Source organism: Hordeum vulgare, chromosome 5H (assembly GCF_904849725.1).
Source record: "Hordeum vulgare subsp. vulgare chromosome 5H, MorexV3_pseudomolecules_assembly, whole genome shotgun sequence".
NCBI lineage: Eukaryota > Viridiplantae > Streptophyta > Magnoliopsida > Poales > Poaceae > Hordeum > Hordeum vulgare.
The window spans coordinates 489045950-489118038 of NC_058522.1; the positions used below are offsets into that span (position 1 = coordinate 489045950).

Genomic DNA, 72089 nt, shown 5'->3' on the forward strand with positions numbered 1-72089 from the left:
GGAGTAGCTCAAGACACAAAGAGCACCTTGAGGCTAGTCAACAAAAGTGGTGATGTTGTTCACTACAACTATATGAAGGACTACAAGGGCAACGCTCACAAGTGTTTGATGGCAAATACTGCCATGGGAGATGGGGAAGACCAAAGCTCCCATGATAAGGTTAAGGTAACCCCATGGTTAAACTCTTTCAGTCTAGTTTCTACTCCTTCTGATGAGTATCTTGATGCGGAAGATCACTATAAGGATAATGATCTAGATCATCCCATGTTTGCTAAAATAAACAAATTTATGTGCTCTCTTAAAGGAAAGAAGCTCACTATGTTTCGCATACTTATGGAAATGGTGAGTAAGCACACCAATACCATCAAGGAACTCGAAACCCTCGTCACTGAGGAGAAGGAGAGAAACGAACTCCTTGAGCAGAAAGTCATGTATGAGGAAGCACAAAATGATGCACTATGTTCAAAAGTAGGTGAAAACCTTGATAAACATGATAATGATCTTGCCTCCTTGAAAAAGGCTGAAAATGTGTGCATAGAATTACTAAATGATAAATACCAACTTGTGAACTCTCATGCTTGTCTTTCTAAGGACTATGAGCGTCTATCCTTGTCTCTCAAAGACAAGGAAGAGGAACTCATTGTTCTTACAAAGAGCTTTGAGGAACTTAAGGTCACTTATCTTGATACTCTAGCTAAGGCCTACTCCTCACCTATTATCAATGTTGATACCTGCACTACTAACCCTAGTAGTGAACTGACATCTATCCTTGAGGAAAACTGTTCGTTAAAGGCACAGCTAGACAGAGGTCTCATGACATGTGCACAAGGACAAAAGACTCTCAATGAGATCTTACGTCGACACAATGGAGGTTTCCCCAAGGAAGGGCTTGGGTTCAACCCAAGCACTCCCAAGAAAAGTGCATCTCCTCTCAAGTGTACCACTCCTCTTAAGGAAATATTTGTATGAGAGGGACACACGGAGAAAGGTAAAGTTGTGAGTGGATCGGCCACTAGGGGTTCGTCTACTCACAACAAGATAACCAAATTCATGCCTCCATCCTATGTACTACGCAAATCAAAGGAAGGAGAGGTCTATGCCAAATTCGTTGGTCCCCGTAATGCATTTCGATTCTATACTATTTGGGTCCCTAAGACTCTTGTAACTAATGTGAAAGGCCCCATGACAAAATGAGTACCTCAAACCAAGTCTTAATTCGTTACAGGCTGTTTTCTCCGGTGGAGCCAAATGGGTGATCGACAGTGGATGCACCAATCATATGACCGGAGATAGTAACTTGCTCTATGACTTCATGCAAGCCATTCGACCATACATGAGCATTGTATTTGGTGGAGGTCGAAAGGGCAGGTAATTGGGTTGGGCAAGGTGGCAATCACTAATGACATGTCTATTGCAAATGTCATGCTTGTCCAATCCCTTCAATATCATTTACTTTCAGTTCGCCAATTGGCTTCCGTCGGTTATGACACATTATTTGGACTAACGGATGTGAAAGTCTTTAAGAGAGACACTCTCGAAGTGGCCTTTGTTGGAGAGTTTGATGGCAACCTTTACACGGTTGATTTCTCGAAAGAGAGCACTTTCCATACAACTTGTCTAATGGCCAAGGCCGACATGGGATGGCTATGGCATCGCCGGCTCGCCCATGTTGGCATGAAAAATCTTCAAAATCTCTTAAACGGCAATCACATCCTTGGACTAACAAATGTATCTTTTAAGAAAGATCGTGTGTGCAGTGCATGCATAGCTGGAAAACAACATCAATCAATCCATCCACCCAAGAACATTGTATCCACTTCGAGGCCGTTAGAGCTCCTTCATGTGGATATGTTTGGGCCTCCTTCATGGGCAAGTCTTGGAGGGAAAAAGTATGGCCTAGTCATTGTTGATGATTACTCAAGATATACATGGGTGTTCTTTCTCAAGTCCAAGGACGAGACGAAGATCACTTTCATTGACTTTGCCAAACAAGCCCAGCGAAAGTTTGACAAGGACATCAAGGCAGTAAGAAGTGATAATGGCTCTGAGTTCAAGAACTACACCCTAGAAGAATTTCTTAGTGATGAGGGGATTGAACATCAGTACTTCGCACCTTACACCCCTGAACAAAATGGTGTGGCAGAGAGGAAGAACCGGACACTTGTGGAAATGGCAAGGTCCATGTTAGATGAATACAAGTCACCACATAGTTTTTGGGCTGAGGCCGTCAACACAGCATGTCATGCATCAAACCGACTTTTCCTCCGATCAATATTGGAGAAAACTCCATATGAGCTCCTAACTGGGAACAAGCCCAATGTTAAGTACTTTCGTGTGTTTGGATGCAAATGCTTCATCCTCAACAAACGGGAACGGTTAGGGAAATTTCAATCCAAAACAACTGAAGGGATTTTTGTTGGCTATGGGTCAAACTCTCACGCCTACAGAGTCTACAAAAAATCCACTGGATGTGTTATAGAAACCTGTGACGTGACGTTTGATGAATTTAACTGCTCCCATGGGGAGCAAGTTGATCTAAATGATGCAGGTGAAGAAGACTCCCCACAAGATATCTTAAACATGGGTGTAGGTGCACTTCTGCCTATGGAACAAAGACCCCATGATGATGATGATGAAGATGATGAGAGTATCTCGCATCCTAAAGACAGTTCACTGCCCGTACCTCCACAATATATTAACATACCCATCATGCCAGTTGTTGAGGATCAAGTGGGAGAACATGTCTCTCACCCTGATGACACTCAAGAACAAGTTGATCTTCACGAGGTAGACCAAAGTATGGGTATGTTTGATGATGAACCTCAACAGGTGCAATGGGAAGAGGAATATCTACCCCCGCACATAAATGATCCATATGTTGAGGACGTTGATGATGGAAACGAAGTTGAACCTCGTGAAACCTTGACCTCCATCATGCCACGTGTGGCCGGTCGTGTTGATATTGATCAAATCCTCACAGGCGTGTCGGAAGGTAGAGTGACTCGTAAATAATTAACAAACTTTTGTGCTCACTTTTCGTTTGTCTCTAGTACCGTGCCACACGGGGTTCAGGATGCATTATGTGACAATGACTGGCTACTTGCTATGCAAGAGGAGCTAAACAGTTTTACATGCAACGAAGTATGGTCATTGGTAGAACGACCAACTGAGGAACATAATGTCATTGGAACTAAATGGATTTTCAAGAACAAGGAAGATGAGAACGGCACTGTCCTACGCAACAAGGCAAGGTTAGTAGCACAAGGGTACTCCCAAGTTGAAGGTTTGGACTTTGGTGAAACTTTCGCCCCTGTTGCTCGTCTTGAGTCCATTCGCATTTTATTGACCTATGCTGCTTTCAATGGTTTTACTTTGCATCAAATGGATGTGAAAAGTGCTTTTCTTAACGGTCCTCTACAAGAAGAGGTATATGTATCAGAACCACCTGGGTTTGTTGACCCTAATCACAAAGACCATGTATATAAACTTCACAAGGCACTTTATGGTCTTAAACAAGCACCCCGTGCTTGGTACGATCATCTTAAGAAGTTCCTACTCGATGATGGCTTTGTGGTGGGGGTGATCCATCCCACTCTTTTTACTAAGAGGGAAAATGGTGATTTGATCTTATGCCAAATCTATGTAGATGACATCATTTTTGGCTCTCCTAACATCCATTTGTGCAAGAAGTTTGCGGCCTCCATGACCAAGACCTTTGAGATGTCACTCAACACGGACTTGAAGTTCTTCCTTGGTTTTCAAATACAACAATTTCAAGAAGGGGTTTTCTTGTCTCAAACTAAGTATCTCAAGGACATTCTTGAGAAATTTGATATGACAAATGCTAAACCAATGAAGACACCCATGGCCACCGATGTAGTTCTAAATGAAGACTCAAACGATATTCCTTTTGACCCATCTACTTCCCGCTCCATGATTGGTTCGCTGCTTTATCTTTGCGCATCTAGACCGGACATCATGTTAAGTGTAGGAATATGTGCTAGATTTCAAGCTTACCCAATGGAAAGCCATCACACGGCGGTTAAGCATATTCTTAGATACCTTGTTCACACCCCAAAGTTAGGCTTATGGTACCCTAAGGATGCAAAGTTTGATCTTATTGGGTATTCTGATGCGGATTGGGCCGGTGATAAAGTGGGACGGAAATCCACTTCCGATGCATGTCAGTTTCTTGGACGCTCGTTGGTAAGTTGGTCCTCGAAGAAGCAGAACTGTGTTTCTCTCTCCACGGCCGAGGCCGAATATATTGCAGCCGCAAGCTATGCTACTCAATTGTTATGGATGAGGCAAACACTAAAGGATTATGGTATCACATATCGACACGTTCCTCTTATCTGTGATAATGAAAGTGCCATAAAGATCTCCGTGAACCCAATTGATCCCCCTCGCACAAAACATATTGATATTAGGTATCGTTTCTTGAGAGACCATGTGCAAAAGGGTGACATTGATATTACCCATGTGGGTACCGACATGCAGTTAGCCGACATTTTCACCAAGCCACTTAGCGTAGCTAGGTTCTGTCAACTTAGGCGTGAACTTGGTATCTTCGAGCTTGACAACATATCTTGAAATCTTGCACACATACATACACTCACTTTATGGTTATGTCTTGATGTGCGCATATATCTAGGGGGAGTGAGTGGTAATTATATTTTTTAAGCTTACAACGTACGCAATGCTTCTAGGAAAACAGTGTTCATATTTTGTTTGCAATACCATGCAAGTCATCATCATCAAAACAAAAATTATCAGTACTGGCCTCTCCCTTCTCCTCTTTCTCGGACGTCCGGCCACGCTCGGACGTCCGGCGGCAAAACCTCCTCCGGCCGTCCGACCAGTGTCGGTCGTCCGACGCCAGAACAACCTCCGGACGTCCAGCTCCCTCCGGATGTTCGACGCCTCGGGGCCTCTATATAAAGCTGGGCGCGGGGCTGGGCTTTTGCCCTAACCCCCAGCGCCCCTTTTGCCCCAGCCGCCGCCGCTGGTTCGAGGAGCTGCTCGTGGAGCTCCTGCCCAGCGCCGCCATCCTCGAAATCGAGCCGATCTCCTCCGCGGATCCCTCACCTCTTTCTCCGTATTCTTCACGGGATCCAACCTCAGGTGTTGCGCTTCATGGGCAAGACCAAGCACACCACTCGGAAGACCGTGGCCGGCTCATCCTCCCGCTCCCCTATGAACGCGGGGTCGGACTCGGATGAGCAAATCCGTCCTTTCAAACGGACTGCCCGACGTTCTCCGCCCCGGCGTTCGCCGTCTCCCTCGTCGTCTAATGGTGCTGACCCCGACTTCGAGGAGGAGCTTGCCACCGAGGACCTTCCTGAGCACGTCACTCGAAGATCCAAGCCAAAGCCCAGGACTTGCAGGGCGTCCTACATGCCGCCACCGCCTCCTGCCCAGCCTGCAGGTGAAGCTCGCCGCAACTCACTTGAGCCTCCTGCCACGTTAGGTCGTGATATCACAAATTTCACAACACTTGGCGCAGCTTCCTATCTCACTTTCCGCCGCGGCATAGATCAATACGAGGTCGCTCGTGATTCTACGGATTCACGTTTCCGCACAAACGTCCAGGCGGACATCTTTACCACTGTCATTGTTCCTAAGGGGTTATCTAATCATATTTTTATTGATGTTGAGCATATTCGCATGCACCCGGCGAAATATCCGGGTGCCATTGAGCTTATTGAGGCATCGGGGCTTGCTGCCCGTTTGCTTTTCATTGCGACTATAGTGCTGCTACCATTCACCAGTTCTATGCCACATGTTATTTTGGCTCCGACAACACTGTCAGCTAGATCACCTCTGACGTTCGCTTCAAAGCTCTTATGCCACTTTTGTTGCCGCACTGGGTTTCCCCAATTCCGGCTACAAAATACATAAGGATGATCCTAACCATGCGCCTAAGACTATTGACGTGTGTGGACATCTTCTCAAGCCACTCCGTGAGCTTGATGCGGATGAGCGCCTGAAGGATCTTAACCAAGTATCTATCTGGCGCTCCCCTTACTTCATTATTTTTCAGTGTCTCATCCGCACCATCTATCCCAAGATGGGTGATAAGGGCTCTTGCAGTGGCTATTGTATCGACATCATGTATCACTTGTTCGAGAACCCCAAGAGCAAAATGAATGTGCCCCATTTCCTATGGCATGAGATTCGGCTTGCTAGCTTTCAGTACAAGCGAGCGTTTCCTCACTCTCCTTTCATCCAGGCACTTATTAACCACGTTGCTGATTTCTCTGTGGCTGCCACTCACACCCATCGCAAGTGGGTCATTCCCGCTCACATGGCGGATGACTTTGCTCCCAAGAAAGCTCCTTCCTCCTCCACATCCACTCGTCGCACTGCTGCACGGGCCGCCACCCCCTCATCTAGCTCCGCTTCTCTCGGTCGCATTGCCAAGTTCCTTGGCAAAGCTCATTCTGCTTTGATGAAGGCTGTCTCCTTTCAGTGTGGTCAAACCCATGACGTGGTTTCCCGCCTAGTTTCCTCCAAGAATGCCCTCAAGGCTTGTCTGAGAGCCTCGGGCGCTCTTGATGTGAGTGATGATGAGGCCCCTCTTGCTGCTCCTCCTACTGATTTTGGCTTCTCGTCTGGTCCTGAGTGGTCTGAGTTCTTTGACGAGGCTGGGGGCAGTGGCTTGGCTGATGATGCTGATGATGATGGTGTTGAGCTTTGAGTTTGATTGGTGCTGTTGACGGCTCCCTTTTTGGTACTTGGTGCCAAAGGGGGAGTAATGTATCGTAGTTAAATTTTTATTATCGTCATTTTTTAGTCTTTGGAGATTTCATGTAATGGATAAAACTCATGTATGGCTACTTATGAATGGTTGTGACTCGCTATGATATCATCATAGACTATTATGTCTTGCTTCCTTATTTCTATGATGATTTATTATCCTTCCATGTTGATCCATTGGAGCTTCAATTTCTTTATCATGCATATCTTAAGGGGGAGCTCGGTACTAAATATCTCCTAGACTATAATGTATGTTTAATCTTTTTGAGACCTATGTATATGTTGTCATCAACTACCAAAAAGGGGGAGATTGAAAGTGCATGCTATGCCCCTAATCGTCTTTTGGTGTTAATGACAGCACATACATAGGAAACTAATCCTATTTGTTGAGTGTATCTCAGGACGGCAAGTACTTTAAGTAGATTGAGATTTATGTGCCAAAGGTTGTCTGAAAAGATTGGTGATTTATATTTCGAGAAGGCTCGGGATTAAGAAGAGATGATGAAGAGTAGTCTTTTTAGTTTACTGATATTGAGTATAGGGATCCCGCACTATTAAGAGGGGATCACAGGTTCTGCGATAAGCTTGCTCATACTACATCTCTACTATCATACCAAACACCACATACTATCCACTCTGTCTTCTTCATCTCAATGCATGTCCAATTGCCTCGGACATCCGGCTCCCTCCGGACGTCCGAGGGCCGGATGTCCGGCTGGCTTCGAAAATCCGCAGCCAGCCACCAGAAGTTTGTGAGGCATATAACTCAGAAATCCGGCTCCCTCCGGACATCCGAGGGCCGGACGTCCGGCCAATCTCCGGAAATCCAGAAGTCTTCACCAGTAGAATGTGTGCTTTATATCTCGGAAATCCGGCTACCTCCGGACGTCCGAGCGCCGGACATCCGATCCCCATCGAAAATCTGGTAGCCACCACCAGTAGAAATTGTGCTGTATAAAACGGATTTCTGGGCCACTCCGGACGTCCGTACGCTCATGAATTCAAATATGTTCAGGCGCATCTACAGGCCTCGGACGACCGACCCGTGTCGGACGTCCGGTCGCTGATGAATTCAGAAGAGTTCCAGTCATGCCTACAGGTCTCGGACGACCGACCCCTCACGGATGCCCGGACGTCCGGCATGTGTCGGACGTCCGGACCTTGTGTGACTTATTGCACCTCGAACGGTTGGATTTCAACCCACACTATAAATACTCTTCTCCCACCTCGTGAAAGGGCGTTCAACACAGCTAGAATACACCCAAGAACACCTTTCCTCTCACTCACTCTTGTCTGCACCAAATCCTAGATCCCAAGAGCATTTGTGAGCCCCTTTGAGTGTTGTTCCAATCAAAAGATAGATCGTCTCGCTCTCCTCCTTCCCACCAAAGTGATTTGTGATTTGAGCAAGTTTTGAGCAATCCCTGTGACCTTGTTACTCTTGGAGGTTGGAGACTCCTAGGCGGTAGGAGTCTTCGGAGAGGAATCAAACCATTGTGATATCCCCCGGAAAGTTTGTGAAGGTTTGGAAGCCACCTCAAGGCTTACCACTAGTGGATGAGAAACGCCTTCGTGGAGTTATCTCAAAGGGAGAATAGGGTGAGCCTTCGTGGTGTTGGTGTGCCTTCGTGGTAACATCCGCCCCTCTAACGGTGACGTAGCTTCCCTCCAAGGAAGTGAACATCGGGATACATCCTTGTCTCTCTCGGAGTTTCGGTTATTCCTAACCCTAACTCTCTACTTGTGTTAATCCTTATTACATACTTGTATTTGATTATTTTTTACCGCTTGCCTTGCCTCATTCCTAATAGCTTACTCTTTGTCTTAGCAATTATTAGTCTTACACTCATATTCCGCACTTTAGCCTAAAATTGCTAAGTAATTATTAAAATTTGGATTTGTACCTATTCACCCCCCCCTCTAGGTCCATCTCGATCCTTTTCATCTACGATCTGATCGTGGAGGAGAATATTTGAGTCATGAGTTTGGCACACACCTAAGGAAGTGTGGAATCGTTTCACAACTCACGCCGCGTGGCACACCGTAACGCAACGGAGTGTCTGAACGTCGTAATCGCACTTTATTAGATATGGTACGATCTATGATGTCTCTTACCGACTTACCGCTATCATTTTGGGGATACGCATTGGAAACTGCAGCATTCACTTTAAATAGGGCACCGTCTAAATCCGTTAAGACGACACCGTATGAACTATGGTTTGGCAAGAAACCTAAGTTGTCGTTTCTTAAAGTTTGGGGTTGCGATGCTTATGTGAAGAAACTTCAACCAGAAAAGCTCGAACCCAAAGCAGAGAAATGTGTAATCATAGGATACCCTAAGGAAACTATTGGGTATACCTTCTATCTTAGATCCGAAGGTAAAACCTTTGTTGCCAAGAACGGATCCTTTCTAGAGAAAGAGTTTCTCTCGAATGAAGTAAGTGGGAGGAAAGTAGAACTTGATGAGGTAATTACACCCCCTATCGAACAGGAAAGTATCGCAGCGCGGGAAATTGTTCCTTTGGCGCCTACACCAAGTGAAGAGGAAGTTAATGATAATGATCATGAAGCTTCGGATCAAGTTACTACTGAACCGCGAAGGTCCACGAGGGCACGCTCCGCACGAGAGTGGTACGGCAACCCTGTGATGGAAATCATGTTGTTAGACAACGGTGAACCTTTGAACTATGAAGAAGCGATGGCGGGCCCGGATTCCAACAAATGGCTTGAAGCTATGAAATCCGAGATAGGATCCATGTATGAGAACAAAGTATGGACTTTGGTGGACTTGCCCGATGACCGGCGAGCCATAGAAAATAAATGGTTCTTCAAGAAGAAGACTGATGCAAACGGTAATGTAACCGTTTATGAAGCTCGACTTGTCGCAAAGGGTTTTCGACAAATTCAAGGAATTGACTACGAAGAGACTTTCTCTCCCGTAGCGAAGCTGAAATCAGTCCGAATCATGTTAGCAATTGCCGCCTTTTATGATTATGAAATTTGGCAAATGGACGTCAAAACAGCGTTCCTTAACGGGATCCTTAAGGAAGAGTTGTATATGATGCAACCAGAAGGTTTTGTCGACCCTAAGGGTGCTAAAAAAGTGTGCAACCTCCAGCGCTCCATCTATGGGCTGGTGCAAGCATCTCAGAGTTGGAACATTCGCTTTAATGAGGTGATTAAAGCGTTTGGGTTCATACAGGTTTACGGAGAAGCCTGTCTGTACAAGAAAGTGAGTGGGAGCTCTGTAGCTTTCCTCATACTGTATGTGGATGACATATTATTGATGGGGAATGACATAGAGATGTTGGAGAGCATAAAGGCCTATTTGAACAAGAGTTTTTCAATGAAGGACCTTGGAGAAGTTGCATACATATTAGGCATCAAGATCTATAGAGATAGATCGAGACGCCTCATAGGTCTTTCGCAAAGTACATACCTTGACAAGATATTGAAGAAGTTCAATATGGAAAACTCAAAGAAAGGGTTCTTACCAGTTTTGCAAGGTATGAGATTGAGTAAGACTCAGTCGCCGACCACGGCAGCAGATAGAGAGAAGATGAGTTCTGTCCCCTACGCTTCAGCCGTAGGCTCTCTTATGTATGCCATGTTGTGTACCAGACCTGATATAAACCTTGCCACAAGTTTGGTAGGGAGGTGCCAAAGTGATCCCGGTATGGAACACTGGACAGCGGTCAAGAATATCCGTAAGTACCTGAAAAGGACTAAGGAAATGTTTCTCGTTTATGGAGGTGACGAAGAGCTCTTCGTAAAGGGTTACGTCGATGCTAGCTTCGACACAGATCCGGATGACTCTAAGTCACAGACCGGATACGTATATGTTTTGAATGGTGGGGCAGTGAGCTGGTGCAGCAGCAAGCAAGAAGTCATGGCAGCATCTACAAGTGAAGCAGAGTACATAGCTGCTTCAGAAGCAGCTCATGAAGGAATTTGGATGAAGGAGCTCATCACCGACCTTGGAGTGGTTCCAAGCGCGTCGGGTCCAATGACACTCTTCTGTGATAACACTGGGGCCATTGCCATAGCCAAGGAGCACAGGTTTCACCGGAAGACGAAGCACATCAAACGCCGCTACAACTCCATCCTGGACCATGTCCAGAGTGGAGTAATAGAGATTTGTAAAGTACATATGGATCTGAATGTTGCAGACCCATTGACTAAACCTCTTCCACGAGCAAAACATGATCAACACCATAATGCTATGGGTGTTCGATACATCACAATGTAACTAGATTATTGACTCTAGTGCAAGTGGGAGACTGTTGGAAATATGCCCTAGAGGCAATAATAAAATGGTTATTATCATATTTCCTTGTTCATGATAATCGTCTATTGTTCATGCTATAATTGTATTAACAGGAAACGGTAATACATGTGTGAATAAATAGATCACAATGTCTCCCTAGCAAGCCTCTTGTTGGCTAGCTCGTTAGTCAATAGATGATCATGGTTTCCTGGTCATGGGCATTAGATGTCATTGACAACGGGATCACATCATTGGGAGAATGATGTGATGGACAAGACCCAATCCTAAGCATAGCACTAGATCGTATTGTTCGTATGCTAAAGCTTTTCTAATGTCAAGTGTCTTTTCCTTCGACCGTGAGATTGTGCAACTCCCGGATACTGTAGGAGTGCTTTGGGTGTATCAAACGTCACAACGTAACTGGGTGACTATAAAGGTGCACTACGGGTACCTCTGAAAGTGTCTGTTGGGTTGGTACGAATCGAGATCGGGATTTGTCACTCCGCGTGATGGAGAGGTATCTCTGGGCCCACTCGGTAGAACATCATCATGAGCTCAATGTGACTAAGGAGTTATTCACACGATGACGTGCTACGGAACGAGTAAAGAGACTTACCGGTAACGAGATTGAACAAGGTATAGGTATACCGATGATCGAATCTCGGGCAAGTTCTATACCGACAAACAAAGGGAATTGTATACGGGATTGATTGAATCCTTGACATCGTGGTTCATCCGGTGAGATCATCGTGGAGAAAGTGGGAGCCACCATGGGTATCCAGACCCCGCTGATGGTTATTGGTTGGAGAGGTGTCTCGGTCATGTCTACCTGTCCCCCGAACCCGTAGGGTCTACACACTTAAGGTTCGATGACACTAGGGTTATAGGGAATTGTTATACGAGGTTATCTAAAGTTGTTCGGAGTCCCGGATGAGTTCTCGGATGTCACGAGGAGCTCCGGAATGGTCCGGAGGTAAAGATTGATATATAGGACGGATGGTTTCGGACACCGAAAGTGTTTCGGGCGTCACCGGTAGCGTACCGGGACCACCGGAAAGGGTTCCGGAGGTCCACCGGGAGGGGCCACCAGCCCGAAAAGGTGACATGGGACAAAAGGTGGAAGGGAACCATCCCAGAGTGGGCTGGTGCGCCTCCCACGAGGGGTCCGAGGCGCAGGGGAGAGGGAAGGGGGGCAAACCCTAAGCCAGGTGGGCCTAAGGCCCACCAGGGGTGCGCCACACCCCTCCTCCGCTAAGCGATCTTCAAAGGTATGAAGATGCTCTCACCCCTCTCTCGTTGCTGGTCTCTCCATAGGAAGATCTGAATATGCGTAGGAAATTTTTTGAATTTATGCTACGTTACCCAACACCCGCTGCGTCGCAGAGTTGATCTTCCGGGCGACCGAAGTGCACGGATCTTCATGCACCTCCATCGGCTCCATCTCCAACAGGTTTTCTAACGGGTTCGTGCGTCGGCTGCGGAAGGAAGGAGACGGTTGGAGAATAGTGGGAAGTGGGCGGATAGAGCCCATGAATTAAAAACATGAAGTGGGGGATCTTGGCGCGAAAGCGGTGGTTTGCTACAAAAGCGCGGGCTTCGCCTTCCTTTCGGGTGGGCCGGGGGTAGATAGCGAGGTTTCTCCTGTCCAAACCCCCGTATATCTTTCCCACATTTGTCTCCGATTTGCGGGAGAAATCGCGTCCGGACCGCTCCTCGGACAGGTACACGACCGCGTCGCATGGCTTTAGTGGTCCTCACCGTTGACCTCTGCGAAAGGTTTGCGGGTCTGCTTGGCAGATGCCCTTATCTCAAAGCTACAAACTTCTCTCAAGTGGCTCCTTCACTTGAACTTGAGACCCAATAGATAGATCTATGACCTGTTTGGTTCTAATATCTGATAGGGAACTTTGCACGTGAATTTTTTTCCTACGCACATATAATATATATACATGGTGATGATCATCTACGAGAGGAGAGACCGGATCCACGTACCCTTGTAGATTGCTAAGCGGAAGCGTATATAACACGGTTCATGTAGTCGAACATCTTCGCGATCCAAATCGCAGTCCGTCCCGCGATCCCATCACGATCCATCCCGATCTAGTACCGAATGGATGGCACCTCCATGTTCAACACACGTACAACTAGATGACAATCTCTGCCTTCTTGATCCACCAAGAGGGGGAGGAGAGGTAGCTCAGTTCTCCGACATCCTAACGGCGTGGCGGCGATGGTGGTGGAGCTAATCCGGCAAGGCTTCGTCGTGCAGTGCTGCACCTAATATAGAGGCAGAACGAACTAGAGGGAGGGAGAGGGGCTGCGCCTTGGATTGTGTGTTGGCTGCCACCTCTCTCCTCTAGTATATATAGGAGGGAGGGGGGAAGGGGTGGATCCCTAGGATTTCCCTAGGGTTGGCCGAACGCACCCAAGAGGAAGAGGAGGAGTCCTTCTTCAAGTGGGATTGGTGGAGGCGCTAGGAGGACTCCTCCTCCTAGTCGAACTATTTCGACTGCATAGGTCCATGAGGCTGGCCGCCCAGCCAACTAGGGGTTGGTGTGCCACCTCTTAGGCCTATGTGGCTTCCCGGGGTGGTTGGCCCCTCTCGGTGAATCCCCGGAACCCATTCGTCACTCCGAGTAGACTACTGGAAATGCCTGAAACTTTTTCGGATCCCAAATACCCTCTTCCTATATATCAATCTTCGTCCCCTGACCATTTCGGAACTCCTCGTGACGTCCGGGATCTCATCTGGGACTCCGAACAACCTTAGATCGCCAACATACATAACTCAACTGTACCAAAAACTCACCGAACCTTAAGTGTGTAGACCTTGTGGGTTCGAGAACTATGCAGACTTGACCGAGACACTCTTCGATCAATAACCAATAGTGGACCTGGATGCCCATATTGACTCCTACATATTCTACGAAGATCTTTATCGGTCGAACCTCTATGTCAAGGATTCAGTTAATCCCGTATGCTATTCCCTTTGCCCATCGGTATGTTACTTGCCCGAGATTCGATCGTCAGTATCTCCATACCTAGTTCAATCTCATTACCGACAAGTCTCTTTACTCGTTCCATAATACAAAATCCCACGACTAACTCTCTAGTCACATTGCTTGCAAGGCTTGTTGGGATGTTGCATTACCGAGTGGGCCTCGAGATAGCTCTCCGTCATAGGGAGTGACAAATCCAAGTCTTGATCCATGCTAACTCAACGGACACCTTCGGAGATACGTATAGAGCACCTTTATAATCACCCAGTTACGCTGCGATGTTTGATACACATAGGGTATTCTTCCGGTGCCAGTGAGTTACATGATCGCATGGTCATAGGAACACATACTTGACATGCAGAAAAACAGTAGCAATAAAATGACACGATCACATGTTATGTTCATAGTTTGGGTCTTATCCATCACATCATTCTCCTAATGACGTGATCCCGTTATCAAACGACATCTCATGTCTATGGTTTAGGAAACCTTGACCATCTTTTATTAACGAGCTAGTCCATTAGAGGCTCACTAGGGACAATGTGTTGTCTATATATCCACACATGTATTTGAGTTTCCAATCAATACAATTCTAGCATGGATAATAACGATTATCATGAGCAAGGAAATATAATAATAACTTATTTATTATTGCCTCTAGGGCATATTTCCAACATATTAACAAGTTTTTGTTCAATAGATTTCTTCGAAGAGGAATGCCTTCATCATTGCCTTGGGGAACAACATTCTTGGCCCTCTTGATGTGTGGCCTAGGAGGTTGCAGTTTTTTGGGAGAAAATATAGATTTCTCCTTCTAAGGTTTGTATGGCTTGTGATTGGTTTTCATTTTGAATTTCTGATCGTTGACCGTATAGTTTTTCGGTATATAGAGATATAACTCCTATATACCGCATTTCTTCTTGCACTTGCAGCTCGAAGAGGAAGAAACATCTCTCTTTGCATCATCAATAGATAGGAAAAGGATCTTGACCTGAAGCTTCCTTCTTCGATGGCTTCGCCGGCCAGAGTGGGGATGGGAGAGGAAGCCATGCCTTGTACACAGTAGTTCTAGACTTGTCGTATGGCAGACTGACGTTATCCCGTCAGTCTGCAGAGATCGGGTGCTCGCGTCTCGTGCTCGATGTTCGTCGGTGTCGTCCTCAACCTATCCTCCATGGTGGGGGTTGAGTATGGAGGGCAGATCTGGCGAGCTCATCCATAATAAGCACGTTGTGGTGTCGGGAGGGGCTGTTGAGGCGGCTTTTCCTCTTTCTTCTCACCATCATGGTGGCGGTAGGAGGATGAATGGGAAGGTTTGTCTTAACCTTGCCTATTGCAGCGTGTTTGGCTAGAATGAGTAAAGGGAATGGAAATTTACATGTTGGAGTTTAGTAGGGGATTAGGCGTGGGAAGATGAATTTTGTCCCAATCCCATGTTTGGTGTGTGGTGGGAATTTGTAAAGGGAATTTGAGAGAAAATAACTTCCCATGTGAATTAACAGGGGGAGCTGCGAAAAGATACGTGGGAATTGACCTCCTTAATTCCCTTTCTCCCTCCCACCTAAATTCCCTTGCCCCCCAACCAAACAATAGATTATATGTCACTTATCCCTTAAATTTCCATTCCCTTCCTCTAATATCCCGAACCAAAAAGGCTGAGAAAGCCTTACGCCATTGATTTGGAATTTGATGATGGGAATCCTATCCATAGTTGATGGAGGTCTCTCAGGAGCTATATCACCCATGGCGGCTGGCCGACCTCCTTCAATCCTTCGAATCTTCGAGCCGAAGGGCGGCCTTCTTATTCCTCACAGCAAGGATGCCAAAAGGAAGGCACTGTTGTGCCAAGCTGGAGTGTGTGGTGTGCTGCAAAAGCCTCGTCGATCCTAGTGGTCCCTTCCCGGCGCCGGCGAAGATTGTATCCAACAGGGTGCAGCAAGGACCCGATCGTGTTTTCATTTTTCCTAATGGGATCTTTTCGTAAGATGTAGGGCCGTGTTTGTATTATATAGTTTCTTCAAGGTCCTTGTTGTAAGTTGTACGGTCCCACCGACTTAATCAATGCACCGCTGGGTCATTCGGGCCCTTCTAGTGTTCAAGGAGAAAAACCGTTCTCTTGATCATATAAAGCTGCATTGACTCTCTTACATATGGATAACCCAAAACACCGAGTGCACAGTTCTGATAACTGAGGAGAAGTAACTTATTTGAGAACCTCGGTGTCTCCCGCTATATTACCTAGAGTATATATCCAAGGAACAATTGAGAGTAAATTGCACGTGACTAGTGCGTTCAAATATTCGGTGATAGAAGCATGTGATCTCGGTTAGATTTTGTTCTCATCCGGTCGCGATAAATTGTCCAATGATCAATAGTAGATACAAAGCTGAAATTTGAAAGATCGAGCCTGGTGCTGTGCGATGTAGGGGGTGTTTTTTCCACGGACTTTTTCACGTAGGGTCAAAAAAAAGTTCATTTTAGTCTCATGTGAAACAAATAGAAGGAATTTTGGATTAAAATGTGATATTTGGAACTAAAGGAAGAAGTCCGTATGGAAGAGTCTTTTTGGAATTTTTTGGACACTTTTTTAACAGTGTCCCTACTTTTAACAGTCATTTAATAACTTTTACTTTTTGGGCGTTTTTTTTAACAGTGTCCTACTTTTAGCATGTACATTGATAGGGGTAACATGATCTTTTTGCATGTCATTTAATAACCTTTAGTACATTAATAGGGGTAACATGATCTTTTACATGTTATTTAATGATCTTTAGTCCCTGTTTAGTTCATGGAAACAAACGAATAGACACTAGAGATTTTTTAGTTGGCACAAAAAAAAAAAGTACTGCGAAACAAACAGGGCCGTAGTATGATGCAGGTTTGCTGCTGGTAAAATGCGCGTGGTGCACAGCCGGCTGGTCCGGTGGTGGTGGAGACAACCTTGACGATGGACCGACTCTCTCTAGGTAAGCGTAAATGCGTACATGGGCGGCAAAGAGCACTGTAAATGCCCACCATCAATGATAGCATAATATGTCACGCTAGTAGTTTAGGTTTGTAAATAGGCTGGGTGTGAACAGGAATGTTCAGATCGATCTTACGGAGTACTAGTATCAAGCTTCCGCAGACGAACACATACACACGTGACACGTGAGACAGAGGGAGTATAGTAGCTTAGTGCGAAAAAATGTGTAGAAAATCAAACATGCAGAAGAACACATACACACGTCAAAGTTGATAGAAAATACTCCTACTGTAGACTAATATAAAAGCGTTTAGATTACTAAAGTAGTGTTTTATACGCTTTTACATTAACTTACGAAGGAAGTATATGACAGTAATTGGCATTAGGGAAAAACAAAAAATATAGTTGTTAGACATGTCTTAATTTTAGGATCCCCTTAGCTCGCGATCTTTTGTCAACTTGTGTGGTATTTGCGTACGTTTTCAGGTCGCTTTTAAGAAATCGCCACCTTCGGTACAACTAGAACCGCCAGCAAAAACGTTCGAAATGACAGATAAGATTATCATAATTTTATCATCTACTTCCTTTGTGATTTAATATAAGACATTTTTTGACACCCTTTGTAATTTAATATAAGACTATTTTGAAGTAACAGAGGGAGTGTTGATAACATGAATCTTAAAATGTTATGGAAATTCTTGAAAAAATACGGTATAGATAATATATGTTCAAAATCCAAATTCATAACACAGGCTGAGAACACAAAATGGACATCATATTAAAACCAATGTAGTTTGGACGTTGAATTGGACATATTATCGACACTGAAGTTAGGTGGAAATGAAGGCCCTCATGATGAAAGTATTACCGGGCACTAGAGGCTGGGTAAACAAATATGATGTAATAGCACTCAGGGTACTACAACTTGCATATAATGTGATGGTTGAATCCTACAACTTGAAAAATGAATCTACCCAGTCACAAAACTTGTTTCCAATGTGCAAATCCAGTCCAAAGTTACCACCGGCCAATAGCAACGTGCCAACTGGACAGGGCGGGCCAGCTCGTGGCACTTTTCACCTAGCCCCCTCCGGTTCATGAGAATTATCCAGTCCGTGGCACTTTTTACCTTGTGAGTAAGATTCTTCAGTTTATTTGTTGGTGGTGTTTGATTGTGATCACACTCGTCCACAGTGGCGGAGCCAACGCCCGGCTAGCATGCGCATTTGCCCGGGCTCCCTACCTACACACAAGCTAGCGATGGCCATGTCACAACGGAAAAAATTGTCATCGCATGTACCAGTAGCCTGGGCAGCCGTGGCCGAATTGGCTGTCGTTTGCTCAGTTCATGAAATAAGAAGGCCTACTAGACATGCATGTACCAGTAGCTGGACTAATATTTAATAGATTAATGGGCTAATCATGGTTTGCCTGTGCGTTTTCCTTCTGCGATGGACTAGCTAAGCTAAGCATGTGGTTTGGCTCATCGATTGTTGCTTTGTTTACTCGGAAAAATGCTAGACCTACCTACATAAGCTTTTTACTCTCTAAAAAATTCTAAGCTTTTTACTCTCTTCATTCCAAAATAACTATCATAGATTTAGCTCAAATCTAAACTAAAGGCACGACACTTATTTTAGAACGGACACTTATCATAGATTTCGGAAACAAAAGAGTTCTGGCTCCGCCCTAAAATACGTGTTGAGCACGTTCAAGGAAAGAGGGAGAAAAATTGTGAGTATCCTCCTCATATTGATGCCTCCTCGTATTTACTTGGCATTTGTTTTTTGGAATGTCATTGGTCGTTTGACCTTTTATGCTTGTATAACAGGCAATAGTGGTGGAAACGAACGAGTTGAAGTTGTGAAGCATTCATGGTGGACACGATGGGCATGATACACAAAACAATTGCTCAGTTAGATATGCTATTGTGATGTATTGGTTGAGCAGGTAAGCTTATCTTCTACGTGCAAGTCGAGGTATATGAATTGTTCTTATATGAAAACAAGCTGGTCAATTGTCCAGTTGGGATCGGTTTGAGTGAAAAAATAGGACTTGACTGAGCGTGATCTGGTTACCGGCGTGAAATCTCCTGGTATAATGAGTATATTCGTATTCCCCTTGTAAAAAAATCTGAATGCAACAAATAATATCCTTTGTATTGAAATTTCTTTTGTCATAGAAGAATTCGACGGACCAAAAGGGGTGTATATGTTTCCATTCCTTATCATTTTCTCTCATAGATTCATAGTTTTCCTAGGTTTTTGAATATATCATAAATACATCTGGATTAAGAAATACTGTTTGACTGAAGATACTGTTCTCTCATAGATTCATATTTTCCCTAGCAAACTGATTATTACTGTTTGAAGTACACACTATTACAGTTTTTGAATATATTATACATATACAGCTTGACTGAAGATCTTAAAAAGGTTGGTTGACATATCCTCTTGCAAACTGATTATTTTTACGGTAAGAAGCTTATGCAGATGTATCTCATAAATAGTCTTTATTCAAAGAGGATCCCACCGTCTCACTTGAAAGTTGGGTGGATAATTTTCGCACATGTAATTATGCCTCGGTTATATGGCTCTAATCAAATGTCAATTTGCATATGATTGCTATGACCGGAAATGATTTTGGAGCAGTGTAATGTTATAAATTTTGTGGTCAGCAGCCCTTTCACCTCAACACTCGTCGGCCCCTTTTCAGATCAGCGTCATCAGGCTTGGAGTGTGCTTCTGTAACCACTTTGTACAGGACTTGTGAAGATTCATTTGTAGGTGTTCTCGTCATGCAGCTTGGTTGTGTTACTGCGTATGTATAATATGGCTTCAAGACATATTGGTGTGCTTATGAAAGTGATTGATGTAATATTACAGAAACATGTGTGTTCTTATGTGACTGCTCATTAGATTTTCCATATGTATGTAAGTTTTTTCTTTTGGTATTTATGCATGTGATGTAAGGTTTGGTTGAACTACAAGTGTGTCTGTAAATATCTGGAGATTAGCAGTAAACAAGGAGCAAGTTGTTTTACATGTTGCCAAAGATCAAGAGCGGAACCGATGCTGCTGGGAAAGAGATAATTCTCATGAACCGGAGGAGGCTAGGTGAAAAGTGTTGAGTAAAAAGGCAATTTTCCGAGTAGATTAATCCACAAAATAATAACTAGCATGGCATTGACTAGACTAATGACATACTGATCTTGAGCTAACCTAGCACATACTACGCATATAGTGGATACATCTATGCAAACAAGTAGTACTGCTAGAATAAATACGAACAAGAGGATAAACGAGTCATACCCGCCAATCGGCCAGTTGGCCGTAGCAGCAGCAGCGGCGGCGGAGGCAGTATCCTCTGCCGTCTTCTTCTCGGCTTCCTCGCGGAGACGATCAGCTTCGCTTGGTGAAGACATGGCGATGACGAGGGCGACGCGGATGTAGACGAAGCAGACGGACGGAGGCGAGCAGTCGCGTGATCGCTCCCCAAAAACCTAATCGCCCCTCTCCCGTACAGGAACCGGAGAGGCGAGGTTTCGGAGGCCTGCTCTCCCGTCGACCGTGTACGCGGTAAACGGGACGGAGTCGCCGGCGGCAGCAGCAGTTCAAGGAACGAACGCGTGAGGCAGATGTGATCTGATTTCGTGACGGCTAGGGTAGGCGATCGCGTGCTTATAAAGGCGGCTGGGTGGAGAGTCCGAGTCGGTAACGATCACGATCCGACGTCTTGGATCGTTTCCTTGTCCGTTACGTATTCTCCGTTCGGTATGAGCTTGGCTCGGCTCATTCCCGCAACCCGCGGCGGGCGGCGGAGGAGGAGTGCGCGAGGGCACCTTCTCTTCTCACTCTCCAATAGCATGTGGAAGAGAGACCCTTATAAAGGGGTCCAAACTCTCCTCCACTAGCGGGGTGGGACTAAACTCCCACCACCTTGCCATGCCACCACCTACATGGGCCCTTGTAGATTTTCTGAAATTCTCTAATGGGCCGAAGGCCCACCTCCAAATTTCAACAAAAAGTGCCACGAGCTGGCCCGTCCTGTCCAGTTGGTACGTTGCTATTGGCCGATGATAACTTTGGACTGGGTTTGCACATTGGATGCAAGTTCTATGACCGGGTAGGTTTATTTTTCATGTTGTAGGATTCAACCATCACATTGTATGCAAGTTGTAGTAACCGTGTGCTATTACCTCAACAAATATCAAGGGGCAGAAACAAGTTGACGCAACTGCAAGGTTTACCATTCTTTTTCTTCGAAGGTGACTGCAATGTTTACTGGTGAGAAAAGGAAAGGTCACGTCAACAGAGCGCCGATGGTTCAGAAATCAGGAGAGCAGTTGGAAAACGGAAGCGGCATTCAAGCGTGGGCAGTCTCGTCGGCAGGCTCGTCCGATGAGACACGCATGAAAGCCGGAGGACAACAACAATCCCCGTGAAAACCCAAGCCTTGTTTTGTTTGGACCGAAACCAAAACTTGGCCACTCAACGAGAACTGAAAATGCACGACATATTTTTCGAAGAAGGATCGGCGGTACGTCCGATCGAGTTATCGGTGGGCTTCTGTTCTTGTACTGCTGTGCGGTTCAAGGACTAGAGCCACAGTTCTTTGCTCGATCCGTCACTGCAGACATGAACTACACCCACGCTTGTTCACCCATGTTCTTGATGTCCGTCCTCTTGTTATTTTCCCACTGTTTTCTCTTCTCAGTTTTCCAAGTCAATCGACCTCGACCTCGCTGAGTCGTCGTACGGATTTATGACTTTTGGCGTTGCCCGATTCATGTATGACAAAAGCAGGCACATGCCGAAATAGTTACTGTCACCCACTGCGGCGGACACACACGGCTGCGACAGTGTGTGTGTGTCTATGGCCGATCGAGTTGAATGACACGGCTGCGACAGTGTATGTGTATGGCACGCGCGAAGAAACCAGTGAGCTCACACTGCACAGCAACTACTGTATTACCCAACTGCTCGAATCAATGCGTGTGCCAGACTCACCAGGCTTGACGGGCCCATCCAACTGCTCGTCATGCATGCAGCACAACGGTGGGCTGTACGTGCTCGTCTATCTATCGCCATCTCTGAATCTCTGAATGATGACAAACACCCCCGGAAACCAGCTTGAACATCAAGATTGATCAGAAAAGATTTCAGGTAACCAGGGTACTAGTAGCACAAAGACAAAGATGTTGCCACGTTACACAAGATGAAGGGAAGAAACTCTAACCATGCACCATCTTACCACAAGCCAAGAGAGCGCATGCGCTCGGAGAGAGAGACGGAACTATACGTTCTATGTTCTCTTGCGCAAATGATTTAGATCTATTATCGAACTTCACCGGAAGTGCAAACAAAGTACGAAGCACATCAAACATAATAGAAATTACATTCAGATTCGAAAACCACCTATGTTACCAACGGGGCAGACAGAACTATGGTAAGTAGGGGTATATCAACCACAAATGGCAAATAAACACTACGCACGCAGCATCCCATCCATCATCGCGACATGTTTGGGTTCAGTCGACGCATGAGTTGAGGCCCAGGCATCCCATCCACAGGCTCCTCGTCTGCACATGCACAGAACCGCATTCAAACGAAGTCCGGTCAGGTCCAACCACAAGACAAAAATATAAACATTCTTTCTTTCTTTGGGGGCCGTACGTACCTTCATTGGACGCCGGTGGGGGGCGAGCTCCGGCGGTGGTGGCACCTGGTAAAGGTCCACGTCGACCGGCCGCACCACCCTCCTGGAGCCGCCGCTCTTGGCCGCGGCTGCGTCCGAGGACGCCCGGGACACGTTGCCCTCGGGCTGCCTCCTCGCCTGCTTCTTGGGCGTGGGCGTGGGCTTGCGCGGGGGCGGCGAGTACCTGAACCACACGTCGCTGCAGGCGTCCGGCTCCGGCGTGGCGGCGTAGCACGCGGCCGGTGCAACAACGGCCGGCGGCGGTGCCGCTGCCCCCTCCGGCGCGTCGTGGTGGTAGTTGTAGTTCCACTCCCCGAACGCCGGCACGCGACGCCTCCTCCTCGCCTTCTGCAAGAACAACGCACGAACGATGATTAAGGGCTCCGATTCTTGGTGAAGTTGCCGGCATGGATGCCTTGCCAGGCTCATAGCGCACTTACCGCCATAAGCTTCAGCACGGAGAAGAGCAGACAGTCACAGAATGAGCTGCGGAAGAGGAGGAAGAAGAAGCAAAGCTGGGGCTGGCCGGTGTCGGTGGGGCAACGAAGCTAGACAACAGAATGGAATGGAACCTCCTCCAACTCCAATGGCCGGACGTGCGTGTATTTATAGCGATGATCGGAGCGGAGGAGCGACGCGGCACGGCCCGGTGTGCGGCGTCGAAGCGAGGAATGGGGATCGGGACCGGCAGCGTTTCCTTTGACAAAGGTCGAGCGAGAGAGGGGAGACGGCCGGTATGGAAGGCCGAAACTTTTCAGTGGCCCAGCGTAGCCTGCAGCGGGCTATGGTGCTCCGTCGGCGTGGGACAAGGGCGCAGAGGGAGGGAGGTACTACGTACGTACGTACGTAGTACTCGTCTGACTGATGCGCCAGTTTTTACTGCGACGCACCATCGGGGCAGGGCACTGTTTTTCTGCTCTCACCGCGCGTCGCGCCGGGTTGGCAGTTGAGCATGGAGGCCTCCTGTCGCGCCCGTGTGCGTGTGTGTGTTATTTCGACATCATCACCGATTGATTACAACTCACCTCTCCCTCCCAGGTCGCCCCCGCGAGGCGACCCGGGGATCCCACATACGCCGCCCAACCCCCTCCCCTTCCTCTCCTGCCTTCCCCGCCGCCGCCCCGGGGCTCGGTCGGGCAAAGCCTGACCGGAGCCGATGGCGGCGGGGCCCTCGCGTTCTCATAGTGGTCGGGGTCGGCGCGGAGTGGCCCACCGCCCTGGATGCGGCGCGGGCGCCGGGCGTCGCGGCGCGATGGTGTCTGAGGCTTTGGGCTCCGGTGCTCCTGTCGGGCTTCGGGCGGCACAGCGGGTGGCGGGGCGCGAGGGAGCTGATGTGGCGACGTTTCCGACATGGTGTGGAGGGCGGCGGGGTGTGCGAGGCGGCTGCGGCTGAGCGTGAGCCGACGCTGCCCGGCGCGCCTTGGCGGAGAGCTTTTGCCTGCGCGCGGCGCCGGCACGAGAAGGTCGTGGGCCCTTTGGGCGCGGGGCCGCTGTGGGCATCCGGGGCAGATTTGGCCTCTGCCGGCTTGATGCTGGACGAGGCGGCCTCTGGCGCCTTTGGGGCGGGTGCATGAGGACGCGGGCGCGCGGGATCCTCGCGGCGGGCGGTGCCCTGGCTTGGTGCGGCCGGATCTGACAGGTCGTTGACGGTCGGATCTGGCGCCCTGGCGGCTGGGGCTGAAGGTGGTTTCGGCCAGCGGTTTGCTTTCAGCGGGTGCGAGGTGGCTCCACACCGGGCTTGCCGTCCGCGGTGGCGTGGTCTTGGCGTACTTTGGTTTGGAGCAGGCTGCTTTGGTCAATGAGGAGAGCAATGGGAGCATCCTTAACATGCAATTGCGTCGGGCGAGCTATGTCGGCTTGGCTCGGGAGATTGGTGGGGCATAGGTTTTTGCTCTTTCGGACCTATCGTTCCTCTCCGATGTTCTCGAGGTCTACGGATATGCTCGCGGCTGCCCGGTATGATACGACGATTGTCGGTGTGCACTCTCGTAGGAGCGAAGGCGCTCGAGTGCCCGACCGGGTGTGTTGTGGCGTTTCGCCTTCCGGCGCCTTGTATGTCTTGTGGTGCTCTAGGTCTAGTCTAGTTAAACGTTGCTATGATTTTTGCCCGGTTTTCCGCAATAAATTGAACAGTCCAGTTCTTGTAATACCTTCTTCTGATCAATGAATTTGGCAGCTCTCCTACCGACATTCAAAAAAAAATTCACCGACTGATTAGAAATTTTAAATTTCGCGACGCTGCATGCTACGACTCCGAGGCAACGCTTTGGCCAATGACAAGATGTTTATTTTTCAAAATTGCTAGACCTACAAACACTTCTACATAAGCTTACTTAAAACAGTTATTTCCTTCCCTAATCCTAACTAATCCCCCCTGATTTACAGGATGAGAGGCATGCTATCCAGTTAAACAAAGCCACGTAATCTTATGCGTAAGTTTTCGTAAAATAGTTCCGTAAGTGTAGCAAAGCTCTTTATTTTTTCCTTTTTTCCGGAAGATCAGATGTCTTCTCTATAAAGACGCACAGATTGATGCCTTTTTTGGTACATAAAATTGGATTATCATAGGAATAGAAATTTAGGAAATGAGATGACATATATGAATAGGGATCAATTCTTTCGAACCAAAGTAAATGGATTGACGACGTATAAAAAAAGACGTTTGTCCGTTTGCTCCGTGCGTTAGACCGTGATTTGTATTCATTTGGCTCTAAGCAAACACAAGCGGACCATTTCAATCGTGCTTACAAGTTGGCCTTATCGTTGTGCTTCTGCTCTTGTATTACTATTCAGTTCAAGGATTAGACCTATAGTTCTTCGCTCTATCCGTCAGTCCATACATGAATTACTCTCTTCGTTCCATAATGTAATGAGCCCGTACTTTTCAAGATTTCACTTTAGTAATTTAACCAACATGAACGACTCCGACAGAAGCCAAAATTATACAATGTCATAATTTTTGCTTCGATTGCATTTATATTGATTAAATTTATTGTCAACCTTAAATCTTTAAAAGCAGGAACGGGAATACACCCACACTTTTTCACTCATTTTCTTGATGTCCGTTGTCCAGTTATTTTTCCACTGTTTTCTCTTCGGGCAGCAATCTGTGCTGAAGGACCGACGCAACGGTACGGCCGGTCTAGCCTAGACCGTCGGATGCAGCCAGCCACGTTCGTCGGATCTGCGTGTGATCCCACCGAAGGCCTTGAAGCAAAAACGTTGCAGCAAATGTTGCAACCTGACCCCACACAGGCACACACGGAGAAAAACAAAGCCTCCTGCCCCCGCGTCGCCCTGTCCCCGTTCCGCGTCGGCGGTGGCCGGATCCGCCGGGTTTTTATTGCCGGCGGCAGGATTAGCTCGAGGAGGGTCTTCCCCATTTATCATGGGACCTGGGTTTGCTTCAACCATGTCATACATCCGAAATCAACTACTTGCTGCCATGGATTTGGGCTCAAGCTCTCGGATGAGCTCCACTGCGAGAATACGGTTGCAACAAAACAATACGGCTGCAACAAAACAGAATGACAGATGTAACAAATTTGTATAATGATTGTAGCATTTTGCCTCCCGTGAAGCAAAAAAATAATTGTTGGTGGTAACAAAAAAACAATACGAGGGCAACAAAGGAGAATGACGGATGTAGCAAATTTGTACAATAGTTGTGGCATTTTTTCATCATGGTTGCAGCTCGGCCATGCCAACGCTTGTAGCAAAATTTCTGTCAACTGTTGTAGCAAAAATTTGACACCGTTGTAGCAAAAATCTTTGGATGACCGCGGCTACAACTCCGACGAACTTTGGTTGCAACTCTGACAGACGTGGTTGTAGCTTTTTTACTCAACAGTTGTAGCTTTTTTTGAGCGCATGTAGCTTTTGTGATACGTGGTTGTAGCATTCGCGACACTATTCCTGCAGGTCCTCGTGCAACATACTTACTTGCCGGCCATGGGGTCACCCACCCCCCGCCGCCTTGCTGTTTGCAGCTCCTTCGTTTGTCGGTTGCACCTCCAGTGTGTTAGAGTTGTGTCGAATATTGTGTACAAGGTAGGTTACAGATGAATTTGTAGTTGTATTGTGTTTAGGTAGGATATGGAGTCGTGTCCAAGCAGGACACTTGTATCCTAGGCCTATCATATATAGCGGGGCTAGACACACGATGTAACCTATGCCAACATAATAGCAGAGGTGTGCAGGGGGGGCCGACGGCGTGTGCCGGCGCCCAAGGCGTCCAGGGTGCGGTATTGTGACGGTGTCACGGGGAGGAGCACCTGTAGTCATGCCCCGGGGATGTAGCCATATCGGTGAGCCTCGTTAACAAATCTCGGTGTCGTGCTCGTGGGATTGCTTGGTCCTCGGATGATCGACGGAGTGCCTCGGATTTATTCTAACAAGTGGTATCACGAGCTAGGTTGTTCGGGGATCGTGGATTGTTGATCTGGAGGAGGAAAATAAGCGATCAAGGCACCCCGGGCATCAGATCGGTCTGAAGCAGCAACAGGCATCGTATGAAGCGATCGAATCAAGAGATTTGTTTTGGAAGCAGAACGGGACCGAGTCCCAGGAGGATCCGTGTTCTCCTCGTCTCTATAGCGGAGACCTGCACGTTGGTTAAGCAGCGACAGCAACCGGCAAGGGCGACAAAAGGCACGAAGGGCAGGCAAATCAATGAAGCAAAGAAAATTCCATCAACATATATCTATCGTGAACTAGCAAGGAGAACATGGCAAAGCAATTAGCCAGCATCGGGAGTTGAGCCAAGAGAGGAGTTGCTCACGTGAAGACAAGGAAGTTGTTTTGGTTGGAAATTGCTATTAGTACGCTGAGGCTAGTCGTGTACTCGGGGCATTGCGTGAAAAGCTCAGTTAATTTTTCACAGGGTCACAGGGTCAGGGGAAGCCGACGGCGTGTGCCGGCGCCCAAGGCGGCCAGGGTGCGGTATTGTGACGGTGTCACGGGGAGGAACGTTCGTAGTCATGCCCCGAGGATGTAGCCATATCGGTGAACCTCATTAACAAATATCGGTGTCGTGTTTGTGTGATTGCTTGGTTCTTGAATGATCGACGGAGTGCCTCGAATTTATTGTAACACAGTGTAGCGGGATGCAGCATTTTGCGACCACCATGAGCCTGCGCGGAGCAAAACAAGCTACGGACGCCGGCCCACAGCATCTGGGCAATCCAGCGGCTCGACGCAACCAACTACAATCGTCGCTGGCGGCATGTAGCTTCTGCCATTTTCATGGCGCAGAGGTAGATAGAGCAGAGAGACGAGGATGCGAGGAAGAAACTTTGGATGGAACCATCAACAAAAGTCCATGCGAAAAATCAGGAGCGATCAAACAAAGCGACGAACTCGCCACACGCATCCGGCGCAACGCTTCGACCGACGCGTCGAATCTAAACATTTCCCTTTCTCTTCTCAGTTTTCCAAGTCAATCGCGCTCGACGTCGACCTCGCTCGGCCGTCGTACGCATTTGTGACTTTTGGCCTTGCTCGATTTATGTATGCCAAAAGCAGGCACATGCCAAAATAGTTACTCTCAGTCACTGCGGTGGACACACACGGCTGCGCGACAGTGTATATGCATGGCCGATCGGGTTGAATGGCATTGGCACGGGCCAAAGAAACCAGTGAGCAAGTGCACGAATCAATGTGCGTACCAGACTCGCCAGGCTTCACGGGCCTACCCCAACTGCTCGTCATGCAGGCATGCAGCACAACGGTGGGCTGTACTTGCTCGTCTATCTATCGCCATCTCTGAATCTCTGAATGATGAAAAAATAAAAAAACAGGCCAGGGATTGGAAGCCGCTTGCACACCAAAATTTATCAGAAGCGATTCCGGGTAACCAAGGCATTGGTAGCACAGGACGAGATGTTGCCACGTTACACAGAATGAAGGAAAATTCTAACAACCATCTTACCACAGGCCAAGAAAGGGCATACACTCGGAGAGACAGATCTCTCTCTCTCTCTTGCGAAAAATGATTTAGAGCTATCATCAAACTTCACCGGAAGTACTAAACGCATCAAACATAGCATTAATAAAAATTACGTCGAGATTCTAAAACCACCTTTGTTACCAACTGGACAGAACTGGAGTGTATATCCAACAGAAATGGCAAGTAAACACTGCCGATGAACACGCAGGCAGCATCCCATTCCCATCCATCATCACGCATGAGTTCCGGTTCAGGAGGCGACGCATGAGTTGAGACCAAGGCACCCCATCCACAGGCTCCTCGTCTGCACAACATGGCATTCAAACAAAGTCAAGTTAGCTCCAACCACAAGACAAAAATTGAAAACTTTCTTTTTTGGGCGATCGTACGTACCTTCCTCGGCCCCCGGTGGGGGGCGAGCTCCGGCGGTGGCGGCACCTGGTACAGGTCCCCGTCGACCGGCCGCACCACCCTCCTGGAGCCGCCGTTCTTGGCCGCGGCTGCGTCCGCGACGTCGCCCTCGGGCCGCCTCCTCGCATGCTTCTTGGGCGTGGACTTGCGCGGGGGCGGCGAGTACCTGAACCACACGTCGCTGCAGGCCTCCGGCTCCGGCGTGGCGTACCACGCGGCCGGCGGCGGTGCCGCTGTCCCCTCCGGCGCGTCGTGGTGGTAGTTGTAGTTCCACTCCCCGAACGGCGGCACGCGACGCCTCCTCCTCGCCTTCTGCAAGAAGAGCGAAAGATGATTAAGGACTCGGATTCTTGGTGAACTTGCTGGCACGGATGCCTTGCCTGGCTCACAGTCACAGGACACTTACCGCCATCTGGTTCAGCGCGGAGAGGAGCGGACAAAATGAGCTATGAAGGAGGAGGAGGAGGAGGAGGAGGTAAGCTGGGGCTGGTCGGTGGGGCTATGCTACGAAGCTAAACAACAGAATGGAATGGAACCTCCTCCAATGGCTGGACGTGCGTGCATTTATAGCGAGAACCGGAGTGGAGGAGCCACGCAGCACGCCATTAAGCACGGCCCGGTGGGGCTCGGGATCGGCATCGTTTGACAAAGGGCGAGCGAGAGACGGGTACGGCCGGTATGGAAGGCCGCATCTTTTCAGTAGCCCGGTGTAGCCTGCAGCGGGCTAGTAGTATGGTAGTCGATGGGCGTGAGACAAGGCCGCAGAGGGAGGGAGGGAGGGAGGTACTCGTCTGACTGATTCGCCAGTTTTTACTGTGACTCTGCGACACACGACTGTTCTCACCGCGCGTCGCGCCGGGTTGGCAGCTGACCATGGAGACCTCCTGTCGCGCCCGTGTGTGTGTGTTATTTCGGCATCATCACCGGCTGATTTAGAGATTTTATGGTTTAAATTTTGCGACGCTGCGTGTGCGTGCCCTGCAAGCTGCCGAATCCGAGGCAACGCTTTGACAAATGACAACATGTCTTCTCTACAAAGACGCACAGATTGAGGAGTACATGTAGAAGGTGTTTGGTTTAGGCTTCAGGCGGCAATGTAAGAGCAACTCCAAGGGGTCAACCCAAACAGACACCGATTTCGTCGGTTTTTTGTCCGTTTGGGTCGATCAGGCGGAGACGAACATTCGCTTACGCAAATGGATCGGCTCGTGCGTCCAAAGCTAGCCGAACCCATTTTTTACCGGTGAAAACAAAGAAATAATGCATAATTAAACATTAAAAGTCGTCACGAATGCCGACGATAGTCCACGCGTCGCGCCCGCATTACATTAAATAAAAATAAAAGAAAACCTAAAACCATGTCCATGCAGCCCTAGGCGTCGTCGTTGTCGTCATCAAGGCCGGTGAGGTCGACCAACGTTGGCGCAGGGACGAGACTCCACGGGAACACCGAGTTCCAGAGCGCACTTGCCTGCGCCTCCGTCGTTTGCCCCGCCGGCGCGGGGCGTGCTCGTGGCGGTGGCAGCGCAGCAGCACGGGCACGCTCCTCCTACTCCTCCTTCTCCTTCTTCATGAGTCGCAGGCCTCCGGCGCGCTTCGTCCGCAGGTGCTACGACCTCCAGTGCTCGAGGTAGGCTTGCTCCTGCCGCGGGGTCGCGCCCAGCCAGATGGGCGGCGCCATTGTTGGAAATATGCCCTAGAGGCAATAATAAATTAGTTCTGATTATATTTCTTAGTTCATGATAATCGTTTATTATCCGTGCTATAATTGTATTGATTGAAAACACAATACTTGTGTGGATACATAGACAAAACACTGTCCCTAGTAAGCCTCTAGTTGACTAGCTCGTTGATCAAAGATGGTCAAGGTTTCCTGGCCATAGGCAAGTGTTGTCACTTGATAACGGGATCACATCATTAGGAGAATCATGTGATGGACTAGACCCAAACTAATAGACGTAGCATGTTGATCGTGTCATTTTGTTGCTACTGTTTTCTGCGTGTCAAGTATTTGTTCCTATGACCATGAGATCATATAACTCACGGACACCGGAGGAATGCTTTGTGTGTATCAAACGTCGCAACGTAACTGGGTGACTATAAAGATGCTCTACAGGTATCTCCGAAGGTGTTCGTTGAGTTAGTATGGATCAAGACTGGGATTTGTCACTCCGTGTGACGGAGAGGTATCTCGGGGCCCACTCGGTAATACAACATCACACACAAGCCTTGCAAGCAATGTGACTTAGTGTAAGTTACGGGATCTTGTATTACGGAACGAGTAAAGAGACTTGCCGGTAAACGAGATTGAAATAGGTATGCGGATACTGACGATCGAATCTCGGGCAAGTAACATACCGAAGGACAAAGGGAATGACATACGAGATTATATGAATCCTTGGCACTGAGGTTCAAACGATAAGATCTTCGTAGAATATGTAGGATCCAATATGGGCATCTAGGTCCCACTATTGGATATTGACCGAGGAGTCTCTCGGGTCATGTCTACATAGTTCTCGAACCCGCAGGGTGTGCACACTTAAGGTTCGACGTTGTTTTATGCGTATTTGAGTTATATGGTTGGTTACGAATGTTGTTCGGAGTCCCGGATGAGATCACGGACGTCACGAGGGTTTTCGGAATGGTCCGTAAACGAAGATTGATATATAGGATGACCTCATTTGATTACCGGAAGGTTTTCGGAGTTATCGGGAATGTACCAGGAATGACGAATGGTTCCGGGAGTTCACCGGGGGTGCCCACCCACCCCGGGGAAGCCCATGGGTGTTTGGGGTGCCACACCAGCCCTTAGTGGGCTGGTGAGACAGCCCAAGAGAGGCCTATGCGCATAGGAAAGAAAATCAAAGAGGAAAGGAAAAAAAAGAAGGAGGTGGGAAAGGGAAGAAGGACTCCACCTTCCAAACCAAGTGGATTTCGGTTTGGGAGGGGGAGACCTTCCCCTTTGGCTCGGCCGACTCCCTTAGGAGTCCTTGGACCCCAAGGCAAGTCTCCCCCCTCCTCCTCCTATATATAGTGGGGTTTTAGGGCTGATTTGAGACGACTTTTCCACGGCAGCCCGACCACATACCTCCACGGTTTTTCCTCTAGATCGCGTTTCTGCGGAGCTGGGCGGAGCCCTGCTGAGACAAGGTCATCACCAACCTCCGGAGCACGATCACGCTGCCGGAGAACTCTTCTACCTCTCCGTCTCTCTTGCTGGATCAAGAAGGCCGAGATCATCGTCGAGCTGTACGTGTGCTGAACGCGGAGGTGCCGTCCGTTCGGTACTGGATCGTGGGACTGATCGCGGGATTGTTCGCGGGGCGGATCGAGGGACGTGAGGATGTTCCACTACATCAACCGCGTTCACTAACGCTTCTGCTGTACGATCTACAAGGGTACGTAGATCACTCATCCCCTCTCGTAGATGGACATCACCATGATAGGTCTTCGTGCGCGTAGGAAATTTTTTGTTTCCCATGCGACGTTCCCCAACAGCCGTCACGAACTCCTGGACGACGCCGGTCCACTGGTAGACCTCCTGCGGCTCCGCGGGCTCGGGCTCGGGCCGAGGTGGCACGACGCAGTCGCCAGTGGCCGACAGTGCGATGGCCTCCGCGAGCTTCTGCTGGTACGCCGCCTCCTCTTCGGCCATGCGCCGCGCTTCTTCCTCGCTGTCGTGGAGGACAACAACGAGCGCCGCCTGGTAGGCGGCCTCAGCCTCCTGGTCCTCGTCGTTGACGACAGGGGGGCGCAGAGGGCCTCCTACCTGCACTTCGCGCACGCCACGACGGCGCTGCTCCTCGTGCTCCACGCCGAACCACACCTCCCAGTTAGGGGAGTCGGCCGCGTACGTGGGGTCTCGCCGCTGCTCCGCCGCCAGTAGACGTCGTCGCTTGGTCACCTCCTTCGCATGCACCCCCGCCGACCGAGGGGGCGCGCGTTCGCGCCGACGCATTTATGTCCTAAATTTGGGTCAAAAATCGATCGGCGTGGACCCATTTTGACAATGGGTCAGAACGTTGGACCATCTTTTTTATCCGTGCCGGTCCAAACGGACATCAGCGGACGAAATGGGTCGCCCCATTGAAGTTGCTCTATCGCAAACGAATTTGTTTGCTTATACTCTAATAATGAATTGTAGCGTAGTCAGCCCTACAACCGGGCCCTCCGTGGCTCCATTCATCTCTATCGGCAACATTAGTGCCGCCGACCTGAGCTCCCCGGCCAGCACATCATGGCTCCGTTCATCTCCATCGGCAACATTAGTGCCTCCGACCTGAGCTCCCCGGCCAGCACATCGACCATCTTGTTTTCAAGATCCTCGCCATCCCCTCCCTCGGCCTGGCGTCCCAACCGCCACCCTCAAGCGCCGTCTCTACCTCACCGCCACCGCCGATGATAGCGACAAGAATTCCGGCCTAGATCAGTTGGATGATGTGCTGTTGTAGCCCGCAGCCGGGCCTGGCTGTGGGCGTGGTGGCGCGCACCGGTGTCGGCCGCTCTCCTTCATCTTCACCGGTGTGCCCGGACTTCATCCAGTCCCAAACGTGACCTTGTCATTGTCAGCCCCCACGTCGAGCCGCCGCCAAACTCCATTGGACTGGATAAGGAAGACGTGGTAACAGTTTTAGAATGGACGCGAGAGGGCAGCTCCGGTTTCTGTTACGACACGATTTTGATCGGTAGCTGATCCCATGGTTTGTGATTACAGCCAAAACTAACCAAACAAGATTCAGCGTCATTTGATACCGCTGTTAATGGATTACGTACAAAGTTCCAAAACAAACACCTCACCCAGTCTCAGGATGGAAGAATCATGTTTTTCCTATAGTACACAACTAAAGTATTTGTCCTTGTGTGGCAGTACATCAGTTGCATCAATGAAGAGTAGAATCATATACGTTTCACAGGGACATTGCGCTGAGTGGAGAACTGGCATTACTCCGACTTCAGTAAAATGCATATGATCTACTGTACTTCAGTGGCAGCACCATGAGGACCAAGGATGTAAAGTAATGGATAAATTGCACATACATACATAAACTTCAGTAGATATAGATAAGGATATTTTATATAATTACCTAGCTGTCGAGAATGTCCATGTTGAGAAGCTTAGTGCTATTTTCTTTTATTCCAGATTAACATGTCGATTGATCTCAGAATGCAGTCTTCCCTGATACATTAACATGCTCAATTTTAGCCTGCAGCCTGCACCACCATTATTAAAAGCTACAGAATTTACCATTTGTTCATATCAATCAAGTGATGAGATAATCAGGTTAAGCACATTTTAAGAGACCGTGACCTTATGCCATCACTTTGGCAACCTATACGACTTATAATAACAATATGCAACATAATTTATCAGTAATACCCTGCTTTAAAGCTTCTTTCCATTCAAGTTTCTAGAGTTCTGTTCTAGCACATGAGCATTATTGCCCTGATCCATTTCGTTCACAGTTAATCATTAAGAGAACAGAGTGCATGACTGAAAAATATACAGCAGTAGGTAATGCACACATATTAGTGCCTCAGACTTTTAGTTGACTCAGCACCACCCCGGTGAGGCGGCGACAGACGCCTTCCTCGCGAAATTCTAACAGTATAGCGAATTAAACCACAACACTTATGGGGGAAATTCCTGCCACGAGTATCTTGAAATTCAGCTTGGGACATCAACATCTATATGTCAAAATAATCCTTGGATTGCATTATTTGAAGAGAAGAGTTGAAGTTATTATAATAGTAAAAGCGGCGTCTCGCGGCTCGATGATACAGTTAATCCTAAGAACTTTAATCCCTAGCTTATAAGGAGCATGCATGATCTCAGTGAAGTTACAAACCTCATGATGGACCAGCTGATGACCAAGGGCCTCTCCAGACTGTGTCCTGGTCTGCAAAGCCAACCAAGAGAACAGAGGATCAAGTATGCACGCAAGTAAAGAGCATGCAGTAAAGTTGTATACCATAGGAATCATCTGTTTTTCTAACAAAGTAAGATAAAAACTGTAGTGAAAATCTTAGTATCACACTTTTTTGGACAAGACAATAGTAGGAGAGGCTACCACTGCTGTATTATGCTATCATATACTCCCTCCATTCCTTTGTATCAGGTGTATAAATTTCAGCACGGTGACCAAGGCATATAATTATAGATTAGTTAGGCCAAAATTACCCTTGTCTAATTCGTGGATTAGCGACAAGTAAATCATTTAGGCTAGGAAAGGAAGAGATATATACAATCGGAAGAGAGTTAGTTTTCTTTTTTCTCTAGGAGAGATACGTGCAATCAGGGGGGAGATACTTCCTTTTTCTAGAGGGTCAAGATTGGAATTATGAGAAATTAGAACAAATGCACCTTATATTGTGGATTTTATCAAAAAACAAATACACCTTATACTCCCTCTGTTTCTAAATATAAGGTGTATTAGTTTTTCAAAAAGCCAACGGTCATCTATGTTTGACCAACATTATAGCAAAATATATAAATACTTACAATGTCAAATATATATAATATAAAAATATATTTCAAGGTGAATCTAGTGATAATGATTTCATATTCTAGATATTATTATTTTTATCAATAAACTTGGTCAAAGTTTGAGAACTTTGACTTTTTTGAAAAATAATACACCTTATAATTAGGAACGGAGGGAGTATATAAGAGGAAATTTGGGTAATTCTAACCTCTTAGCTGACCAGTCTGAATGCCAGCATCCATACACAATCCCCTTCAATAACCTAAAGACGCCATGCCCCATGAGCAGAAGACAAATAAGATTAGAATGTTAAGCTACTGACTTATTGGATAAACACCTCCTGAGCCTGTTATTTTCGTGTAGGGGGCTCACCTAGCTGTTGTAGCCTATAGGTTTGGCATTGCTTGGAAAGGCACCAGCTGAGGTATAGATGAATCGGCCAGGGATGTGGTTCCCCTGTCACAAGCACCGATGGGAGATGCAGCATGCCACCATGCGCTAGCAGCAGCTCGCCTCTAACCTCTCTGCATCCAAGCTTTTTGTGTCCTTGCATCTTGCTCGTAATCATCTGCATACAATACATATCAGCTAAACTCCTGCAATGGAGGTGATCCAGCAAATTCATCGGCTAAAATGGACTTCATACTCCAATTTAAATAGAACTATTTGTGGACGGTGGACACTGAACAGACACAATAGTAAGACCCTTTTCGGCTTTTGTCTAAAGAATCACTACTAACGACATTTGAGTCCTCGCCCTGATTCAGTATAGTCCTTGAGAATTTTTTCCTAAAGAATCCTTATATCTGACTGAACTTTTTTTGAGCAAAATTAACTAACCTGATGATTTCCCATGTTTCTGTACAGACAAAACATTTATTGATGATGTACCAAAGTGAAGATGCAGGGAAGGTCATGATTCACGCGAACTATGTCTTTCATCCAAGATGGCCTGACTGTACCCCACCCCCACCCCAAAAAAGACTAAATTTTTTTTTTTCGAGAAAACGCAGAGAGTGCGTTTCTTTGTATTGAAAAGGTAGAAAGTCAGTCTCAGAGGAGACGGTTACAACCAAAAAAGACTAATGAAATGGTTTTGTCAATAGAAAGCTTCACTAACTAATCCTCTCTCACATACAAAATATAAAGAGCACCTCACATATCAAGTAACTTTCCGCAAAATGGCAAGGCATTCATGCAAATAAATACCACCGTCCAATTAGCTTGCTTTCAAACACACACATGATAACATGCAGAAAATGTACAGTTCAACATACCTGGTTATACTACTATGCAAAGTAAAACTAATATTTACCCGTACTGTTTTTCTTTTTTGCACAAATGAAGGTGCACTCTGAAGATGGACAAATATAGATTCATGATAAATGGTCTGACCAAGTGCAATATGGTGAATGAATAATATCATGCAAGCATTTAAGTCTGAATGAATAATATCAATGATTGGTTTGTCACCCAAAAAAAAATATATGGTAGCAAAACCCTAGTAGGATACTGATAGCTTGCTGTTTCATAGACGTTCATGTAGTAACTCACAAGTGACATTCTTTTGAGCTGTCTTCGCATTGATAAGAGATTAAGAAGAGCACGGCATGAAATAGCAATAGAAGGTTGCTGCTTTGGTAAGGAACAGCGAGGCAAATAACTGAATGTACTAATCTTAAAATCCTTCTAAATTCCTTTCAAAAGCAAGAAATTCTAGCAAATGGTAACTAAGGAATTAATAGTGCTATTTATGAGATGCACTTTAAAAAAAATCCAAATAAAATGAGATTCTATTTGTCAACTTCCTATTTTCAGGCCTCAGTAGCTAAAGGTCCATCCTAGATATTTAATTATGTAACCACAACTTGGAACAAAATCATACCTACCATTACTACATTCTATTGGTTCATCAGCTCATCTACTGACGACAAATCCAGCACCTTGACTCAGAGAACCACATCCACAACAACACAGATGGTCGTCTATTTCCCAACCAACGTTTGATATATCCAATCCCAAAGATAAGCGACTAGGCAGAGCTTGGTTAATCAATGATTTAGGCAGACAATTTCCAACAGTGCCCAGCCACAATCCATCTCATCCCCTTCACCTGGTAATTTCGAATCAAGCACCTAATAATGGCTTCCTAAACCCACTGAACCGCAACCATGACAGGCACAATTCCTACAACCAACCAGGCATGTGATTGACACAACCAATCCTTAAGACAAAAAACTAAATTAGGGACTAACCCTAAGGCCACAAATCTGCGCCATATTTTAATCTAATGTAATCCAACGAGTAATCCTCAAGAGTAACATCTAAAATTGGGACCAATCCAAACCAACAGCCAGACCAGCGAAATGTCCTAAACCAGCAGAATCTAACAACGACAGGGAGGGAGGGAGGGAGGGAGGGAGAGTGAGAGAGCGAGAGAGGGAGGGAGGGAGAGCGAGAGAGAGACGGACCTGTGGACGGCTGCACCGTTCTTCTCCCTGGTTGCTGGCAGTGTAGGCAAACATCCTTGTCGTGGAATAGAGGCAACAGCAGAGAGGACCATGCTGCGGCCTCGATCCACCGGTCCTCCTTGCTTTCCGTCAAAGGGAGGGCGCCAGCCGGCGGATCGAGAGGAGGGGCAGAGGAGACCTGGCTAGAACGGCTGAAAGTATTTTGGACACACAATCAAACGGTCCAGAATGCAAGTGCCCTGAGAGGGCTTCATTTTGTGCAAGGTTCTAACAATGGGATTAGGCAAGGCAAGAACTCCCGGGCGGCTCTCGCACACATCTTGACCCACACGATCCCTATGGTCAGCACATTTGAACAGCAAATCCTAGTGCTTATACAGGGCTAGGTCCATATTATACATCAAAGCAAGGGTAGGCTATACCTCGGTCATGAGGGCCCTAACATGGGTAAATTTTGTCTCTATGCGTATTTGTCAAAATTTACCACAAGACAAACGGAAGCTAACTGAATAGTGCAATCTTCTAATTCTGCATCTGCACTATTATCATCTTCACTATCACCATCAGACATAAGCCACTAGACTAATCACATTTCACCAAGGAACATCAAATTAATAAAATCAAAACCATCTTACATATTGATATAGCAATGAATTGCAGTAAAACATGATATTGTTCTAGTAACCATTTATTTAAAATAATACTCTAATAGAGTAAAGACACATCTAAGATTTATTCTTAACGCTGACAGAAGATAGGCGTCAACCAGCAAGATTCATATACTTCACCAATTGGTTCAGTCGGGCAGCTCCTGGTTTGCACCCCCACGACGGAGAGAGCTCCTCTGACGTACGACACCTGCCGTTGGGTCACTGACATGTGGACCAGGTTGCAACTAGGCCCACGTATCAGTAGTGGAACTAGGGGATCCTCATCCCCCACGACCACAAGCAGCTGCACGTAACACAAAAATGAAGCAAAAATGTTGTGTTCAGCATGTATCGCACTTGCCTCTAAGCAGATGAGACACAATGGATGAAGTACGTAGTGGATACCTGCGAGGATGTCTGCGCGGGCTCTGGCCACACTTTCCACGATTCTAACAATCTGATTCAGGCGCCGTACCATGGGCTCGTTTGTCGTCGCCGCCCCGTGTTGTGCTAGTAAGGAGGCTCGTAGGTTGTTTGAGCGACACAAATTTGGGGCCTTCAATAAGTGTATGCCCATGGAGACCAGTGTTGAAGCCAATCGACACCGTACGTTGCACAGATCAGGTGCCCGCAAGAAGCACACGGCCATGAAGGCGATCACCGTCGAAGCCCGTCAACTCTATTGGCTGCATAGGTCTAGCGCCTACAAGAAGCGCACCCCTATGCAAGCGGCCAACTTTGAAGCCCGTCAGCTCCGTGAGCTACACAAATCATGTGCCTATGAGAAATGCAAGTTCGCCGTCATGGCGGATCGGCTCTCCACGAGACACGTATCAGGCGCCCATGAGAAAGGCGAGCTCATTGTCGCGGCAAACCAGCTCTCTCTGTTGGACAAATTTGTTGGACGTTTCTTGCGTAAGCACACCACGACAAGCGGAGTTGACGTCGCCAAGACTGTGCTCGGCTTGATCCCGACACTCCTAGCACAGACGAAGCGTTGAGAGAATTGGAAGCCACCGGGATCAGGACCCCACGCTCCACATGGAATTGTATGGGCACCTCCTGTCGTGGTCGTGCCATAAACTACGAAATTGAGCGGCTTGTGTGAGTGCATAAAGGTTGGCGTGGCACAAAAGGACGATTCGCCAAAATAGAGTCGAGGTAGTAGTTGGGATGATTTTGCGCCGACGGTCCATAGTTGATGTCATCGCTCAAGGCAGAGTGTGGTTGTGGTGAGTGGAAGAAGAAACGACAATCACTCTGAGGCAGCATAGCCGAAGACGGCCAAACACCATTCCACCAAAGTAGATCACAAGTAACTTCGTTGTTTCTCTGCATTGGCAAGGCATGGCTGGCGAGGGGTCGTCAAGCTAGAAACTATGCATGGGACACACCCATGGCCAGAAGAGCAAAGCGTGATGCGCATCTATGAAAGGACCAAGATGGGCGTAAGATGCCCTCGAAGTGAATCGACTATTTGTCCGTGCTCCTGCAGTAGCCAGAGCATTGGTAAGGAGGTAGTTGAACATATTTCCTAGTCAAGCCGCGTTCTTCTCGGTGCCTCCAATGCTTGGTGGGCCTCCCGATCGTCTCATATTTCCGTCTTGATTGCTTTGTTTCTCACACGCTATAAAAGTACTATTAAGAACTCATTAGCTTCACAAACTCAAAAGTATTGTTATAGTGTTACTCTTTGCACCGATCATGCACAGAACCTACCCGACCGAAGAGATTGTTTACATGCTCCTGCTTAAGCAGGCTTTCCCTATATTTCTGTAAGTGGTTGTTTCCAGGACTTGAGAACCCGTGTCCTTTGGACGAGAAACAAATATGCAAATATTTAGATGTGTTCTTTTTCCAACTGATATGGCGCTATTTATAGCCCCGCTGAAGCAATATGTTAGAAATGAAATCAATTCACATATATCCAAATTAATTGTCATTTATTTACATCTAGATATACGACATCGCCAACATTAATGTCCTACCAATTATTCGCGTTCTGATATTTTTCCGAGCTTTAAATGCAGTTATTTACTTGCAGCGCATCCATATATACATATCAATGAAATGTTTCCTACTATATCTCAGACTACGAATGAAATGATCAGCAGGACGATAATAATAACATAAGTAGCGTATAAACCAGAGAATCATACTGGAGCAAAGCAACAAGGCAAATGAGGTTTCCATAAGACTGAAGAATACAACACGAGAACTACTCGTTGCTTTGGTTTAACCCTTGGGGAGATAGTTCTGATGTTTTAGTATTCATTATTATGTTTCTTTGCCAAAACTACCCCTTGCTGCTTTGGTTTAACCCTTGGGAAGATAGTTCTCATGTTTTAATCTTCAGTCTTGTGAAAACTTTTCTTTGCTTTGCCATTTTGCTCCACTATGATTCTCAGGTTTATACACTAATTATGTTATTATTATTTAGAGTGGATCCTGATGATTGTTTCATTAGTGCAGTGTGATATACTAGGAAATCTTTGATTGATATCCATATATGGGTGCACTACAATAAATAGTAGCATTTAAAGCTCACGAAAATATCAGAATAAGAATAGTTTGTAGAACATTAATGTTTGTGTTATCGTATATTTGAACGTAAATAGATACAAATTAATTTGAATATATGAGAATTGATTTGGTTCCTAAAATAGCGCTTTAACAGGGGCTATAAATAGCACCTATGTCAGTTCGTAATGGAGCAACTCTAATTTTTACGTATTTTCCTCCCGCCAAAAGACGCGACTCGTACAAAACAACTACTTTTGTCGGGTAGGCTTTGTGCACGTGACCAGTATGGAGAGTGACATAATAGCAATACTCCTGAGTTTGTTTGTGAAACTAATGAGTTCTTAATTGTATTTTTCTAGTGTGTGGGAAACAAAACAATCGAGACGAGAAGATGAGACGACCGGAAGGCCCACCAAGCATCAGAGACACTGGGAAGAACCCGGACCAGCCAAGAAATATGTTTAACTACCTCCTTACCAATGCTCCGGCTACTGCAGGAGCGCAGACAAGTAGCCGAGTCCCTTCGAGGGCATCCCACGCTCATCTCGGTCCTTTTAGAGGTGGCGCATCACACTTTGGTCTTTCGACCATGGTTGTCTCCCACGCCCGGAGCTCTCAGCTTGACAACCTCCTCAACGATGTACTGTGTCAACACACAATGACAATGGCGTGATTTTTGATCCGCTTGTCCCCACGCCGTCACGTATGGTGCAAGCGCATCGACCAATCTACTGTGACACTGGAGGGAATGATGTTTCAACGTCTTTTGACTATGCAGCCTCGGAGCTCCCGTCGTTTCTCCTTCCAGTCAATGCAACCACATTCTGCGGCCTCGATGGACGACATAATCTCTGGAGCATCAGCGCAGATTCAGGCCAACTACAACCTCGACTCGGTTTTGGCGAATGGTCCTCCTACTATACCATGCCAGACTCCGTGCACTTGCACAAGCCAACCATTTTCACAATTTCTAGCATTGCCGCGATAGGAGGTGCCCGTACAATTCATCACTGAGCGTGGCGTCGTCGATGGCCCGATCCCGATGGCTTGCAATCCTCACAACACTTTGTCGATGATAGGAGCATCGAGATCAAGCCGAGCACAGAGTGTCAACCTGCTCAACGGCGTCAACTCCGCTTGTCGTGACGCGCTTACACGAGAAGCGGGCAATAGAATTGTGCAATGAAGAGACGATTGGGCACGACAATGAGCTCGCCTTGCTCATGGACGCCAAATCCATGTTGCACAAAGAGCCGGTCTGCAAGCTTGCATTTCTCGGAGACACTCGATCTATGTGACTCGTAGTGTTGACGGACTTTGAAGTTGATCGCCTGCACAAAGGTGAGCCTCTTGTAGGCATTAGATCTATGCACCGAGAAAAGCTGACAGGCTTCGACCCTGGTCGCCTCCACGGACGTGCGCTTCTTGCGGGCACGGGATCTCTGCAACCTACGGTGTCAATGGGCTTCAACATTGGTCTCCTCCATGGGCATACGCTTCTTGGAGGTCCTAGATCTATGTCACATACAGCCTACAGGCCAATTTGCTAGCACGGCATGGGACGACGACCAAGCGATGTCGGCAGCGACAAATGAGCCTCTGGTGTAGCGCCTCAATAGGATGTTTAGAATCACATAAATCATAGACAAAGCCCATGCAAGCATCCTTGCAGGTAACCACCGCGTACTTCATCCATCGTTCCTGATCTGCTCAGATGCAAGTGTGATACATGTTGAACATAACATTTTTGCTTCACTTTTGTGTCTGGTGCAGCTACTCAGATGCAAGTGTGATACATCTTGAACATAACATTTTTGCTTCACTTTTGTGTGTGGTGCAGCTGCTCGTGGTTGTGGGGGGCAAGGTGGTGCAAACCAGGAGCTATCCAACTAGAAGTCAAATTGATACCCTTGCACAGGGAAGATCAATACATTTTCCTTATGCAAGCCAGTTTAATACCCTTGCACGAGCAAACCTCTATTCGGCTTCATTGCTAGCAGTGGTGGAGGGAATAATTTTCAGGTGTGGCAAAGTTTTTAAAGAAGAAAATCATGTATACAACAACGATGCAGGAGCTTGCTAGAATACTTTATATTCAGCAAGTACAACTGAAATCCAAAAGTAAATGCTGGCACTCAAAATATCTCACTAGATGAAGATTATATGGATTACAAATCAACAATTTATCACCATTATTAATCAAGACACGCATAAATTTAAGTGAAGTTAAGTAAATATAGTTAGGAAGAATACATACCTATAATAAAGATTTATTTTTATTAAGTAGACCGTGGCAAAGGCATTCTTCTTGGTCTATTTTGAATTTCTTTCTTAATTTCAGCAAGAACAATTCTTTTAAATATCCATATCTAGTCACAAGAGGAAACAAATCAATTAGTTTTTCAACGATGTGAGAGCACTTCAGCACTAGAATAAATGCAATGCACAAGTACATAACTAAAACTAGAGAACATACATATGTATTTGAATATTTGATCTAATATAATTTCAATCAACGGAAACATAATACAAGTATTCGATCTTTTTTACAACACCGTCCGCTGATCTGCTCAACGTCGTTGACTCGCTGAGTCGCCGTTCACTGCCTCGCCAACCCATGGCGGTCATGCGCTGTCGGCTGCTACCACCCTACCGTGCCCTAATGCCCTATTTGCTGCCGCCTCCACCACGCACGATCGCAATTTCATGCAGTAGCTAGGTTTGGTTGTATGATGGTGGCCGCACTCAATATTAACATCATGGAGTTGTGGCCTACGTGCATTAGCAACCAGGCCCATCAGCAAACAGCCAACCAGGCCCAGCAGGAGCTACGACTAAGCTTTATACGTAAAATACGTGCGTATATTTGCAGCAAGCAACACCGTTTAGGTATGGCATCCGCCAAAGCTCGCCAAATAGCTCTGGTTGCTGGCTAACTACTTCTGGCATCTATCAAGGCAATTCAATCATTTTAGACATCATAGATGACTTGAACTACCTCTTTGATTAACACCCAAAATAAACATGGGGCGTTAATGCTGAATAAAAGTTTTTTTAGCTGAAGCAAATAAAAATGTGCAAATGCTCTTTGTAAAATCATACTGACCAGAAGCAGAAAATAAGCATGATGAATGCTTTGACTGAGCAGAATTTATCTGTACAGATAATATTCTTGTCGAGCAATTCTTATATAGGAATAATTTACAAGCGTAATAACCTTTGAATTATAGCTAGTTAACTTCTGATAAGGTGTATTTCTTACCATATTATGTTTTATTTAACATAATATGGTACAGAAGCCATGCAAATACAGCTCTGGCAATTAAGTAAAAATACAACAAATAATGTAATAATTCTAAAAGTAATGAAAGACCTACTAACTTCATGAAAAGTTGCCACCAACAAAATATACGCGTTGACCAGCATGAAAACAATATATCATCTTCTTCGCTACTTAGCTGGCTCAGGGTTGCCACCTGCTGGACCATCACAAGTAACTGCACTAGCAGACAAAAAATGACAGCAAAAATGTTCAGGTGTTAAATCCTGGTACCAAATGTACGTTCAACTCGAATTACATCAAAGCATCGAACACATGCGCTATGGATGGAGTACATGATGGCCGCTTGCAAGGGCATCCGGGAAGGATCTTGTGGCAACCTCATTGATCCTGGTTATCCTAATCATGCGACTTGCGCCTTGGCCTTGTCTGCCACCGGTCGACCCTGCCACATGCCGCTCCTACTTTCGACGCCTCCCTGATGCATATTGTGCCACAACTATCCAACATTCCATCATGCGCAGTAGGCCTCATCATCGATACATTGCGCATGGTGAAACCGTTGGGCGGTCATGGCACAATATCAACTGGAGAGGTATTCAACATAGAGATAGCATGTGGCATCGTCTGAGCGCTGGCGCCTGTGGCGAACAAGCCCAATGGCGTCACATGAATAGGACCAAGGAGTGCATGTCCAGAGCCCACGCAGACAACCTCGTAGGTAACCACCACATACTACATCCATCGTGTCTCTGCTCTACTCAGATGCAATGCAATATAAGCTAATCACGCATATTACACTGTGAGCTAACACCTAACCATTTTATGTCTACAGTGCAGTTGCTCGTAGGGGCATAGTGCTGACAAGCCCCAGCAGTCCAAATAGCAAAGATGGATATTATCGTTTTCATGCTCGTCGGTGACCATTTATTATAGGCAACTTGGCATGAAGCTGAATAATTCTTAGGTTATTTTGAGAACAAATAAACTTTACATGTATCTTACTCATTGTTGTAGTTGTATTTGCATGGTTCTGAATTTATATTATGTTTTCTTTATATCGATATGTATGGTGAATTTTAAACTTGATTTATTCGTACTGACATGAATGATGAACACATTTTTATTGCTTTAGCAACCTCCCCACACGGTAAGGCCCCCATTTTTTTGTAGTAAGTGATACGACTTATCTGAAGTTGACTGACTACAATTAAAGGTCGTATATAAGAATTTCTCAACACAAATGTGCTCTTGTGAAATGAATTCTAGTTTAGTCAACTCAAACATTCGTGCCTAATTATTTCCTGCTTTATGTGTCCAAATACTATTGTGTCAGCCCACTAAGCTATTGAATATATAATCCATGCCAAGAATAGAGTTATGTGTAACTTCATGGCCTTCACTAATTGGCGCATGAAGACTGTCCAACTAGTTTAACTTTCTACTTGAAGGCCAAAGCTTGAATTTATTACTCGACTCGGACAAGTCAATATTGTAAACTGACTTTAGGTCTAATGGTAAATAACTTAGCTCTAACGGTAAACGACTAAATATAATAGAAAAGATTAATGTTTCCGGTGCTGCGGTGCATAATTGGGTGTTGATAATTAGCAACATTTTAGGTGTCTCTATACCATATAGACTGGTTACGAATCCCATAGGTGAGTTGTAGACAGTGATGTTAGTCAAGAAACTGAAGCCCAGAAAGAAAAAGCACACAGGCACAGCAAAGGCATTGCTCCCTTATTTCTTTCACCATTCTATCTTCATTTAACCAAAGCGGGACAAAATAACTTCTTAAACTAGCACTAGCAACTACTTGAAATCTTCTGTAGCCAAAATAGATGTACTACTTATAATTACTACTCCCTCCGATCCATAGTAAGTGTTGCAGTTTTGAACTAGGGTTGAATTAGCCTAAGTTCAAAACTGGGGTACTTATTTTGGATTGGAGGGAGTAGCTCTTAAGAAGGGGACATAAGAAACTAAATCATGTTATGATATTTTACTTGACTTGAGATGGCAAAAGGGATACATGAAACTAGCCTTTTAAAAGGGGACATATGAAACTAAATCATAGTTATTGATCATAAATACTCTAGAAAGATATGCGCAGAGAAGTGTATTTCAGACAACGGTATAAGGCTACAGCAAGCCATAGCTGCATAATAACTACAGTAGTAAGCATAGACGTACGGTTTATAGTAGAGGTACAAAGGAACCCTACATTTTCTATTCAGGTGACTAGATTGATAAGCATAGATGGTGACTAGATTAATAAGCATAGACGGTGAGTAGGTGACTAGATTAATAAGCATAGACGTATGGTGCTGGTGCATAGTAGAGGTACAAAGGAACCCTACATTTTCCATGGCGCATGCGTAATTGCCTGATATGCTTCATACCATGAAAATTCAGACAATCCTCATCTATGGGGAACTATTGTATAAGTTCTAACAATAAACAAGTCAAAAGCGGCATTGTACCTTATTTATTTGAAGCCACTGATTAATGCAGTTAAGATGGTATGGATGCTTGCAGGGAAGTGCAACCAAGGATTCACCTCCCTCAAATTCCACGCGACGAATTACACGTCTACCAACAATAATTACACGTTAGCATGCCACTTTAATAATATATATTATTGGAAGGCTGTGAAACTTATAAGTATTGAATGTACTGTTCTATGTTGCCGTCTTGCATATCTTTTATGTTGTAAGTTACTGAAGGTAAGGAAACAAGTGTAGCAGCAGAGAGACCTCTACTTTCTGTACCAACTACTTCACCCAATGCAACTAATTCCTGAAACCATGGCTAGAACCATTAGCATTGCGTCTTGAAACTTTAGATGCAGGCCCAGGCACTAGAGGAAATAAAACAACTTGCCTCGTAAGAGTACTCGTCTGAATCAACCTCTTGCCATGAATCCTGTGTTTTTTCAATAATATGCTGATTTGTATATTGTCGGTTGCTCTGTTCGAATTTGGCTGGTCCCAGTAAGCGAAAACACAATACCACAATTTGAAAAAAGACAAAGTTCTCCGCGCATTAGATGAATTGGAGGTGCATGCCACAATCCCCGGAGAAAACATGGCAGGAGGTAAATTTTACCACTTATAGCATACTATCTACATCCTAGGTTGCTTTTGGCTTTGTTGCTATAATTTCAAAGAATAATTTAGCTCTACCAAGGAATTATGCCACTGCTTCAATTAAAATAAACAAGTAATACACTGTATGTCACACGCATTAACAAAATAAGCATTGCTGTCGGTCCTAGGTCATTTAATCAAAACTCGAGTGCTCCCAACTTCCAAATACAAAAAATTAAATCCATCCAAGACAAGGAAACATAAATCACTACCTGCGCGGCGTTTATGTTATCCTCGACATGCTCCTCCGCCCGCCCTACAAAGCAAAAGCAAAACTGCACATCGGCAAACCACGTGAAATGTGAAATTGGCAGGAAAACAAAACATACTCACAGTCGTTGATCCCAGCGAGGGCCATAAGCCATGTGGCAACCTTGTACTCTGTAGGGTCTAGCTCTGGCTCCACGTCCTCCGCCTCCCCATCCTAATCGAACTCCTCCTCCTCGTACTCGATCTCCTGGGCGCCTCAGAGAGCTCGTCTTCGCCTTCATCCTCGCCCTTGCCCTCGCCCTCAGCCTTGAGATCATCGTCCCCATCACCATCGACGCCACCCGGGTGCTCCTGTCGGCTGACGCGGAGGTGGTGCTCCAGCTCCTCCTCGTGCTCGTAGATCCCGGCCTCCGAGCTCCCATAATCGCTGGCCTCGCCGCCTCCGTCCATCCGCAGCATCATGTACGCCCTCTCCTGCACCGATCCAAAAGGGATGTTATATGTTAGTCGCACCCTCAAAAATAATAATTTGGGATGTCAATCGCGCACCTCGGAACCCTAGGGACGGGGACGGGACGGCCGGGGCCGCGAGATCTGGCCAACTTGGCTGCTCCTCGGGGACGCGCGCCAGGGCGAGGTCGGCGTGGACCTGGCTGAAGGCCGTGAACGGGCGCCGCGCCGCGCCTCGTCGTCGGCCTCGGCCGCCGCAGCGGCCCCCTCCGGAAGCGTCGGCCGACGGGTGCTGATTCGGGCTAGGGTTGCGGTCGGCGCCGGGCCTCTCGCCGCCGCCGCTCCTTTTAAATCCTCCTTGGGCGCGATGGTGCGGTGCGGGACGGAATCTGTTAAACTAATAGCATCTCCAACAACCTAACAGAATCTCCAACAACCACGCGAAAAGGCGCCCGCAGTAAACCGTTATTTTAGCGTGCGCGGGACAGAATGGCTTGCTCTAGCGACGACGGAAAACCGCGCACGAAAAGGCGGCAGTTCGCGCGTCATTTTTGTCGCGCCGCTTCCGACGCGCCTATAAAAGCGCAGCGCTCTGCCGCTCCCTCGCACGCCGCCACCGCTCCTCTCTCTCTTTCCCTCTGCATGTCGCGCCGCCGCCGCCCCAGCGCGTCGCCACCGCTCCAGCGCCCCGCCCCCGACGCGTCACCATGCCGCCGTTCTGCGTCGGGCTACCGCGGCGTCCGCGAGCGTCCCAACGTCGGGTTCTACGCCGAGATATGCTCCGACGATCTCCGGCTTAGCCTCGGCACATACGACACGGCGCACGAGGCCGCCCGCGCGTTCGACGCGGCGGCGTGGCGCCTAGGCAGACCGCGCCGCCAAATGAACTTCCAGGACGTTCACACGTTCCAGCAGGCGTTAGACGTCGCCCCGCCGCCTCGTGTAAACTCCGCACAAGACCGTGCGGAGCACACTGCGCGGCAACGCCGCCTCCTCGTCGCCCAGGAGGACGAGCGGGTCATGGCGGAGTGGCGCCGACGCCACCCGGAGGACGTCGCCTACGAGCAGGATTATTGGGCAAGGCGTCGCGAGGAGGACACGTGTCGGCGCCGCGAGGAGCGGTTGGACAGGCGTCGACGGAAGGCATTGGCCAGTGCGCAGGCCGACATCATCAATGCAGGCAGGAGGTCCTTCTTCGCTGAAGAAGATGAGCGTTGGTTCGACATCTGGCTGTCAACCTCTGACGACACCAACGACGATGATGATGGTGCAGATGATTGGAGCGACTCGGATTAGTTTTATGTCTTCGAACTATATAGCACCGAACTATCTATCTATGTTTTCGAACTACCTATCTAGTTGCAATCTATGTAAAATAACTTTGTATCCTTTTTATTTTAAAATGCAATCTATTTAAAAAATGTTGTACGCGCGCTGCATTTTTGCGCGCCGCTGAAGCGGCGCGCGCTGCATTATAGCGCGACTATTGGAGCCCGCGCCCACCCCCGCGTTAAACCAGCCGACGCGCGCACGGCAAACGCATTTTTTGAACGCGGCGCGAAGCGCGGCTGTTGGAGATGCTCTAATGACAAGCATAGCCCCATCACCGGAGGGATCTGGTTCGTGTCTGCGGCTATTTGTGCCTGGGCAAAAAGGGCCACATGGCCTTGGCATTTGGGCTATTTTGTGTGGTCGGCTGTTCTTGTGAAAATTCTTTTTTCCAGTGAAAAACAGAGAAAAATATTTCAACTTGAGTGCTGTAAATCTGCTGCTTTGTGGCAGTTCAATAAAAAAAAAGTGTTGCTTTGTGGTGGTTCAATAAAATAAAAATTGCTGCTTTGTGTTTCCCATTTTTACTACTACTATATCTTAGTAATTGATACAGAGTTCATTCGGCAGATATTTGAAGCTCGAAAATGGTTTCTTGCTAATGTGTTATGTTGTATACTCCCTTCATTTCTAATGTGTTATGTTGTATACTCCCTTCATTTCTAATTATCTTTGTATGTATAAGGTTAATCGTGTGTATCAATAAAAGCTCTTGACGTCCTCCCTTGATGAATCTGTCATCGCATTAGCTTACGTCACATGCAGGGATCTGAAGTTGAGCGGTATTAATTATGATGCCGGGGGGGGGGGGGGGGGGTTCGATGCTTTTTCTCCCCGTTCCCTCCTTCATGTATTACATGCAACGGTCCATCTCCCATCTACATGACAGAGGGGCAAAATTGAACAATCGTAATGTAAAACGCAATATAATGCAGGGGAACGTGGAGAAAAAAATGTTACATGTAAAATAATTAGAAATGAAAGTATTGAAATCGATCTCCGCTAACAACCAATAAAGAAAGAACATGATGTATGGCCCATCAAGCCTCTCTCACATATGTGCCATGATGGAGGATGCGTGACCCACCTCATGGCTTTGGTCCTTATTCCTTAGTGACATGTGTAGAAGGAGAAATCATCTCTCCCTTTCTCTCCCTCCCTCCCCCCTTCCTCTCTCTTCTAGTGAAGATCACATACACGCACTACGCCTACCAAAAGCCTAAAGAGATACTAAAGGATGCTGAAGAGCGTCTACCGTCGACAACCATTGTCAAAATAGTGTTGACGGTGGATTACATAGACCTCTTGTACAACCACATTGTTGCTCAACTCACATTCACCATGCAACCACGTTGTTGTTGTCTTGACCTTCACCATGTCTGCACCGAGCATGCACGCGGCATCGCGTTCGCCTCACATGGTTAGTCTCATATTTGATATTGACCACTCTCATTACCACTTTACATCCTAGTTGTTCTAGTTCACGTTACATGCAAATATATATAACGTCAACATCATAGGAAGTTCATGTTAATTTATTACATTAAGGGGACTAATTATACTATCAATTATAATGAAATGATGATGGTCAAGTGCTTGCTCATTATTTGGTTTTATGTGTTTTAGATTAAGGCCTCGTGATGTTCAATTGGCAACCCGAGATCATGATTGCATGTTCTACTCTTGGTTAAGTTTTGATGGCACTAAATAAAGTTTTTCCTTAGCTAATTTGGTTCACACAACAAATAGCATGAGGGGAATTGGCGGCTTGTGAAACCCTAATGCAAAAAAAATCATAGTCCCATTTTTGCTAAACTCGGAATATGAATCCCTATATCGCTCAAATTCAAAATGAAGGATTGGGATTAGGGACCTACCACCTCCCGTTGGGTCACTACAAATAAGGTTGACAACACATGTGGCATCTATGTCGGCAAAACCGTTGTAACACCGTCATGTTGCATACGGTGATACCCACAAGTGTAGGGTTTGTTTGTAGCTTTTTAACAAGTAATAATGTTAATGGGGCGTGAGAAGGAATTGATTTATGGAATAACTAGAAAATGTCATTAAAGCAATAGTTATGTTTTTGATATAGTGGAATAGTTGCAAAGAAATGAATACTGAAGCAGGTACATAAAGTTCACACATGCATTGGTCCTTAACTTGAGCTTAATGAGAAACAAGTGATCACACTTATAAAACCTTGTCATTCTCAAGTATAGTAAAATACTACCTATTTAATAAATTCCATAATACTTTGCTTTGAATGACAATTTGCTTGTTGCCAACATACTGCAAAATCATTTACTTGTATGATACTTATGATTCACCAACAAACAACCCGTCTACTACAAGAAATTAGCAAGGCAAAACATAATCATAATATTAACAGTCCAGGGTCTGCATATATCACATCCGTTGTAAATCATATATCCGAGAGAAACGACTATGTGACACTATGACATTCCCTTCTCGATTCATTAAAATATATTACTCTTGTCGGAGCCCAATAATGGTGAAGTGGGACGTTCACACACTACCAAGAGAAAACTTCAACATAACAATTAATCAAACCACAATTATATTCGCAAACTCATGTGACATTCTTCAACAAGGGTTCTCCAATGTCCTTAAGAACATAATGAACTACTCACACATTGCAAAAGGTAAGCAAATATATGTGCATGATGATATGGGATATAATCTTATCACATTAAGTCCCTAGCAAATAAAAAATTTATGGTAAAGATGGTTTTTTGCATCCATGTGAATAGTAAATGCAAAATAATCCAAATGTTAATTTATTTTTCTAGCAAATATGGTGGAATGTTCCATCTACGTGTAATCTTTTGTGAAGAAATGTCATCTATAGTGCTCTAGGAAAAAAACTATGTTATAAAAAGGTTGTGTTTCAAAGCATTCTGAACAAAAGATATTCTTTTTTGTGCGGACCACGAAGAATGTCATTTCTGGGCGAATACTTTCACATAGGTAGGGCACTCGGACACTTTTCCCCAAGAAAACATTGTTTTACATTTTGGGTACCTTTAATTTTTACCATTAGCTCCAAGAGCATGAGCTTGGGATTAGACATACCCTTTTGCATTGTATCAATCAATAGCAAAACATGATTACATGCTTTGCTCTACACTAACTACATCACTACAAAGACCAAATTGACCATCTAAAAAATACCACGGTTCACTTTTGTCATCTAATATAAATTTCGGTCACTTATGATTGTCTCATGATGGTTTTAGGAGGCCATGCACACCATCCTAGAAAATCCACAGTATGAATTTTCCATCACCAAAAAACTTATTTTCGATTACCCTCTTATGTCACTTACACATGGGGAGGGGCGGCTCGCTACAAATAAAGATTTGGAGCTATCAAGCAATTTTTCTAAATTCTATTGCATATGAGATAACATCAAGTTTTTACAGGTGTTGTTTTACATTTTTTCCTAATATTTCTGCACTGTTTACGTAAAAAAAATGAAAATATGTTACTAAAAATGTCTAACTTTTGGAATAAAATGAAAAAATGGAAACGTTTATTTGAAAGATTTTCGTGTGATATTAATGTGGGTATTTTTCTTTGTAAGATTTTAATGTGATACCAATGTGGAATTTTTATTTCGAAGATATTAATTTGGGAGGGATTTTATTTGGAAAAATTAATGTGCTATTAATGTGTAATGTTTATATGGAATATTTTAGTGTGGTGTTAATGTGGGAAATTATATTTGGAATATTTTAATGTGATTTTTTTAATTTGCAAGACTTAAATGGGGTATTAATGTGGGAAATCTTATTTTAAAGATTTGACTGTGGTATCATTGTGAGAAATTTATTTGGAAGATTTATTGTGGTACTCATCTAAAGTAATATTTGGAATATTTTAACGTGGTAAATTTAATTGGAAGATTTTAAATGTCTTATTAAAGGGACGCGGATTTGGTCAACATGGCTCCATGCTCACCGCCTTATGAATAGGGAATTTGAAAAAATAGTAGAAACAACAAAGAAATCTAAGATTTTATAACATGCATAGTTAACACGTATACGCTCGTGTGAAATTTCACAAAGAAATGAATTTATAGTATTATGGGAAAAATGACAAAATTGAAGCTATATCTAGAAACATGGTTACAAGAATAGTAAGGGCCCGAATGTATTTTCTTCACAAGAATACCATGGGTGTCATTTCTTCACGTAAACTTCACCCATGGGTAGAATGGTCGACTAAGTTTGATGTCGCGGAATTTTTTGAATTCTTCTAGTTTACTTTTCTCAAATTCACTATTCATGCTGGTGCACATGGAACCGTGTTCACCTTTGTATTTTTGGGTATTAATGTCAAATTTGAGCAACATGTATCCAAATAAGGTATGTGAATTGAATAAAATTCATATTTATGTATCAACATTTATCCAAATGTGGTAGTCTTTTTTTTAAGAAAACCAATAATAAATGTATAAGTGCATCTAGTGCTCTTAGTGATTTTGGTGTATTGAAGATTTATAGGTTAAGAGACTAATGTGTTTGTGAGTATACGCACGCTTTATAAGTCGCTGAGGAGTTTGAGTTATTCGAAGAATATCGACCCCTAAAAATGAATGTCTTCGGCTGAAGACTTTGATAATTCCTCGAAGACTTTGAAAGCGAGGAAATTGGTGTGTTCTTGAAGATATTGATGCGAGGACTTTCAAGTATGAAGACTTTTGTTTCCGTAGTTTCATTTCCTTTTTAAATTTCCTTTCTTTTGAGTCATAGAAACACCGTACTGTTAAAGGGGTCAAGGTAAAACTAAGAAAAAGTTTCCAAGTGATGTTCATGTCAAAGCCTACACATACCCAATTCTTCGAGTGAAGCCTTTGGAAATGTTTTACAGTTTAGTCAATTTCTTGAGTAACAGAGATGAAGATTTTCTGGTCTGTGAGGATCTCTAACTGAGGAGTTAGGATTTCGCGAGTGCGAATTACCTACAAGTGAGGAATATGAGAGACACGAGGACTTTCACATCTTGAAATTCGACCGTTGTTGCGTTGCATGCCAACTGTCCCCAAACCTTATCCACATAACGGTCATATCATTAGGGCATTTATGACAAAGCATGTGGGGATTGCTCCCTCGTGACAACCCACAAGTATATGAGATTGCAATAGTTTTCGAGGATAGTCTATTCAACCTAAACTTATAGATTCAACACAAGGGGAGCCAAAGAATATTTGGACGTATTAGCAGTTGAGTTGTCAATTCAACCATACTTGGAGATTTAGTACCTACAGCAAAGTGATCAGTAACACAGTAATATGATAGTTTTGATAGCAGTGGTAACAGTAGCAGCAGTAACACTACTAGGAAAAAGCTTATAGACAGACGCTTACTAGTAGCGGGGTTTTTTACCCCTCGCTACTGGTACTTACTGTTGGGTAACGTAGCAAAAATTCAAAATTTTCCTACGCCATACTTAGATCTTCCTATGGAGAAACCAGCAACGAGAGAGAGTGAGAGCATCTTCATACCTTTGAAGATCGCTAAGCGGAAGCGTTGCTAGAACGCGGTTGATGGAGTCGTACTCATTGCGATTCAGATCGCGATGTGATTGTGATCTAGTGCCGAACCACGGCATCCGCGTTCAACACACGTGCAGACCGGTGACGTCTCCCGCACCTTGATCCAGCAAGGAGGAGGGAGAGGTTGGGGAAGAGCTCCATGTGACAGCCCGTTGCCGACGTTCCAGAAGATTCCCTTTTTCTTTCCGTTTTCGTCGTGTGTCAATTTTCTTTTGTCGCATCATCAGCATTGCATCGGCATCTCGTTGCCGCCCGTTTTCAAAACTTGCATCCATTAGTAGTTGCCGGTTCTCGTCGTTGTCCGTTCTGAGTCCGACCGCACACGCACGCGCCCGCGGCATCGTCAAAACCTTGTTTTAAAAGTGTGTTGAAAACTTTCTCTGATCGGGTTGAGATTTGACGTGCGGTCTTATTTTAATATACCTAGACCGCCTGTCGAATTTCGTCGCGAGCGGAGTCCGTCTGGTACCCGAACGGTCGACCGTAGCGGCACCGTATTCGGTCTACCGTTGGACGTTTGTCGGTGTTTTAAAACTCGCTGTCGTGCCGCCCGTTCCCCTCTCGTCTCCGATGAACCCCTCTTCTCAGTCACTCGTCCGTCCGCATTCGAAATCACTCGAATCCGACCCCGCGGTAGGATCCGGAATGCGATTCCGGTTAACCTAGCCCCCTTTTCTCTATAAATACCCCCCTCATAATTTTAGACAGCCCCCTCTCTCTGTCCCTCGGAATTCGTGCCTCCCCTAACCCTAATTCTCTCTCTCTCCTCCCTGTCCCCCTCCTCCAGCCGCCGGGCCCGCCCGATCCCGGGTCAGGCCCGCCCAAAAGCCCATCTGTCCGCCGCCCCGTTCTGCCCCGAGCCTCCCGGGCGCAGCAGCCTCCCGAGCCGGAGCGCGCTGAGCCGCCGGTTTCCACGCCGGATGGCGACGTGCCCCGCCGCCTTGTGCCCCGCCACCGGCCGGAATCCCACCGGAGTCTCGGCCGCGACGCCCTGGGACCTCGCCGCGCCGTCCCTGGTCGAACCCGTCGCCGCTCGCGCGCGTTGCCTCACCCGCTTGCCGTGCCACCGCCTCCTGCCGGCCTCCCAGCTCGCGCCGCCCTCTAGCCTCCCGGATCTGGCTCCTCTGGCCGCCTCCCGCCCGGATCCGACCCCGGCGCCCCGCCTGCTCGCTAGCCCTCGTGCCGCCATGCGCCGTCGCCCTGCCTGGAGCGCCGCCAGCACCTTCCAGTTGAGGGGGGACGAAGCCCCGTGGCCAGCGCCACCTGCTGCCTCGGCTGGGTCCCGAGCCGGCCCAGGCCACGTGCCCCCACAGTGGCCCAGCTGGGCGCAGCTCCCCCGGCCCACCTCGCCGCCCCAGCTGCAGCCGGCCTGACACTCCATCGACTTGGGCCTCGGCCCGTGAAGGTGAGCCCCAACCCCTTCTATGTTGCGCCCCGGGCGACATTTAAACCCCCGTAACTTTTAAACCGTTAGTCGGTTTGCGACGTGTAGTATATGGATTTCATGTAGTTTTGCGCGTAGAATACGTTTATAAAACTTGCATATTTATTTGACGTAGTTTTACGTGCCGAACACCTAGTTTAACTTGCTGTCCTATATTGTTTCGTCCCGTATTTAATTTTCGCGCAAGTCCGGATTGCTGGTATGCTGTAGATTAAATGCCCATGTTTTAGGAATCATTTTTGCATGTATTTTAGAGTAGTCGTTGGTATTTTTGCGCATAGTGATTTGCCGCTACTTTATTTTTCGCGTTTAGGTAATTATCTCGCATTTACGTGTGGGATATTTTTGTGTTGCAACCCCACATATTTTATATGTTTCCGGGGTAGAAAAATTTATGTGCAATTAGTTTTAGCTTTTGAGCAAGTTAGTTCGCGCGATATTTTGCCGTGATGCCTTTTGTTTAATTCGTAGGATTTATTCCGTGCCTCGTTTGAATTAGTTGTCAACTAGGGAGTTCTTCTTAGATGTTTAGACTAGCCCCTGGTATTTTTTGTTGCAATAGAAATGCATGTTTAGGGGTGTTTTGATTGCCCTCAAGTTGCTACAAATAGTGCTGATTTTGAGGTGCTGAAATATTTCTAAGTCTGGAATCTGTTATATTTTGTTGCTGTCTTGTCTTGCTTGCATCTTGTGATCTGTAGCTCTTTTGAGGTTGGTCGAATGGAGTTAGTTGTGCCCCTTGTGTTTCTCTAGCATGCTGTAAATTTTCATGCCATTTGGAGACCTGTAGCTTAGGATTTTGCTGCTGTCAATATTGCTTCAGATCGAAAACTGCACTTTCATGAGGTGTAATTTTCACTAAGTCTGAAATAGTTTGTGAGATGTCATTTTGTGTCTTCTTGTCCTAGTGCTCCTTGCTGCCATGCTAGTTGTTGTTGGTTTTTTGTAGTAGTGCTTCTTGCCCTCTTTCGTGTCATGCCTTGCTTGAGTTATCGGAGTTGTGTAGCCGTAGTTGTGGGGCGTAGAAAGTGCTATGTGGCTGAATTTGGCAGATTGTAGTGAGTTCTTGATTTGCTCGTATCTTTTGAACCGTAGCTCCGTTTTGATCATGCCCTACATGAAACTTGCTTAGAATCTCGTGTAGTTTCATTTTCTCTTGCTGTTTGCATGTTTTGAAGTGCTCGTAGCCGCCGTTGCACACATATTGCATTCATGCCATCATATCTTGCGATGCTTGTAACTTTTGATCCGTAGCTCCGTTGGAGATGTTCTTTATGTGTAGATTGCTTGCCTTGACGCGTAGAATCACGTGAACCTATTTGTTTTGCTGTTTAAAAACTAATTAAATGCATTAATTCAGATCTGGACAGAATTGTAAATTAACATGTGAGGTCGTCTCGGAGATGTTATATGTCATTTCCGACCTCATTTAAAATGTCTAGATAGGTAGGTTAATTTCCGCTTCACCTCTTGCAAGTTTGACAACATTAATATTGCCGTGTAAATAACCGGGAGTGAACTAAATAATTCATATGTGGAGTTTCGTCAATATGCAACTCGTTGCATATTGAACTTCACTTAATGTGTAGTGTTGGATGGTGTGAATTGTCATGCCGTGGCTTGCATGTATTCAGCTGCTCATGCATCATTTGTGTTGTGCATCGGTGGTTAATTCCGTGTGATGATTTGTGTTTCCGGTTTGCTTCGTCTCGATAGAGTTCCGCAGCATGCCGGATTGTGAGGACCCGTTCGACTACGTCGGTTCGTCTGCTTCACGGAGGCATTCTTCTTCCAAGAGGAATCTCAGGCAAGATGACCATTTCCCCAGATACCATTACTATCATTGCCATGCTAGTTTTACCGTTGCTATCGATTATGTCTCGTTGCCTACCACATGTTAAATATCAGCCTCTCAACCATGCCATGAAAACCTTCAACCTGTTCAACCTAGCAAACCACTGATTGGCTATGTTACTGCTTGCTTAACCCTGTTGATAGCGTTGCTAGTTGCAGGTGCAGGTGCTTCCATGTGAAAGCATGGGTTCCTTGTTATATCACCATATTTAAATGGTATTTAATTTAATGCACCCATATACTTGGTAAAAGGTGGAAGGCTCGGCATTTCTAGTCCGGTGTTTTGTTCCACCTTTGCCCCCTTAGTTTCGGCTACCGGTGTTATGTCCCATAAACGAGCGCTCCTAACACAATCGGGGTTGTTATGGGGACCCCCTTGATAATTCGTTTTAGATTAAAGCTGGTATGGCAAGGCCCAACATTGGTACTACATTTGCCTAATCACCTAATAAATTTGCATAGGGACTTCCCGGGCCCCGAGGATAATTTAATCAACCCCCGGGCCAGTGCTCCTCATGAGTGTTGGTCCAAAACAGAGCAGCTTATTAACGCTACCTGGGGCAACTCGGCGTTTGGCGTGGTAACCATCGCTCATCCGTCGTGTCCTGAGAACGAGGTACGCGACTCCTATCGGGATCGTCGACACGTCGGGCGGCCTTGCTGGATTAGTTTTACCTTTGACGAGATATCTTGTGCATCGGGATTCTGGTGATGCTTTGGGTAATCTCAGAGTTGAGGTTTTCCACTAGGGAATCCGACGAGATCGCGAGCTTCGTGATTGAGGATTTCTGTGCGGCTTGTGGTAATTTGTGATGGACTAGTTGGAGCACCCCTGCAGGGTTAAATCTTTTCGGAAAGCCGTGCCCGCGGTTATGTGGCAACGTGGAAACTTTGTTTAACACTGGTTCTAGATAACTTGAAGTTAACTTAATTAAAACATGCCAACTGTGTGCGTAACCGTGACTGTCTCTTTCGTGAGTTCTTTCTCCGATCGAGGACACGGTGGGGTTATGACTGACGTAGGTAGGTGTTCTGGATCATTCATTTGATCATCTGTAGTTCACGTACGCTATGCGTAGATCTTCCCCCTCTCATTTCTGGTACTCGTAAGTAGCCACCAAATATATGCTTAATCGCTGTTGCAACCTCACCACTTAACCATACCTCACCCATTAAGCTTTGCTAGTCTTGATACCTTTGGAAATGAGATTCTGAGTCCCCTGTGGCTCACAGATACTACAACACCAGTTGCAGGTACAGGTAGAGGTTACTTGACGCGAGCGCGTTGATTGTTCATTTGGAGTTGCTTCTTCTTCTTCTACTTCATCGATCTAGGATGGGTTCCAGGCCGGCAGCCTGGGATAGCAAGGATGGACGTCGTTCTTATTTTCTCGTTTGTTTTCGTCCGTAGTCGGACCCTGCTCTTACTCTTGATGTTTATGTAATGTATTGTTGTGACTCTGATGTAGCTTGTGGCGAGTGTAAGCCAACTCTCTTTGTATAACTCTTCTTTTCAGTACATGTACTTGTAACGATATCCATTCTTGCGACACGACGAGATGCGCTTCTATCCCTGACGAGGCCTTCGTGCCAAATTGAGGATAGGGTCACATCTTGGGCGTGACACTCCGGCAGCACGACGGCGTGGTGACGATGGAGCGACGAGGTCTCCCGGCACGACTTCGCCAAGCACCATGGGAGAGGAGGAAAAAGAAAAGCAGGGCTGCGCCGAGAGAGAGAGAGAAATTGTCGTGTCACCAATGGCCAAACCCCCCACTATATATAGCGGGAAGGGGAGGTTGGCGCACCCCATAAATGTTGAAAGCAATATTATCAATACCATAACTCCGGAAGAATACCTAAGGGACATTTATCAGCCTGTTTCAGACTCCAAAAACGAAGAGGTATGTGATTCGGTAAGAAATAAGAGTCCAAAACTTTTCCAGTAGGAAATTTTCTCCGTTTTGGAATATTTAAAAAAAATACAAAAGTTGGAAGCAGTACGGAAAGTGCGCGAGGAGGCGACAAGCCTGCACGGCGCGGACCCACCCCCTGGCTGCGCCGTGAGGGCTTGTGGCCACCTCGTGCGCCTCCCAGACTCCGTTTTCGTGCAGGGTACTCCTTCTGGTCTGGAAAAAATCATTATATATACTCCTGTTTGGTCTGACCCCTGCATCACGTAGATTTCTTATGTTTTTCGTTTCGAGCCTGTTTTCTACCGCAGATCTAGGTCAAGATGTCCTCTCAGGATTTAGAGGGGGAGAGCTATGTGGAAGATTACCTTGCTAATCCCAAGGTCTATGGGGACTTTGATCCTTATGGCTGGACCTCTGATGAGGAAGAAGATTATGATTCCAAGGGGAAGGAACAAACAAGTTCCGATGAAGAGGAGGCTCCTCTACCTCAACCTGGACGCACGCATGTGGAGTTCAAGAAGTCGAGCCTCCCTGACTCAAGGAAAGAAGCCTAAGACCTTTTTTATCCCTTCTCGTTTCTTGCAGGAGAGTAAGCAGGAATTATGCCAAAGGGTGTTGAAGCTTGAGGAGGAAAATAATGATCTGAGAGAGCAGAATTTTATGCTCAAGTGGAAATTAAACAAGCTCAAGACCTCTACAACAACTCCTCCACCATCACCACCAAACGAAGACAACTGAGCATTGGTATGGGCAATCCCCTTGGCTTGTGCCAAGCTTGGGGGAGTTGCCCCGGTATCGTATCACCATCACATCTTTTGCCTTTACCTTTGTTTTAGTTTTTATTTTTCAGTTTTCTCTTTCTCTAGTAGATTAAAAGTCTTAGTGTTTTAGTCTTGAGTTTTGCTTTGTGTCACCACCGATGTATTCGAGCTCGTGAACCATATAATAAAGAGTGTCTTAGTTGAAGGGCTTTGCCTCTTGCCATGATGAAAAGAGTGAGAATAGAACAAAAGCATGAAAGATCATGTAATGATCTTATGGGAAGTGATGGCTTCACATATAAAAAGAATGAGGATTGAAACTTGTTGAGGGTAGGCAAACGTAGACCTTGGTCATTGTTGCAATTAATAGGAAGTGATAAAGAAGGAGAGGTTCACATATAAATATATCATCTCTGACACCATCTATGATTGTGAACACTCACTAAACTATTACATGCCTAGAAGTAGATGTTGGACAAGGAAGACAGCATAATGAATTGTGTTTGCTTGGCTCCGAACAATGTTATATGATTAGAAATCCCTTAGCATGTGACGATTGCTTCCACCTCATATTAGCCAAACCTCCCGCACTAAGTAGAGATACTACTTGTGCATCCATAAACCTTCAACCCAGTTTTGCCATGAGTGTCCACCATACCTACCTATGGATTGAATAAGATCCCTCAAGTAAGTTATCATCGGTGCAAGCAATAAAAATTGCTCTCTAATATGTATGATCTATTAGTGTGTGGAAAATAAGCTTTATACGAACCTGTGATGAGGAAGACATAAAAGCGACAGACTGCATAATAAAGTTCTTTATCATAGGAGGCAATATAAAGTGACGTTCCTCCGCACTAAGAGGACACGCATCCAAACCTCAAAAGCGCATGACAACCTCTGCTTTCCTTTACGAAGGGCCTATCTTGTACCTTTACTTTTTGCCCTTGAAAGAGTCATGGTGATCTTCACCAATTCCATATTTCGCCTTTATCTTGGCTAACGTCATATGCTTGGGAAAGATCTATATTCATATGTCAACTTGGAGGTAAGTATTCCTGAATTATTATTGTTGACATTACCCTTGAGGTAAGCAGTTGGGAGGCAAAACTGTAAGCCCCTATCTTTCTCTGTGTCCAGCTGAAACTTTGATCTCATGAGTACCACATGAGTTGTAGCACTTGTACAGAATGAAAGAATGATTGAGTATGTGGATTTGCTTTACAAGCTCTTATTTGACTCTTTCTGATGTTGTGATAAATTGCAATTGCTTAAATGACTAAAGGCTATCGGTTGTTACTTCTCGGTAAGGTTCTTGATCCATGCTTTACTTTGTGAAGGAATTATCACTTTAGCATGAGAGGTTATATGTTGGTATTGCTGTTCTCATCATGATCATGATGCATGCATGTTCGTATCTTGTTTTGTCGACATCTCTCTTCCTAAACATGTGGACATATCTATTCAGCTAGGCTTTCGCTTGAGGACAAGCGAGGTCGAAGCTTGGGGGAGTTGATACGTCCATTTTGCATCATGTTTTCATGTTGATATTTATCGCTTCTTGGGCTGTTATTTCATTTCACGGTACAATTCTTATGCCTTTTCTCTCTTATTTTGCAAGGTTTACATGAAGAGGGAGAATACCGGCAGCTGGAATTCTGGCCTGAAAGTGGAGCAAGTTTGAGATACCTATTCTAGGCAACTCCAAATGCCGTAAAAATCAACGAGGATTTTTTTCCAGATTTATAAAAAATACTGGGCCGAAGAAGTGCCAGAGGGGCGCCAGGGGGTGGCCACAAGCATGCACGGCGCAGCCACCCCCCACACTGCGCCATGGGGGCTTGTGGGCACCCTGCTGGCCCACTTGCCCCCCTCTTTTGCTATACGAAGGGTTTCGTCCAGGAAAAAATCAGGGAGGAGCTTTTTCGTGGTTTCGCCACCGCCACGAGGCGGAACTTGAGCAGAACCAATCTAGAGCTCCGACAGGACGATCCTGCCCGGGAAACTTCCCTCCCGGAGAGGGAAATCATCGCCATCGTCATCACCAACACTCCTCTTATCGGAGGGGACTCGTCACCATCGACATCTTCATCAGCACCATCTCATCTCCAAACCCTACTTCATCACTTGTAACCAATCTCCGTCTCGCGACTCCGATTGGTACTTGTAAGGTTGCTAGTAGTGTTGATTACCCTTTGTAGTTGATGCTAGTTGGATTACTTGGTGGAAGAGTTTATGTTCAGATCCTTGATGCTACTCATTACCTCTCTGGTAATGAATATGATTATGCTTTGTGAGTAGTTACTTTTGTTCCTGAGGACATGGGATAAGTCATGCTAATAATAGTCATGTGAATTTGGTATTCGTTCGGTAATTTGATATGTTGTATGTTGTTTTTCCTCTAGTGGTGTTATGTGAACGTTGACTACATAACACTTCACCATTATTTGGGCCTAGAGGAAGGCATTGGGAAGTAGTAAGTAGATGATGGGTTGCTGGAGTGACAGAAGCTTAAACCCTAGTTTATGCGTTGCTTCGTAAGGGGCTGATTTGGATCCACTAGTTTAATGCTATGGTTAGACTTTATCTGAATTCTTCTTTCGTAGTTGCGGATGCTTGCGAGAGGGGTTAATCATAAGTGGGATGCTTGTCCAAGTAAGGTCAATACCCAAGCGCCGGTCCACCCACATATCAAACTATCAAAGTAACAAACGCGAATCATATGAACATGATGAAAACTAGCATGACAGAAATTCCCGTGTGTCCTCGGGAGCGTTTTTCCTCCTATAAGACTTTGTCCACGCTTTTTTCCTTGCTACAAAAGGGATTGGGCCACTTTGCTGCACCGTTGCTACTTTTGTTACTTGTTGCTTGCTACGAATCATCTCACCACACAATCACTTGTTACCGACAATTTCAGTGCCTGCAGATTTTACCTTGCTGAAAGCCACTTGTCAGATCCTTATGCTCCTCGTTGGGTTCGACACTCTTACTTATCGAAAGGACTACGATTGATCCCCTATACTTTTGGGTCATCAGACCTCGTGGAAGATCACAAGCCCCCTAGCCGCGGCCTAGGGGGTGGCTGTTGGGGAACGTCGCATGGGAAACAAAAAATTTCCTACGCGCACGAAGACCTATCATGGTGATGTCCATCTACGAGAGGGGATGAGTGATCTACGTACCCTTGTAGACCGTACAGCAAAAGCGTTAGTGAACGCGGTTGATGTAGTGGAACGTCCTCACGTCCCTCGATCCGCCCCGCGAACAATCCCGCGATCAGTCCCACGATCTAGTACCGAACGGACGGCACCTCCGCGTTCAGCACACGTACAGCTCGACGATGATCTCGGCCTTCTTGATCCAGCAAGAGAGAAGGAGAGGTAGAAGAGTTCTCCGGCAGCGTGACGGCGCTCCGGAGGATGGTGATGATCTCGTCTCAGCAGGGCTCCGCCCGAGCTCCGCAAAAACGCGATCTAGAGGAAAAACCGTGGAGGTATGTGGTCGGGCTGCCGTGGAAAAGTCGTCTCAAATCAGCCATAAAACCTCCGTATATATAGGTGGGAGAGGGGGGACCTTGCCTTGGGTCTCAAGGAGCCCCAAGGGGGTCGGCCGAGCCAAAGGGGGGAAGGACTCCCCCCCAAACCGAGTCCTACTTGGTTTGGTGGGTGGAGTCCTTCTTTCCTTTCCCACCTCCTCCTTTTTTTCTTTTCTCTTTGTTTTTTCTTCCAATGCGCATAGGCCCCTTTTGGGCTGTCCCACCAGCCCACTAAGGGCTGGTGCGCCACCCTCAAGGCCTATGGGCTTCCCCGGGGTGGGTTGCCCCCCCGGTGAACTCCCGGAACCCATTCGTCATTCCCGGTACATTCCCGGTAACTCCGAAAACCTTCCGGTAATCAAATGAGGTCATTCTATATATCAATCTTCGTTTCCAGACCATTCCGGAAACCCTCGTGACGTCCGTGATCTCATACGGGACTCCGAACAACATTCGGTAACCAACCATATAACTCAAATACGCATAAAACAACGTCGAACCTTAAGTGTGCAGACCCTGCGGGTTCGAGAACTATGTAGACATGACCCGAGAGACTCCTCGGTCAATATCCAATAGCGGGACCTGGATGCCCATATTGGATCCTACATATTCTACGAAGATCTTATCGTTTGAACCTCAGTGCCAAGGATTCATATAATCCCGTATGTCATTCCCTTTGTCCTTCGGTATGTTACTTGCCCAAGATTCGATCGTCAGTATCCGCATACCTATTTCAATCTCGTTTACCGGTAAGTCTCTTTACTCGTTCCGTAATACAAGATCCCATAACTTACACTAAGTCACATTGCTTGCAAGGCTTGTGTGTGATGTTGTATTACCGAGTGGGCCCCGAGATACCTCTCCGTCACACGGAGTGACAAATCCCAGTCTTGATCCATACTAACTCAACGAACACCTTCGGAGATACGTGTAGAGCATCTTTATAGTCACCCAGTTACGTTGCGACGTTTGATACACACAAAGTATTCCTCCGGTGTTAGTGAGTTATATGATCTCATGGTCATAGGAACAAATACTTGACACGCAGAAAACAGTAGCAACAAAATGACACGATCAACATGCTACGTCTATTAGTTTGGGTCTAGTCCATCACGTGATTCTCCTAATGACGTGATCCAGTTATCAAGCAACAACACCTTGTTCATAATCAGAAGACACTGACTATCTTTGATCAACTGGCTAGCCAACTAGAGGCTTGCTAGGGACAGTGTTTTGTCTATGTATCCACACATGTGAATGAGTCTTCATTCAATACAATTATAGCATGGATAATAAACGATTATCTTTATACAGGAATTATAATAATAACTATATTTATTATTGCCTCTAGGGCATAATTCCAACAGTGGCCGCGCCTGGCAGGCTTATGGGCCCCACGTGGCTCCTTTGCCCTACCTATTTCGCCTATAAATTCTCTAAAATCCCGAAACCAAAGAAGAGAGCCATGAAAATACTTCTCCGCCACCGCAAGCTTCTGTCTCCGCAAGATCCCATGTGGGGACCATTCTAGTGCCCTGCCGGAGGGGGATTCGGACACGGAGGGCTTCTTCATCAACACCATTGCCTCTCCGATGATGTGTGAGTAGTTCACCATAGACCTTCGGGTCCATAGCTAGTAGCTAGATGGCTTCTTGTCTCTCTTGGATCTTTAATACAAAGTTTTCCATGATCTTCATGGAGATCTATCCGATGTAACTTTCTTTTGCGGTGTGTTTGTCGAGATCCGATGAATTGTGGATTTTTGATCAGATTATCTATGAATATTATTTGAGTCTCCTATGATCTCTTATATGCATGATTTCGGATCCTTGTAATTCTCTTCGAGTTATGGGTTTCGTTTGACCAACTTGATCTATAATTCTTGCAATGGGAGAAGTGCTTGGTTTTGGGTTCATACCGTGTGGTGTCCTCACCCAGTTACAGAAAGGGTAGTGAGGCACGCATCGTGTTGTTCCCATCAAGGGTAAAAATATGAGGTTTATATCATATTGCATGAATTTATCCTTCTACATCATGTCATCTTGCTTAAGGCGTTACTCCACAAAAATTCCCTAAAAATCCAAAACTGCGCTAGAGATCCACAAAAATACTTTTCTGCCGCCGCAAGCTTCTTTATCCGCAAGATCCCATCTGGGGCACGTTCTGGTGCCCTGCCGGAGGGGGATTCAGATACGGAGGTCTTCTTCATCAACACATGGCCTCTCCGATGATGCGTGAGTAGTTCACCATAGACCTTCAGGTCCAAAGCTAGTAGCTAGATGGCTTCTTCTCGCTCTTGGATCTTCAATACAAAGTTCTCCATGATCTTCATGGAGATCTATCTGATGTAATCTTCTTTTGCGGTGTGTTTGTCGAGATCCGATGAATTGTGGATTTCTGATCAGATTATCTATGAATCTTATTTGAGTTTCTTCTGATCTCTTATATGCATGATTTCATATCCTTGTAATTCTCTTCGAGTTGTGGGTTTTGTTTGGCCAACTTGATATATGATTCTTGCAATGGGAGAAGTGCTTGGTTTTGGGTTCATACCATGCGGTGATCTCACCCAGTGACAGAAGGGGTAGCGAGGCATGCATCATGTTGTTGCCATCAAGGGTAAAAAGATGGAGTTTACATCATTGGTTTGAGTTTATCCCTCTACAACATGTCATCTTGCTTAAGGGGTTACTCTGTTCGTCATGAACTCAATACACTAGATGCATGCTGGATAGCGGTCGATGTGTGGAGTAATAGTAGTAGATGCAGAAAGTATCGGTCTACTTGTCTCGGACGTGATGCCTATATGTACGATCATTGCCTTAGATATCGTCATGACTTTGCGCGGTTCTATCAATTGCTCGACAGTAATTTGTTCACCCACTGTAATATTTGCTATTTTGAGAGAAGCCTCTAGTGAACACTATGCCCCCCGGGTCTACTTCACATCATATTTTCAGCCTTACACTTTTACTTCGTTGCACTTTCCGCCTTCAGATCTCACTTTGCAATCAATCTTGAAGGGATTGACAATCCCTTTATAGCATTGGGTGCAAGCTCATTTGTGTTTGCGCAGGTACTCTGGACACTTAGCTTGATTCTCCTACTGGATTGACACCTTGGTTCTCAAAACTGAGGGAAATACTTACTGCTTCTGTGCTGCATCACCCTTTCCTCTTCAAGGTAAAACCAACGCAAGCTCAAGAGTCGGCAAAAGGATTTCTGGCGCCGTTGCTGGGGAGGATCAAGTCAAGAATAGTCTCCCGTCAACGTGTCAATTTCTGGCACCGGGGATAAAATGTGCCAACTGTGTGCGTAACTGTGACTGTCTCTTTCATGAGCTCCTTCTCCGACTAAGGACACAGTGGGGTTATGTCTGACAAAATTAGGTGTTCAGGATCGTTCATTTGATCATCATTAATTCACGTTCGATGTGTGTAGACCATCCCCCTCTTTTATTATTGTACTCGTAACTTAGCCACCTCAAATAAATGCTTAGTTGCTTGCTGCAGACTCACCACTTAACCATACCTTACCCATTAAGCTTTGATAGTCTTGATACCTTCGGAAATGAGATTGTTGAGTCCCCTGTGGCTCACATGTTGGAAATATGCCCTACAGAAAATGATAAAATAGGTATTGTTATATTTCATGATAAAATCGGTTATTATCCATGCTATAATTGTATTGAATGAAAACATAGATACATGTGTGGATATATAGACAAAACAATGTCCCTAGTAAGCCTCTAGTTGGCTAGCCAGTTGATCAAGGATGGTTAAGGTTTTCTGACCATATGCAAGTGTTGTTACTTGATAACTAGATCACATCATTAGGAGAATGATGTGATGGACAAGACCCAAATTATAAACGTAGCATGTGATCGTGTCATTTTGTTGCTATTGTTTTCTACGTGTCAAGTATTCATTCCTATAACCATGAGATAATGTAACTCACTAACACCGGGGGAATAACTTGTGTGTATCAAACATCACAACGCTACTGGGTGACTATAAAGGTGCTATACAGGTATCTGTGAAGGTGTCCATTGAGTTAGCATGAATCAAGACTCGAATTTGTCACTCCGTGTGACGGAGAGGTATCTCGGGGCCCACTCGATAATACAACATCACATATAAGCCTTGCAAGCAATACGACTCAAGTGTAAGTCACGGGATCTTGTATTACGGAACGAGTAAAGAGACTTGCCGGTAACGGGATTGAAATAGGTATGGAGATACCGACGATCAAATCTCGGGCAGGTAACATACCGAAGGACAAAGGGAATGTTATACGGGATTATATAAAGCCTTGGCACAGAGGTTCAACCGATAAGATCTTCGTAGAATGTGTAGGATATAATATGGGCATCTAGGTCCCGCTATTCGATATTGACCGAGGAGTGTATCGGGTCATGTCTGCATAGTTCTCGAACCCGCAGGGTCTGCACACTTCAGGTTCGGTGACGTTTTAGTATAGTTGAGTTATATGTGTTGGTGACCGAAGGTTGTCCGGAGTCCTAGATGAGATCACAGATGTCATGAGGGTTTCCGGAATGGTTCGGAAACAAAGATTGATATATAGGATGGTTTCATTTGGTCACCGGAAAGATTTCGGGCATTACCAGTAGTGTACCGGGATTGACGAATGGGTTCCGGGTATTCATCGGGAGGGGCCCACCCACCCGGGAGTGAGCCCAGTAGCCCTAGGGTGGCGCACTATCCCTTAGTGGGCTCATGAGGCCAGCCCAAGTGGGCTATGGCACCACAAGGAGAAAAAGCCAAGAAAAAAAGGAAAGAGGGAGGTGGGAAGGAAGGAGTGGACTCCTTCCCCCAAACCGAATTCGGGTGGGAGTCCACCTCTTCCTCTCGGCCGGCGCCCTTGGGGCTCCCTTGAGCCCCAAGGCTAGCCCCTCCCATCCTCCTATATATATTGGTGGTTTTAGGGCTTCTGAAACACAACTTTGCCACGTGCAACTCAAACCTATACCACGTAGTTCTTCCTCTAGATCGGATTTCTGTGGAGCTCGGGCGGAGCCCTGCAGGAATAGATCATCACCATCACCGGCGCTCCGTCACGCTGTTGGAGAACTCATCTACTTCCCCGTCTCTCTTGCTGGATCAAGAAGACGGAGATCGTCATCGAGTTGTATGTGTGCTGAACACGGAGGTGCCGTCCGTTCGGTGCTAGATCGCGGGACGGATCGTGGGACGACGGTGATTTGAATCACGAAGTTGTACCACTACAACAACCGCATTTCTTAACGCTTCCCGCTTAGTGATATGCAAGGGCATGTGGATCCGATGTCCCTCTCGTAGATTAACATCACCATGATAGGTCTTCGTGTGTGTAGGAAATTTTTTGTTTCCCATGCAGCGTTCCCCACAGTGGCATCATGAGCTAGGTTCATGCGTAGATGTAATCTCGAGTAGAACACAAAAGTTTTTGTGGGCGTTGATGATCGATTTTATGCCGTCCTTAGTCTTTTCTCGATTCGGCAGTATTGTTGGATTGAAGCGGCCCGGACCGATATTACTCGCATGCTTACGAGAGACTGGTTTCATCGACCAACATGCAACTCGTTGCATAAAGATGACTGACGGGTGTCGATTTCTTCAACTTTAGTTGAATTGGATTTGACCGAGGCGGTCCTTGGAGAGAGGTTAAATAGAAATTTCCACATCTCTGTTGTGGTTTTTGCGTAAGTAAGATGCGATCATACTAGATACCCATAGCAGCCACGTAAAACATGCAACAACAAACTCGAGGACGTCTAATTTTTTTTTGCAGGGTATGCTTGTGATGTGATATGGCCAAAGACATGATGTGATATATTGGATGTATGAGATGATCATGTTGTAATAGTTAATATCGACTTGCACGTCGATGCTACGACAACCGGCAGGAGCCATAGGGTTGTCTTTAAACTAACGTTTGTGTTTGCAGATGTGTTTACTATATTGCTAGGTTGTAGCTTTAGTAGTAATAGCATAGATAGCACGACAACCTCGATGGCGGCACGATGATGGAGATCATGGTGTGGCGCCGATGACAAGAAGATCATGCCGGTGCTTTAGTGATGGAGATCAAGAAGCACAAGATCATGGCCATATCATGTCACTTATGAATTGCATGTGATGTTAATCCTTTTATGCACCTTATCTTGCTTAGAATGACGATAGCATTATAAGGTGATCCCTCACTAAAATTTCAAGATAAAATTGTGTTCTCCCCGACTATGCACCGTTGCGACAATTCGTCGTTTCGAGACACCACGTGATGACCGGGTGTGATAGACTCAACGTTCACATACAACGGGTGCAAAACAGTTGCACATGCGAAACACTCGGGTTAAACTTGACGAGCCTATTGATATGTCTCCAACGTATCTATAATTTTTTATGGTTTCATGCTATTATCTTGTCAAACTTGGGATGTTTTGCATGCCTTTTATTTATTTTCTGGGACTAACTTATTAACTCAGTGCCAAGTGCCAGTTCCTGTTTTTTCCATGTTTTTGACACCTTTCAGAGGAGATTTTGAAATGAAGTCCAAACGAAAGAAAATCCCCGAAAAGATTTTTTCTAGAACGGAAGAAGATCGGAGAGCTTGGGGGCCAAGCCAGAAGAGCCACAGGGGCCCCACAAGCCCCCACCCCACGACCACGGGGGTCGCGCCATGCAGGCTTGTGGGCCCCCTGGAGGTCCCCTGACCTAGATCTTGCGCCTATAAATTCCCAAATATTCCCAAAAAAATCAGGGGAGCATCATAATCACTTTTCCGCCGCCGCAAGCTTTTGTCTCCGCAAGATCCCATCTAGGGCACGTCCTGGTGCCCTGTCGGAGGGGGGATTCGGATACGGAAGGCTTCTCCATCAACACCATGACCTCTCCGATGATGCGTGGGTAGTTCACCATAGACCTACGGGTCCATAGCTAGTAACTAGCTGGCTTCTTCTCTCTCTTGGATCTTCAATACAAAGTTCTCCATGATCTTCATGGAGATCTATCTGATGTAATCTTCTTTTGCGGTGTGTTTGTCGAGATCCGATGAATTGTAGATTTATGATCAGATTATCTATGAATCTTATTTGAGTTTCTTCTGATCTCTCTTATGCATGATTTCATATCCTTGTAATTCTCTTCGAGTTGTGGGTTTTGTTTGGCCAACTAGATCTATGATTCTTGCAATGGGAGAAGTGCTTGGTTTTGGGTACATACCGTGCGGTGACCTCACCCAGTGACAGAAGGGGTAGCGAGGCATGAATCGTGTTGTTGCCATCAAGGGTAAAAAGATGGGGGTTTCATCATTGGTTTGAGATTACCCCTCTACATCATGTCATCTTGCTTAAAGCGTTACTCTGTTCATCATGAACTCAATACACTAGATGCATGCTGGAT

General features: G+C 46.1%; 2 protein-coding genes, 2 long non-coding RNA genes and 1 pseudogene across 6 annotated transcripts; all 5 read right to left on the reverse strand.

Moving 5' to 3' along the window:
* Window positions 1-22149: 22149 nt before the first annotated feature.
* LOC123396122 lies at window positions 22150-23431 on the reverse strand. Its single transcript, XM_045091169.1, has 3 exons — window positions 23128-23431; window positions 22670-23035; window positions 22150-22571 (listed from the first exon to the last, which is right to left on the reverse strand). The coding sequence occupies exons 1-3, from the start codon at window positions 23131-23133 to the stop codon at window positions 22521-22523; spliced, it is 423 nt and encodes a 140-aa protein (XP_044947104.1). The 5' UTR covers window positions 23134-23431; the 3' UTR covers window positions 22150-22520.
* Window positions 23432-28517: 5086 nt separating this feature from the next.
* On the reverse strand, window positions 28518-29591 carry LOC123396124. 2 transcript variants are annotated; one of them, XM_045091174.1, is made up of 3 exons: window positions 29452-29591; window positions 29028-29354; window positions 28518-28938 (listed from the first exon to the last, which is right to left on the reverse strand). In XM_045091174.1, the coding sequence occupies exons 1-3, from the start codon at window positions 29455-29457 to the stop codon at window positions 28885-28887; spliced, it is 387 nt and encodes a 128-aa protein (XP_044947109.1). In that variant the 5' UTR covers window positions 29458-29591; the 3' UTR covers window positions 28518-28884. The 2 variants fall into 2 exon arrangements, with proteins under 2 accessions (XP_044947109.1, XP_044947108.1); XM_045091173.1 differs by having other exon boundaries at window positions 29028-29357.
* A 4113-nt stretch (window positions 29592-33704) lies between these two features.
* On the reverse strand, window positions 33705-34757 carry LOC123399804. Its single transcript, XR_006610431.1, has 2 exons — window positions 34130-34757; window positions 33705-34019 (listed from the first exon to the last, which is right to left on the reverse strand). It is a non-coding gene; the product is annotated as an uncharacterized LOC123399804 (long non-coding RNA).
* A 1146-nt stretch (window positions 34758-35903) lies between these two features.
* Window positions 35904-41051, reverse strand: LOC123399805. 2 transcript variants are annotated; one of them, XR_006610433.1, is made up of 4 exons: window positions 40368-41051; window positions 39054-40275; window positions 38787-38952; window positions 35904-36095 (listed from the first exon to the last, which is right to left on the reverse strand). It is a non-coding gene; the product is annotated as an uncharacterized LOC123399805 (long non-coding RNA). The 2 variants fall into 2 exon arrangements; XR_006610432.1 differs by having other exon boundaries at window positions 39054-41033.
* A 3320-nt stretch (window positions 41052-44371) lies between these two features.
* On the reverse strand, window positions 44372-48812 carry LOC123396980 (annotated as a pseudogene).
* Between the last annotated feature and the right edge of the window lie 23277 nt (window positions 48813-72089).

What these genes read in the sequence shown, in the direction of transcription:
- LOC123396122 (XM_045091169.1), bottom strand. An exon ending in CCCACCGGCGTCCAATGAAG is followed by an intron (nt 22,572 to 22,669) that starts GTACGTACGGCC and finishes GTGCATGTGCAG; the next exon opens with ACGAGGAGCCTGTGGATGGG.
- LOC123396124 (XM_045091173.1), bottom strand. An exon ending in CCCACCGGGGGCCGAGGAAG is followed by an intron (nt 28,939 to 29,027) that starts GTACGTACGATC and finishes CATGTTGTGCAG; the next exon opens with ACGAGGAGCCTGTGGATGGG.